The 68,135-nt window shown below is 51.6% G+C and overlaps 5 protein-coding genes across 16 annotated transcripts in view; 2 read left to right on the forward strand and 3 right to left on the reverse strand.

Moving 5' to 3' along the window:
* Nucleotides 1-2,044: 2,044 nt before the first annotated feature.
* On the reverse strand, nt 2,045-4,416 carry MFSD5 (major facilitator superfamily domain containing 5). The gene is made up of 2 exons (XM_008140745.3): nt 4,247-4,416; nt 2,045-3,657 (listed from the first exon to the last, which is right to left on the reverse strand). The coding sequence occupies exon 2, from the start codon at nt 3,637-3,639 to the stop codon at nt 2,287-2,289; it is 1,353 nt and encodes a 450-aa protein (XP_008138967.1). The 5' UTR covers nt 3,640-3,657; nt 4,247-4,416; the 3' UTR covers nt 2,045-2,286.
* A 6,028-nt stretch (nt 4,417-10,444) lies between these two features.
* Nucleotides 10,445-10,960, reverse strand: LOC129149879 (sperm mitochondrial-associated cysteine-rich protein). The gene has a single exon (XM_054719692.1). It carries the CDS (start codon nt 10,958-10,960, stop codon nt 10,445-10,447), a length of 516 nt encoding a protein of 171 aa, XP_054575667.1.
* A 9,189-nt stretch (nt 10,961-20,149) lies between these two features.
* Nucleotides 20,150-40,483, forward strand: RARG (retinoic acid receptor gamma). Of its 5 annotated transcripts, none has more exons than XM_054719042.1 (9): nt 20,150-20,233; nt 20,981-21,047; nt 35,254-35,402; nt 35,655-35,796; nt 36,444-36,604; nt 36,787-36,963; nt 37,620-37,824; nt 38,278-38,436; nt 39,197-40,483. In XM_054719042.1, the coding sequence occupies exons 3-9, from the start codon at nt 35,286-35,288 to the stop codon at nt 39,394-39,396; spliced, it is 1,161 nt and encodes a 386-aa protein (XP_054575017.1). In that variant the 5' UTR covers nt 20,150-20,233; nt 20,981-21,047; nt 35,254-35,285; the 3' UTR covers nt 39,397-40,483. The 5 variants fall into 5 exon arrangements, with proteins under 5 accessions (XP_054575017.1, XP_054575018.1, XP_008138961.1 ...); XM_054719043.1 differs by lacking the exon at nt 20,150-20,233 and adding an exon at nt 20,254-20,290; XM_008140739.3 differs by lacking the exon at nt 20,150-20,233 and adding an exon at nt 24,225-24,558 and having other exon boundaries at nt 20,982-21,047.
* Nucleotides 40,484-42,801: 2,318 nt separating this feature from the next.
* Nucleotides 42,802-60,573, forward strand: ITGB7 (integrin subunit beta 7). Of its 2 annotated transcripts, XM_054719045.1 has the most exons (15): nt 42,802-42,880; nt 51,334-51,537; nt 53,754-53,958; nt 54,043-54,213; nt 54,941-55,182; nt 55,558-55,716; nt 56,000-56,095; nt 56,255-56,344; nt 57,374-57,520; nt 58,022-58,215; nt 58,573-58,796; nt 59,016-59,235; nt 59,337-59,545; nt 59,870-60,030; nt 60,279-60,573. In XM_054719045.1, the coding sequence occupies exons 2-15, from the start codon at nt 51,337-51,339 to the stop codon at nt 60,357-60,359; spliced, it is 2,400 nt and encodes a 799-aa protein (XP_054575020.1). In that variant the 5' UTR covers nt 42,802-42,880; nt 51,334-51,336; the 3' UTR covers nt 60,360-60,573. The 2 variants fall into 2 exon arrangements, with proteins under 2 accessions (XP_054575020.1, XP_054575019.1); XM_054719044.1 differs by lacking the exon at nt 56,000-56,095 and having other exon boundaries at nt 42,822-42,880.
* A 2,313-nt stretch (nt 60,574-62,886) lies between these two features.
* The window catches only part of ZNF740 (zinc finger protein 740), a 7,608-nt gene continuing 2,359 nt past the window's right edge, over nt 62,887-68,135 (reverse strand). For 3 of the 7 annotated variants that reach the window (XM_028144455.2, XM_028144454.2, XM_028144456.2), the window contains 5 exons: nt 66,840-66,989; nt 66,402-66,491; nt 65,564-65,687; nt 65,105-65,223; nt 62,887-64,146 (listed from right to left, as the gene is read on the reverse strand). In XM_028144455.2, coding sequence (XP_028000256.1) covers nt 64,057-64,146; nt 65,105-65,223; nt 65,564-65,687; nt 66,402-66,491; nt 66,840-66,989 — 573 coding nt within the window. In that variant the 3' untranslated portion in view covers nt 62,887-64,056. Of the gene's footprint in view, nt 64,147-64,415; nt 64,800-65,104; nt 65,224-65,563; nt 65,688-66,401; nt 66,492-66,839; nt 67,022-67,719; nt 67,847-68,135 lie in introns of those variants that run through there. The other 4 variants (XM_054719047.1, XM_054719048.1, XM_054719046.1 and 1 more) reach the window with 4 other exon arrangements.

Raw genomic sequence — 68,135 nt, forward strand, 5'->3', positions numbered from 1 at the left:
TCCTGACCAGGAATTGAACCGATGACCCTTGGGTGGATAGGACAATGCTCAACCAATTGAGCCACATCAGCCAAGCCCATATCCTTTCTTTAAGGGGATTTTTCTCTTGCGGGGGGAAAAAAAAGTCACTACCACCTAGTAATACCATGCATGGCATATAGTAGGTACTCAATAAAAAATATATTTATGGCCCAGCCGGCGTGACTGGTTGAGCATTGACCTATAAACCAGAAGGTCACGGTTCGATTCTGGGTCAGGGCACATGTCCAGGTTGCAGGCTCCAATCCCCAGTGGGGGGTGTGCAGGAGGCAACTGATCAATGATGTTTCTCTCTCTCCCTCTTCCTTTCTCTCTAAAATCAATAAAAACATATTAAAAAAAAAATATATATATATATATATATATACCTTTGAGTTTTTAATACCCTTTTGAATCTGACAGAAAACCTCCCAACTCCATGTCACCAGCCCCTTTGAAGAAAGCTCAGCAGAGACAAAGGTAAAGGAACATTAGTCTGTCCACCCTCCAATTTCCTTACCACTTAGCAATGTTGGGCCCCCTCATACCTACATCAGTAAATAACTACTGTTATCCAAACAACAAATCATTAACTAGGCTCTAAATTCTAGTCTAATAGCTGCTAAAAGGGCAGCTCTTGAAAAGCCAGGTGTGAGCTAGCCCACCTCCTTCCCAGACATTTACTGAGCACAGCTATGGGCAAAGCACGCACTTGTGTGCATATACAGGCAGACAAAGGCAAACAGCATGTAATTTCCTCTTATCCTTGAGGAGATCATGGTATGGTAAAGAGAGACAGAAAGTCTACAAATAACTATAAAATATATCTAGGTCCAGCTCAGGGCTAGAAAGAGGATGTGGAGTTATTTCAATAGACTCCGTCTTAGCTTCAAGGTGGGGGAAGGCAAAGGTATGTTTTTCTGTACTTAACCTCAACTTGTATTCCCTGCGGCCTGGGTGGGGGAATATGTGTTGTTTTTTTCTGCTCTGAGTAGGGACCTGAGACCACCACACATTCCTCCTCGTGAGCCTTACCCTGCAGAAGACCATCCATGCTGCATTCTTCTAGCACCAGCTGATGTTATCTCTCCGCACAGGTTAGAACCTGCAGGTCTTGGAACATCTTGCATCTTCCTGTCTGGGAAGTAGTCTGGGACCCAGGGAAAGGCTGTCAATTCCTTTCCAGACCAGGTGGGTCCCCCATGCCCATCTCAAGCACATTCCAGGACACACCCTTGAGCCTGCCCTCCCTCCATCCCCACCCTTCTTAAAGTTGGCTCTGCTTTCCCTGAGAAGCCCAGGTGTTGGTGGGAGGAGTAAAGGCAGATACCATCTGTGAGGCGAGGCAGGGAGGGGCCCACAAAACTGGTGTTCCCATTGGTACTGTTTCCTGCCCTGATGGCTCCCTCACCCTCACTCAGTCTGGGTGGGGAAAAGTCAGGTACAGACAAGATGTCCCAGTCCCTCAGCCATTCACTGCTCTCTCCCCTTGGCAGCCCTTCACTGATAAATCACTCCCCTTGGCAGATTTCATGCAAAGATACAGGACCGAGTGGGCCCAGGTGATGCTGGACAAATAGCACCTTCACAGCCCCAGAGGCAGAAGACAGGTAGCATGCATGTGGGGAGCTGCCAGCTTCTCCCTGTAGGAAGGCCCTGAATTTGCCCCAAGGGGTGGATAAAAAAGCAGCCCAAGCCCCTGAAATCTTTGCTCAGGGGTTTAGGCATCCACCCGACATGCTCCAGAGATTGTCTCACCCTGGCTGTGGAGCAAGGGTTTTGCTTGGCAACTGGAGAGATGCCTGTCCCCAGGGTAACAAGATATGGAGGACCTAGTAGCTTCAGGCATTTCTCACCCAGTTCTGCTTTAGAAAATTCCAAAAAACTCTCAGTTTAAGCTGGATACCGTCTTAGGCTACAAATACAAACATTCTGCTGATAACTCCACCTCTATCTTCACCAACTGCCCACCCACCAGAAACTACTAAGGTGGGTAGAGGTCAGGATGAGTAAATCAAATCAATGGTCAGTGAAAAGTGTTTATTTTTTAATTGAAAGGGGAAAGGGAGTAACACAGAGGCAACTTTTGGCATCTTCTTTCCAGGCTATCACCCCCATGTACTCCCCGACCCAAAGCACTGGCAGGAGGGGCCCCAAGAACAGGCTGAGGGGGCCAGATAGTCCCAAAGTCAGTCCAAGAGAGATCTGTACAACCCTGGAGAGGTGCAAGTCAAGAGTCTGTCCCAGCCCCCCTGTCTTGAAACAGAGTTAGAGCTCAGGGGCATAGGGCTCCCCATTGGGTGAGGACACCCGCAATTCAGCATCATGCCTTACCACGGTGAAGAGCCCCACCACTGCCAGCAGAGCCATCACCATGACAGCGGAGCAGATGCTGAACATGTTCCGAGTGCCTGTTTTGCGATCACTATCATGAAGGACTAGGAGCCCCAGGCAGGCCAGTAAGTGCAGGGGCACCCGGAACCAGTTGAGTACACCAGCCTGCTCTGTCTCAGGGATCACCTTTCTCCGCAGGAAGCTCATGCTGGGAAAGTACAGCCCACAGGCCAATTCGATAAGCAGGAAGGCTATGAAGGACTCCACTGGACTCTCCTGGCCCGGACTGGTGGAGAAGGTCAGCATGAAGAGGGAGAAGACAACGATGAGGACAGCAAGGGAGAGTAGATGCATAGGCTGAAGGTGGTACCTCTTCGAGGTAGCGATGCGATACAAGGAAGAGCCGAGCAGGCTGGCTGCCATGAAGCTGGAGAAGATGATGCCCAGTGGGGCCCCATGTGGGTCCAGCACAGGTGTCCAGAGGAAGACAAAGATGAAGATGACACTCTCAAACAGGGCTTGTATGGTACCTAGCAGCAGCACACGGCGGTCCGACAGGAGGCAGCGCAGGCCCCCAGCACAGGTCCTTGAGAAGGCACGCTGCCGATCATAGTTCTCTCCCCAATTGTGAAGGGCCAAGGCCCCAGCCAGAGCCAAGAGAGGGATGGCAGCCACAAAGGGCGCTACAGGCCCTAGTCCCATCCAGCAGGCCACAGCCTCAGCTGCCACACCTGCCACTATAGCCAGTACATGGTTCCAGAAGGCAGCTCGGGCAAAGGTAGCTGGGATCCACTCAGCAGGGAAGTCATGCCGCTCCAAGTGCTCATGGATGTACCAGGCCTCGAAGGCAGAGAAGAGCAGGGCGGTGGACAGCCCACCAAGTGCTCGGCCTACCAGCAACACAAAGTAGTCCCGAGAGAGTTTGGTTAAGCAGCACAGGGAGTAAGTGAGGGAGAAGAGGACACAAGACTTCTTTCGGCCCAGCCAATCCACAAGGGAGGAGGCCACCAGTCCAAAGAGGACTGTGGAGGCAAGGCCACAGACATAGAGGATGGCAATTTGACCCTCCAGGAAGTGGTAATGCTGATAGAGTTTATAGAGGTAGGGGGCCTGAAGCCAGTCGGCTGCCAGGGCCAGGAAGTAGACCTGATAAAAGTCCAGTTGAAACCGAACGAAGGAGGGATTGCTGCAGGCCCTTCCGGGGGGCTTAGCCCGGCATCTTGACAGCTCCAACCCCAGGCAGGAGGTCAGGAGGACCACAAAGACAAGGTAGGCAGTCACCAGCATGGCGGGCCCCCGGACGACCTGGGGAAAAAAGGGGGTTTCAGAGTCACATCCATTGCCCAGGCAGCACGGTCAAGGGGCTGGGTGTCTAAGCAGCAGGCAGCTCCACCCTACCCCTTGCCAAGCGCACTTCCCCACCCCTCAGCTCCACTCCCCCAGAGCTCAGACCGGAGGGACCAGTTGGGTGGGTGGGAGGAGTGGCCCGCCAGAGCGGTCTCCTAGGACACTGTGGGGTAGGGAGGGGTAAGAGGAGAGGAGAGAAGACTGAATATTCGCCCCACCCTGGCCTGCCACAGCAAAGAAGTCCCTTCAATAATCCTAGCCCCTTCAGTTAAGGGGCTCCTGCCCTCTTCCACAACAACTTCTGCATACTTCCTTCTATTACCTCCCACCCTCTCCGGGGAGCCCGTTTTTGCCCTCAATGCCTCGTCCCCGGTCCCAGGCATCCCTCCCGCGGGCGCGGGCCTCTATAGAGCTGCTTCAGGGTCAAGAGCGTGCATCTGCGATTCCCCCTCCTCGAGGTCACCGGAATCCCCTGGCGCCCCCTAGCCTCCGCCCAGCGCCCCAGCGCCGCCACACCCGCTCGCGCCTCACCCGGACCCCGTCTCACCTGCTGCCCCGGTCCGCGGGGACGCTCCGGACACGTCCGGCTCCAGGCCGCCCGGCCGCCCGGCCCGCTCCACCTCCGGCTCCGGCTCCGGCTCGGGTTCCAGCGGCGCGCCCGCCCCTCACAGCCAGCTTCCGGGAGCCTGGCAGGCCTCCGGTCGCCGCCATGATGGTCCCGTCACGTGACGGGGACGTAGCGCGAGCCCCGCCCCTTGCCCCGCCCCGCCTTCTCGCCCCGCCCCGCGCGCCGCTGAACTCCGGACGCCTGCGGAGGGCGGGGGGTCGGGGCGGGGGGGGGGGACGACTGGAGGCAGGAAAAGTCGCTGTTTTCGTCCCGCCTGTCCACTGCCTCCTCTCCGAACCCGCGTCCTAAACTCCCGGATACCTGCGGGCCACCCCGAAATAAAGGCCTCTTTAATCCCTCTTTCTCCGCGCCGTAGGTCAGAGAGCACGGCTGTGCCCGGGAAAATGCCCGCAAACCCGAGGCTGGAGCTTCCCAAGGAACACCGCCACCCTAAGCCGAGATGGGTCTTCGGTTCTCTTTTCTCTCGTGGTCCTGACGCCCAGGCCAGAAGTCAGCTGTAGTGACCTCTAGGCCAGAAGTCAGAGGGCCCAGGCACCTGAGGGAGGCAGTGTGGTGCAAAGGACTGGGCGCCCGGCCGGCCGCGGACAGACTGAGGCTCAGATCCCACCCCTGTCCCTCACCAGCTGCCTGGCCTCGGGCGAGCCACTGAACTCCTCAGTGTCCCAGTTTCTTCACCTGAAGTCAGAAGGGAGCAGTGCCCAAGCAAGAAGGCTAAAGTTCAGCAGCAGCATAGGGTTAAGAACTTCAGCCCTGGAGCGCGCTAACCTCCTGTCACTTACTGACTGTGTTCCCTTGCCCACGTCTGTTTGGCTCAGGGGATACATAGTCCTGCGGGCTGAAGCGTCCTGGTTCGATTCTGGTCAAGGGCACATGCCCAGTTGCGGGATCGATCAGCAGTAGGGGCCACGCAGGAGGCAGCCGGTCAATGATTCTCTCTCATCACTGAGGTTTCTCTCTCTCTCTCTCCCTCTCCCTTCTTCTCTGAAATCAATTAAAATATATTTTTTAAAAAAACAAACAAACTGTGTTACCTTGGAAAAGTTACTTAACATCTCTTTGGCTTTAATTTGATCTCGAGACCCTCCAATAGTTTCCCATTTCACTAAGCACAAAAGCCAAAATCTTTATAATGGCCTACAAACCCCTCTGTCCTGTTGGCTGCTACTTCTCTGACCTCACCTCCTACCATTCTCCATTCTACTCCTACTCTGCCTATACTGGCTGTCACCAGGGCCTTTGCACATTGTGCCCTGTAAGGTTCTGGTTCTCCCAGATGTCCACATGGTTCCCTCCCTCAGTGCTCCAGTTCTTGTTCAAATGTCACTTTATCAGAGGGGCCTTTCTTGGCCATCCTGTTTAAAATAGCAACAACAACAGCTCCACCACAGGAATCTACCTGCTTTCCTTCTAACACTCTATTCTCCTTTGCTGCATTTTCTCCATTGCACTTACCATCTGGCATACCATATATTTTTACTTGTTTATTTATTTACTATCTCTGCCATGCAGATTTTTGTCTGCTTTGTTCACTTGTATTTCCAGTACTTAAAACAGTTACTGGTACATTTTAAAAAATTCAATAAATATTTGATAAATGAATGAATAAATTAATCCATGTAATTACCTTAAAAAGTGCTGGCCTACCCTAGCTGGTGTGGCTAGGTTGGTTGGAGTATCATCCCATGTACCAACAGGTGGCCAGTTTCATTCCCTGTCAGGGCACATACAAGAATCAATCAATGGTCCTAGGCGGTTTGGCTCAGTGGATAGAGCATTGGCCTGCGGACTGGGGTCCGGGAAAAGGGCACAGGCCTGGGTTGTGAGCTCGATCCCCAGATGGGGGTGTGCAGAAGGCAGCCGATCAATGATTCTCTCTCATCATTGATGTTTCTATTTCTCTCTCCCTCTCCCTTCCTCTCTGAAATCAATAAAAATATATTTAAAAAAAGAATCAACCAATGAATGCATTAAAAAAGTGGAACAACAAATTGATCTCAATTTCTCTGAAAAAAAATTAAGTTTGGAGCATAGCGGGTGAGAGGGTCTGAGATTACATCTCAGAAATTCTTATGATAAAGGAAACAGTTGAGATTTGTATCCAAGCTCCAAAGTTCCTTCATCCCTAACTGGCAAATTTCTAGAGAGTAGGAAGGGGTAGTGGTTCCCATGCGTTCATCTAGAAACACTAAGACAAAAATCATTTTTCTCATGGCGCAGGCAAAGCACTGAGGGAAGAGGCCTGTTATAAAGGTTCTTACATGACCCAAAGCCCTTACGAAGTCCTTCATGAGGTGTCCTAATTCCCTTATTGTACTATAATATTATCGCATTGTGTATAACCAACATCACTGGTGAGTGTTCAGAATCTTATTGTTTAACAGCACAAAATTTTCCATTTCAGTAAGATTTAATAGGTCAATTTTTCTGTCGTTTGGAATAACAGATGTGAGACTGCTAAAAATTTATGTATAGGAAAAACAGCTTCATGAAGCTCAGAACCAAAAGCTAAGCGGGGGAGGGGGGAAAACTCCCTCTTTTATGGGAATTTTTAATATGATACTGGAGATAGTGTGAGAAAATTTGATTTTTTATAGGGATAGAAATTAGACTAAAATTGTTATTACTGAAAACCAATGTCACTATCTAATATATACTGTATATTTATTTAAGAGAAGGAAAGTATTACTTTTGTGTAAATTTCTAATCTGTAGTATGAAACAAGTTATGTAAGTGGAAAAAAATCATGATTTCTCTAAGGTCATTCAGTGAGTGAGGGCATGACTGACCCAAATGCCCTCCATCCCAGTCCTAGACTCATGATACCCAGTCTCCCCATTCTTGGTAGTCTTTTCTTTGAGGGTGGAGGTCATCCTGAATGAAGGCAGGGAATGGGACAGGATGGTCTTACATTTCTTGCCTTCTGTTTTCCAAGACCGAGGCCATTTTGTTCAGAGCACGTGACAGAGAGAGGCTTAAAGCAAGATTACATTATTTTGGATTATTTTTGTTTATATTAAGAACTATTCAAGATATGTTTGTGCTTTAAGGTTCTCCTTGCCCTGCAGAGCTGTGAAGCACAGCTGGAAAAATCCTAAACATGAGGAATGTGCCAGCAGAGGACTGGAGGGGATAAATGGCAGCCTGTGAGCACACTCCATCTCTAGTACCTGCTTCCAGGAGAGGGCAGGGAGGGCTGGGGTCTGTGTGGGGAGTCACACAGGGGAAGTCTTTTAGGGCAGGTGGGGAGGATGCTCTGGGAGTTCCTAGGAACCATGCTGACCAGAGGAGCATCATTTAAAACTTTTATTACAAAAATGCTCAAACATACACAAAGGTAGAGAGCATAGTTCTGTGAGCCTTTATATACTTAATTCAACAATGTTGATTTTATCACTTTGTTCCTTCTACTCTTTTCTTTCTGTCATTTTTTATTTGCCAAAATATTTAAAATTAAATGTCCACTCCATACTTCCATATGCATCTCTAGAAAATAAGAACCTTTTTTTTTTTTTTTTTACATGACTCCAAAGCCATTTTCACATCTAACAAAATCAGCACTGATTCCTTGGCATCATAAGTACCCGGTCCATAATTAACTGTCCTCAACTGCCTGACAATGTCTTTTTACAACTGGGTTGTCCAAATCAGGAACCAAACAAGGTCCTCATGTTCCATGTGGCAGTTGTCTTGTAATGTCACCTCTCCCCTTCTTCCCCGAGTCATTGACTAGTTGAAGAAACTGGGTCAGATATCCTTTAGAATGTCCTCCATTCTGGATGTGTCTTCTTACTTCCTCATTGTGTCATTTAATTTGTTCTTCTATCCCTAGTATTTCCTGTCAAATGGAGTTTTGATTAAAATCATCTTCAGTGTTTTGTTTGGCAAGAATCCTTCATAGACGGAGCTGAGTACTTCAGGCTGCATTACATCAGGGGTGTACAGCGTGTGGTTGTGCCCCTTTTAGTAATGCTAAGATTCTCAGGTGGTGACAGCTTGATTTCTCCATTGTAAATTTCTCCATCCACCATCATACTTGGTTTTATCCATTGAAGATTCTTGCTTTAATCAATTATTTCATAAGGGTTACAAATGCTGATTTTTCTGATTCCATATTCCTTCCATATTAGTTGAAATTCTTCCATAAATAAGAAGTTTTCTCCACCACTTACAGTTATTTGGCTACCCTGAAATACAGTTTATACAGGACAGGCAGCATAAATGCTTAATTCTTTTTCTTTTTAATTGCCAATTTTCAGAAAAAGAAGTTGGGAGAAGCATCATTTTAAAAAAATTTTCAGCTTAGAGCTGAATAGGGATAGATGGCCTAGTCAGTGATGGCGAACCTATGACACGCGTGTCAGCACTGACACGCATAGCCATTTCTGATGACACGCGGCCGCATGCCGAGGATGAAACATTTGCTGCTCCTGAGGATGAAACATTTGCGACTAGAGTCTTAGAGTTAGTTTTTTCCTCAAAGTGACACACTACCCGAGTTATGCTCAGTTTTTTGGCGAACTTTGACACACCAAGCTCAAAAGGTTGCCCATCACTGGCCTAGATAGTGGGTGGGGCACCTGTGTCTAACCCTCACTCACTTCAGGGCATGGAGTGTGTGGGGGACAGACAGATACTTAGAGGGCTTGGTGTCCTGGCCCTTGCACAGCAATGAGGTGGGCATGTGACTGACTTGGCAGCTGCAGGATGGAGAGAGAGGAAAAGAGACAGAAAGAGAGGTAGGAAGTGAAGAAACAGCTAGACACAGAACACGGGAAGAGAGATAAAGACAGAAAGGGAAACAGAAATGAGAGATCACAAGTGAAATGCACCCAGAAGCAGAATAGGACAGAAAAGCAGAGCAATTCGAGGTGGATTGAAAGACCAAGGAAGAAAATAGACATGAAGACAAAGATTGAGACAGGAAGGGGGAAAGAAAAGACGTATATTTTAAGTAGATTTAAAATTAAAAGGGTAAATAGAGAGAGGGAGAATTAGAGCACTAGAGAGTAGGGAAAACACCTATCAAGACACAAGTTAGCTGAAGGCAGAATGACCCAGTGATAGAGAGAAAGAAGGAAGCAGAAATGGAGAGAGCGATGTGGAAAGATAGAAGGAAAGATAAATGGAAGGATAAAGAGAGATGTAAAGGAAAAAAACCCAAAGAGTTCCAGAGAAGGAGGCTGAGAAAGAGAAGACTGAAATGTGGATGCTCAGGGACTCTCAGCTTAGGGTCCAGTCCCGGGCAGATACCCAGACTCTCACTTCCAGCTTTCTCATGGTGGTTTCTTCAACCTCCCAGTCCGACTCCCCAGGGACAGGGGACTCATGACTGGCCATGTGTGGGTGGGATTGTTGGGAACCTGAGTCAAGGGTTCCCAGCTTCCCTCACCCCATGCCAGAAGAGCAGAGATGTTGCAGATGGGATTAATCCTGGAAGATTGAGGTCATGAGGCTGGGCTAGCACTCAGAGATTTGCAAGACAAGAGAGCACCAGATTCCTAAAAGCAAAGGACCATGTATGATGTCATGATATCCAAGGGGAGGGAGAAGCCAAAACCCCTCTGTTCAGCCTCCTCATCTGGTCCAAGAGCCACTGATGTATCATCTTTGCCTGATCAAGACGACAGGTAAGGGGTCCAGAGACTCTTGGGTCAGTTAGGGATATGGGTGGAGGTTCAAGGGGCAAAAAATGGCCCCTAGGCAGAGGGTCCCCTACCACCTCTAGAAGAAGAATCTATCGTATCTATGTGAACTCGGAGGAGCCAAGAAGGGTCCCCAGGGGAGGCTGACAAGTGGGGGGAAATGGCCAACTTGCTTACCTTCAGAGGCCTTGGAGGAGGCTCTGAGATCAGTTTCCATTCCAAACGTTGCAGAAGAGTTTCTGGAACCAGCAGGAACATGCCCAGAAACTAACTTCAAAGCAGATGCCTGTTCTCACCCCCAGGACTGAGGGGGAGGCCAGGGGCTCTGAGCAGTGTGCTGCCTTTACCTTCTGGGTGAGGGTCCAGGTGACCCCTCTCACTCCACCCAGAGCTTCTGCCTCCTACCTGAGGAAGCAGCTACAGAAGGGCTCCGGGAGACTGACAGTCTCTTTAGGAGGCAATAGCCCACCTATCCCTAGACTATCAGACAGTGCCACCGAGAGGTGCGAGAGGCGCGTTGTCCCCTGAAGCAGCAGCTGCAGTGGCCAATGGAGCCTGGAGGCCCCCAGGCAGGCCCTCTGCCACAGCCACAGCTGTTACTGTAGGCCAAACAGGAGCTGGGACAGGCAGATCGGCCCTCGGCACGAGGGTAAATGGGGCAAGGTGAGGGACGGCAGTAGGTCAAGTGAGGATCAGAGCATGGGACACAAGAGCTATGGTGACAAGTTGAGGGAGGACAGGCAGGGCAGGAGCAGGTGCAGGGTGGGCCAGGGAGGCTGGGACAGGAGGGGCAGGTAGCTGCGTAAGAGGGACAGGCGGTGCAGTTGCAGGTGGGAGGAGGAGAGGCAGGGCAGGGGCAGGCACAGGCAGAGGGAGGACAGGATAGACAAGGAGAGGCAGCTGGTGGGACATGCCCAGAGGGTGCAGGAGGTTGCTGGTGGGTGGCCTTCTTGTTTCGTGGCCCCAAATGTAGGCCCAGAGAGAAGTCCATTCAGCTGCAGGATCTGCCAGGCTGGGGGGTTGGGTGAAGGGGGGACAGGGATAGAGTAGGAGGGGCAAACTGAGGTGGGGACGGGCGGTGGGGGGCGGGAGGGGTACAGGATTAAACCTAAGACACTGCTGATCCTTGTTGATCCTTCAGGGAGCTCAGACCTCTCCAATCAGCCCTCTGCTTGCAGGCCTGCCCAGCAATGCTCCCCTGCGGTGCTCCTCTCCACTGGAAACCTCTCTCTGCACCAGACCAGAGCATGCCCTTTTCATCACCAAAAGCGGACGTGCATTTGCATGCCTTCAGTCCTTGCCCACACTGTTCCTTCAGCTCCGAGTGCCTTTTCTCTTTTCTCCACCTGGCAAGGTCTTATCGTCTCTGAACTCTTCCCTTTCATTTAATCAAAAAGTATTTCTTGAGCTCCAGGCACCTGACACCTGCTAGGGTAAGGACCCCAGCCCATGACTCTCCAGCCGGAATAGATGCTTCAGGATCCCAAACTGTGCCCAGAAGGGACTAGGGAAGCAGCAGCAGCAGCAGCAGCAGTGCTCTGAGACTGAGCCAGGGATACTGGTGGGAGCTGGCAGCAGAGGGGGATGCCTGGGTTCTGGGTGTTTCCAGAAGGGGCAAGTCCCAGGTGTAGGTGTGGGGATGCCTGGCTGCCTCTGGGAGACTGACAAGCAGCCTGGAAAGACAGCTGAGTTTCCTCTTTTATTGAGCGCCCATAAAAGTGAGGGGTGGCGCTGGGTGGATAGTAAAACCAAACAGGTAGCGCGGGCTGGTGTGGCTCACTTGGCTGCGTGTCCTCCAGTACACCAGAAGGTGGTGGTTCCATTCCCCGTCAGGGCACGTGCCCAGGTTGTGGGCCGGATCCCCAGGTGGGGGTGGGGGTGGGGGGCGTGCAGGAGGCAGCCGATCAGTGATTCTCTCTTATCATTGAGGTTTCTATCTCTCTCCCCCTCTCCCTTCCTCTCTGAAATCAATAAAAACATATTTAAAATAAATAAACAAATAAATGGCTATTTAAAAAAAAACACAACCAAATAGGTAAACAAACAAATACATTAGCTTATTTCAGAGCAGGCAAATGGTGATGAAAAAAGCAGGGTGATGTGATAAGAAGTGACTCAGAGAGGTGGATTCATCAGAAGGGGCAGCTAGACAGCTCCCAAATAGTCAGGTATGACAGCCCTTAAGGGTTTGGAGGAGATAAAATCTGTCAGGCCCCGGCCGACCACGGGAGAGCTGCCTGAGGGCTGAATGGAACCCAGGAGAAACACAACGCTGAGAAGGGGATAAGGGTTGCTGGAGATTGCAATCTAAAACCCGATGGTCAGGGAAAGTGCTACTGAGAAATGACATCTTAGCAAAGACCTACATAAAGTGAGGGAGCAAGTCATGGAGAGCTCTAGTGCAAGAAGACCCCAAGAGAGGGGGGACAGCAGGTGCAAAGAGCAAAGAGGGGTCATAGTGGCAGAGGGAGAGAGCAAGGCAGAGGCCGAGGGAGTCATGGTAGGGACTTGGATCTTATTCCAAGAAGAAGGGAAAACCACTGAGGGTTTTCGGTAAGAAAGTGTAAGGGTTTTCTTGACTCTATGCCTGCCCCTGGTTAGAATGTTCGGCTTCCTGAGAAACTGGTACAATCATTTTAGGGAAACGTTTGGCTTTATCGGATAAAGCTGAGATTGCCTCTACATACACTCTGACTCTTAGATTTGTAGCCTCAAAAATCCTTTATTTAAATTTTTATTGATTTCTTAGAGAGGGAGGAAGGGAGAGGGAGAGAGAGACAGTGATGTGAGGGAGAAATATATTTTTATTGATTTCAGAGAGGAAGGAAGAGGGAGAGAGAGATAGAAACACCCACGATGAGAGAGAATCATGGATCTTCTGCCTCCTGGGGATGGAGCCCACAACCCTGGCATGCGCCCTTGACCAGAATCAAACCTGAGACCCTTCAGTTCGCAGGCCGATGCTCTATCCACTGAGACAAACTGGCTAGGGCAAGGGAGAAATATTAATTGGTTGCCTCCTGTATGCACCCCATGTTTCCATGACCAGGAATTGAACAGGCGACCTCTTGCATGTATTTACTGGGAAAGATGTACAAAAATATTTTTAGCAGTATTATGATAGTCCAAACTGAAAACAACTCAAACATCCACCAACAATAGAGTAAAAAAAATAAATAAATAAATTGTGCTACTATGGAAAACAGTATGCAGGTTCCTCTAAAAATTAAAAATAGCCAAAACCGGTTTGGCTCAGTGGATAGAGCGTCGGCCTGCAGACTGAAAGGTCCCAGGTTCGATTCCGGTCAAGGGCATGTACCTTGGTTGCTGGCACATCCCCAGTAGGGGGTGTGCAGGAGGCAGCTGATTGATGTTTCTCTCTCATCGATGTTTCTAGCTTTCTATCCCTCTCCCTTCCTCTCTGTAAAAAATCAATAAAATATATTAAAAAAATAATAAAAATTAAAAATAGAACTACCATATGACCCAGCCATCCCACTTCTAGGTATTTATCCAAAGAAATCCAAAACATTAATTTGGAAAGATATATGCACTCCTATTTTCATAACTATAGCCAAGATATGGAAGAAACCTATGTGTCCATTGATATATGATTGGATAAAAAAATTTGGTACATATATACAATGGAATATTACTCAGTCATAAAAAAGAATGAAAATTTACCATTTGTGACAACATGGATGGACTCAGAGGGTATTATGCTAAGTGAAATAATAAGACAGAGAAAGATAAATACCATATTATTTTATTTATTTATATGTGGAATGTAAAAAACAAAATAAACAAACAAAACAGAAACAAACTCATAGATACAGAGAACAAACAGAGGGTTGCCAGATGGGAGCGGAGTTGGGAGACTGGATGAAATGAAGGGATTAAGAAGTACAATTTGGCAGTTAGAAAATAGTCACGGGGATGTAAAGTACAGCATAGGAAATATAGTCAATAATATTGTGATAACTATGTATGGGGCTAGGTGGTACTAGACTTATCGGGGGGATTGTTTCCTAAGTTATATAAATGCCTAATCACTGTGTAGTATACCTGAAATTAGTATATTAAATATCAATTATAATAAAAAATTTAAAAATAATAAGTAGATTGTGATATTCACACAACTGAATATTACCCAATGATGAAAAACATATACTTGGGTATATCTCACAAATAAAATAAAGACAAAAAAAGTGATATAATATCATTCCATTTATATAAACCTCAAAAATAGGCAAAGTGGAGCTATGTTGTTTACAGATGCACACATAGGTGCTAAAACTATAAAGAAAAACAAGCAAATAATGATCTCAAAAGTCAAGAGGTGGTTACTTCTTAGGGTACGGAAGGAATTATGGAAGGGACACCTGAGGTGTAGGAAATACTCTTTCTTGGGTAGTAGTTGAATAGGTATTTATTTTATTCCAATTTATTATGTACACTGTTCATAATATATTTATATACTCTTTCAGAAAGAGAAAATAAAAGTACCTCTTCTTTTTCTGCTGCACGCCATCTCATTCAAATCATTATGTTGAAGTTAGATAGTCCTAGTCCATACACCTATCTTTCCCACCCAACCTTGAGGACAGCAACCTTTCCAATATTTCCTTATTAAAAAAATATATTTTTATTGATTTCAGAGAGGAAGAGATAGAAACATCAATGATGAGAGAGAACCAACTGCTTCCTGCACAGCCCACACCGGGGATCGAGCCTGCTACCCGGGCATGTGCCCTGTCTGGGAATCAAACCGTGACCTCCTGGTTCATGGGTCAACATTCCACCACCTAGCCACATCGCTCAGACACCTTTCCTATATTTCTGGCACCTCTCATTGCCTGGTAGGCAGCAGATGCTCAATAACTATTTGCTGAATGGGATTGAATTTAATTTCCCCAAGTCTCTCATCCCACGTAGAGGTGAGCAGCTGCAGAAGAGGAGGAAGACGCCCCGCCCTGGTGTGGCTCAGTGGTGGAGCACCAACCTAGGAACCAGGAAGTCACGGTTTGATTCCCAGTCAGGGCACATGCCCGTGCTGTGGGCTCGATCCCCAGTAGGGGGCGTGCAGGAGGCAGCTGATCAGTGATTCTCTCTCATCATTGATGTTTCTCTCTCTCTCTCCTCCACTCCTCTCTCTAAAATAAATAAAAACATATTAAAAAAAAAAAAAAAGAGGAGGAAGCCTGCTGTGGTGAAGAGGATCCCTAAGACCTGGGTTCTCAGCATAGCTCTGCCACTTCCTAGTTGTGTGAGATTGGGTAAGTCATTTAACCTCTCTGGTTCTCAGCTCCCTCTTCTGTGAAATGAATATGATGTGAAATGGGTATGGTAACTGATAACTCTCTGGACTTGGGCATGGATTAAGTGAGTAATGTATATGCCTAGCACAATGTCTGAACATTTAGGTGTTCAACAAAGGATAGCTTCCCAACGCCCTCCCCCCAGCATCTTTTCTTCAAAGGAGTCCACTAGAAAGGGGCAGCCAAACGTCAAAGATGGTACCAGAGTGTGGCCCACATCCTTGGGCCCCTTGAGGTTAAAGTGGAGACGTAGTCTGGTCAAGAGCTAGCAGATAGAGAGAGCTGATTGAAGCTGAACAGATCCCAGGCCGTTGGTGGGAGCTGGCAAGGTTAGTAAGACAGGGTCTGGGAATTTCCATCTAGGGGAAGTCCCAGGTGTGGGTGAAGGGGTGCCAAATTGGCCTCACCCAACACACTGGCCCCAGGGGATGTGGGCACAAGGAGGAAAGTGGGTCAGAGCAAGGCTGGAACTTAACCCCATTGGTCCCATGACCTCTTTACCAGTTATGGAGGCGGCACAGCCACAGAGAAGCCCGCTCCCGCCTCCTTTTCTTCAGAAAGGAAGTACATTGGAACCTTGGGGCCTGAGCAAAGCAGACTCTTCAACCCACCCACATGTGACTGGCAGACACCTGGAGCACTCACCTCACATGCACTCCAGGCAACTGTGGAGGCCGACATGCTCCTCCTTCCAGGGCTAAGACAGGTCAGGGCTGGATGGAGAGGCGGGAGCGTGCATGGGAGAACAGCTCAGATGAGCTTCGGTGAGACTCCAACTGCGCAAACACAGGCATTCTCACCCTGAGGGCTTTGCCAACAACTCGGGGTCTTGTTTTCTGTGTACAATCTTAGGTTTAAGCCTATGGATTCCTCTTCCCTATCTGAGCCTCTGTTTCCCTTTCTGGAGGAGGAGATGAAAGAATGGGTGGAATCATTCCAGGGCAGGGTGTTCCAGGGTCCTGTTTTGGGCATTAAGAGGCGCTTTGGCCATCCCCCATTTGTAGCATATCCAAAGCGAGGTGGGCAGCAGGAATGGAGGGTCCCTCTTCTTTCTGAGGGAGCAGGATGGCTGGGAGCCAGGATTCCAATTCCAGAGCCTTTGCACATACTCTTCTGTGGCCCTCCCTTCTCTTCACTCTACTCCTCACTCTTTCCTAGAAACCTTTCCTGATTTCCTTGGCTGGGGGAAAACCCTGTTCCTATCCATTCTCATGTACGTTATGCCTCTCCACACTGGTTATCACTTGCAATTTTGTAAATTGTTTGGTTAATGTCTGACTCCTCCCCCAGACTAGGGGTTTACAAGGGCCTAGTACAGTGCTTGGCATACACTGGATGCTTAATAAAGATTTGCTGAATTCATAAAAAGTGCGAGTTTAGGGAAGACATTTCTAGAATTGTTTAGGCTAGTTTTAAAATTTTGTGTTTAAAAAATCAAGGCCTTATTCTATGTGGGATCTGGGCAGCACTGAGGCTGGTAAGGGCCATCCACACACAAACTCATTCACCAGGAGAGCCAAGAAACTGGCAAGCAGAATAGGCCTGGTACAAGGGGTGGAACTGAGCAAGTGCAGGGGTAACATCACAAATATAGAAATATCAATGATGAGAGAGAATCAACTGCCTCCTGCACAGCCCACACCCAGGATCAAACCTGCAACCCAGGCATGTGCCCTGACCTGGAATCGAACCGTGACCTCCTGGTTCATATGTCAACGCTCAACCACCTAGCCACACCGGCCAGACAGTGGCCCAGAGCAGGCCGAGGGGAGGAGTGGGAGAGGAGGGAAGGAAGGGAAAGTAGAAGACGTGTTGTACAAAACATGTTTGCAACACACTCGCCCCAAGTGCCCTGGTCTCCAAGCCCCAGTGGCACTTCCATGCCTTAATGATGTCCTTGGGGGGTTGTAACAGAGCTCCCCCAACCTCCCGCAGACATCTACTAGCCACCTCTGAGCATGGCATAGGACATCCTCCCAGCACCATACTGGGCAGGGGAAAATTACCTGTTCAGTGTCCTGATGCTGCTAAGGAGGGGGTGAGGGTGAAAATTTGGGGTGGGGCAGTAATAGCAAAGGCAGGGCAGGTGGGACAGATGTCTGGATCCTTTCCTTCTTACCATCTCTCCTTCTGGTTTTTGGGATGAGGGGCAAAGGAAGCTGGTTCTAGGGCCCCCAAGATGCCATTTCTTTACATTGCCAGGGTGACCAAGTAGAGCCACCACAAACAGAACAAAGCCTAGAAATAAGGATGACCCAAGAGAAAGAGAAATAAGGGGAGCTCTCTCCCCCCGTTTCCAGAGTGGGCTGCCCTCTTCCCACTCCTCCTCCTGGAATCCCTGGATAGAAGACTGGCCCCATTGCAAGAGAGAAGAGTCTGAGCCCATCACAATGCCCTTCTTCCTTGTTCCCTAATCCTGTCTAGAGTTTTTGGTTTGACTTCCAAACCCCTACAGCCACCAGACAGATGGAAGTCTCTGGGTCCTGGGGAGGAACAGGGCGGAGTTGTGGCAATCCCGAGGGGGCGGGGTCATCAGAGGGCGGGGTCTTCTTGGGCATCGCCCGCCCCTGGCTGTGGTCCTTGGCTGGGGACCCAGGAGGCTGTCAGAAGGGTGGAGTCACAGTTACCAAGATGGACAAACACTCACCAGAGACAAGGACTGGGGCAGACTGACAAACCAGGACAAAGAGGAGAGTAAGGACATGGAATTCCAGACCTACTCTCTCTGTCCAGGCTACTCCAAGTAGTCAGTGTCCCGTTCTAGCTTCCCCGGCCCCATCTGCTGCCCCCACTGCACAACCTCAGAGCTGTTGGCCCTCTTAGAAGCAGAAGTGGAAGCGCTGAGAGAGGGGAGACCCAGCAGGGAGAGCGTCACAGGGTGGCGCCTGGTTCTGTGTCAGGATGCCAAGCCGGGGGCCCAGGAGGGAGTGGTGCCCTTGCCCAGTTCATGAGGACAGGAGACTCATTCACTGTAAACCAAGTACAGATGTGCCGGGAGGGGGCGGGGGAATCGGGGCCACATTCACAAACCACAGCTGGGACTGCCCTCTTCCCCCTAGCCACCACCCCCTGGGCTGGAGGGGTGAATTCTGCAGCCTGCAGCCTCCTGGCAAGATCCCAGCGGGACACCATCCCACCCCAGCCAGGATGCCTAGGTCCCTGACACCCACCCCTCCCACACTGCTAGGAGCTTCTCCCAGGGTAACCAAGCACAGTCAACAGCAGCCAGGCCACCTGGGGACGGGACCCTGGAGTACCTATTCCCAGCCCTTCCCACCTCTGGAGTGAAAGGGAGGGCCTTGTCTGCACCCCCATCGACGTATCCTGCTCTCCAGAGATAACCACAGTATGCCCCTTCTTGTCCTCTCCTTTTCATCTGCTCCGGGCTACAAAAGTGGCCTCTCCGGGAGGGAGGAAAGCTGGCCCCGAGGGTGGCAGCGAGGACAGAGCAGAGTAATTCCGGTACGGAAAATGTGACGTGACCAAGAGCCCATGTCCCCGGCGGTGGCCACTCCGGGGTTGTTGTTGGAAAGGTCCTTTGGGTGCATCTCTCCCGACTGGCCCAGCCCCTGCTACTGTTCTCCTTCTACCCTTTCTCACTCTCACCCTTAATCCTGTGGGAGTGCTTGGGGTTCACGCACAGAGATTGGGCTTCAGGTCCCCTCTTTTCTCTTGCTCTGTCTGTCCTCAGTAGAATGGACACGGATCCTCTGGGCTCCCTCTCACTCTAGAGTCTGTGGTGGTCATGATGAAGTCAGAGTGTCTCCATCAGACACTGACACTGACTCTGGGGGAGCAGGCGCGCGCGCGCGCGCGCGCGCGCACACACACACACACACACACACACACACACACACACACAATCAACCACGTTCGTTCGTGGCGCATCTACCAGGCAGGCAGGCGCTGGTTAAGGCAGACACACACGCCCTCTGCTTGGGCTTTCTCCCTCACACCCAGCCCCAGGCTCCTCCCACTCCCAGCACAGTTCCTCCTGCCTTCCTCCCCAGCCTCTCCCACTCCAGATCCAAGCCTAAAGGTGGGGATTGGCAGCCCCAACTCCCCGAGCTAACTGAAAGCAGGACGAGAGGGAGGAGGTCTTTGAGTCCAGGACTCGGCACTGTCCCCCATGCCCACTAATTAAATCTGTTTGCTCCTGGATCCAAAGGACCACTGGGGTAGGGGGGGAAGGAGAGGGCACTTTGGCCTGCAGGAGAAGGCTACGCACAGGGCAGAGGCTGGCATCTGCTCTGGCATACTCCTGCCCCATCACTCCACCCCTGGGCGCGCGGGGACACAGCTCCCACTGCCTACCCTGGGGAAGTACCAGAGACGGAATCACAGCCTGGCCGGAAAACTCAACCAGTCCCCCCAGATGGCAGGCAGGGGGAGAGTGCCAGAGAGAAAGGGTGGCATCATGGGCCCAGGACACTGATCTCTTCTGCCAGCCTTGCCCGGCCTCCTGGGGATGGCCCTGGAAGTTCAGCAAATGGGAGGGGCAGAGACCCAGGCGTCCGGGCCGCCTCGCCCAGCCCCCCTCCCACCCCCCCTCCGCCCCCCAGCCCCAGGGCACCGAGGAGGGAGTTGGGCAGGGGCAGGCGGCAGGGGAGGGAGGAGCGAGGGCGGGAGGGGGAGGAGGGAGCCAGGCTGGGAGGGAGGTGGGGGGGGTGGGGAGGGAGAAAAAGAAAGAAAATATTTTCCGTGTCCCCGCCTGCAGAGTCAGTGTGCGGTTTGGGAGAAAATGTGTCGGATATTTTGGGGCGGTCACGTGGGCGGGCGGGCTCCGAGAGGCCCCGGGACAGTCCCAGCCTAGAGCCGGTGCCCCCCCACCCCCAATGCCCCCCGTTACTGTGAGCCTCTGACGCTGCGACGCTCCAAACCCGCGACCGCCCGACGCCGGGACCTCGGGGCTCCGCGGCCTCCCTTCCTCCTCCCTTCCCTTCCAGGTGAGTCAGTCCGGGGAACGGGCTCGCCCGCGCAGGACGCCTGGCTCCTCCAGTGAGGTGGGCTGGGGGCGGGGGCGGGGGCGCCGAGAGGCGATGCGGGCTCCGTCCCTTCCAGGGCTGGTCAGGCTGTCAGGAGGGCTTGAGGGGGGCGTCCTGCCCCGACCTGGGGGTCAGCCCTGATGTGGGAAGGGAATGGGTGAGATTTGAGACGAGCTGGGGCTGGGCTGGGCTTTATCGCCCCTTCACCTCGGTGAGTAGCTGGGGGAGCCTTTGGGGAAGTCTTCAGCCGGGCTTCTAGCCTACTTTTGTGCTTGGAGCGGGAGGGAAGTCAGAGTTCAGGACCACTGCCTGCCCTCCCTAAGGCTTCCCTAGGGAGTCTGAGGGGTGGGTTTTGGGTCCAAGCTGGTCCAAGCTGCTCCTTCCCCAGTGGAATGGCACAGCTCGGACGGACATCAGCAGGGCAAGGGAAGGGTGGGTCCCCACCAGAATGGTCCTGGCACTCCGGGCCCAGGAGTTTGGAGACTGCAAGTGGAGGGGGTCTGTGAAGCTTCCTTGAATCAAAATTCAGGATTCCCTGCCTCATATCCCCAGCCAGAGGTGTGAGCCTTGGCTCCCTCCAGCTAAGGTGAGGGGCTTCTTGGGTATCTTCTTGAGGGGAGCCCAAAAGGAACAAAGGAAGCACTGGAAGACTGGGACGGGACGGGAGTCCTAGCGGGAGCCCCACTGACGCTGCCTCTCTGTCTTTAGCAGTTACAGCCCAGTCCCCTCCACCTGACCCAGTATGTAAGAGGGAATTTCTGCAGGTGGCCAGAGGGTAAGAATGTGCATGGTTGTATGTGTGTGGAGAAACAGGGGAGCCTGAGGAGAGGTCTATAGGGCGAGAAGCCGAGATGACTGTGCCCCTTCAGGGCCCGTGTCCAGGCAGTTGCAACCCCAGTCCTCAAGTCTGAGGCTCCAGCCTTCACTGTCACTGCTCAGATGCTGACTTGGGGTTGAGGACCACAGTCAGTGTCCCAATCCTTAAGGCAAAAAGAGGGAGGACAGGGGAGGGGGCAGAGGGTGGTGTGCTTGGAGCTTGGGTACCCCAATCAGGCACGCGCGCGCGCACACACACACACACACACACACACACACACACACACACAGTAGCTTACAGCTTGGTAGGCAGCACAGGGCACACACCCCCACCCGGCACACCCCCACCCCTGGCTCAGAAAGCCACCTAACTGGCACCTCCAGTTCCCCCCTCTGCCCCACCCTGTCCATGCCCTCCGTGCCCACACACATTCCACTGGCATTGCCTGCCTGCCTGCCTCCTGGGCACTGCCCCTCCCTCGGGCCAGTGGGGTGGAGGGAGGGCACCTGGGGATGAGAGGTGGAGACTCAAGGGTCTGGACTCCCCCAAGGGTGGCACAAAGCCAGGGGAACCCAGCCCACTGCTGCCTCCTGGGGAGCAGGCTGGGGGCCCAGGCGAGAGCAGAGGATGCCTGGGTTCTCCGCCCAGGCTGGGGATGGGGTCATGGAAAAAGGTGGTCGTGTTTATACAGAGGGGAGGGGGGCAGCGGGTGGAGAGCAGCCGACAAGAGCAGCTTTGTTCCAGGCTCTGGAGCCGGTAGGGCAGCAGGGAGACGCTCCCCCCCTCCATCCGGCAGCCCCCTTCATCCATGCCCTCCCCTCAACTCCACCTCAGCCCTAAGAGAAGCAGCTTTGTATAGGCCCCTTTCCCCTAGTCAGCCCCACCTCTGTCTGAGGTGGCACTTGGGGAGGAGAGAAGCGTTCTCCCCCTTCCACAGGTCCCCCAAAGAACCAAGCATCTGGGTCCCTAGTTTAGGATTTCCTTTTACTCATTGTACCACCTTCTTCCATTCCTTGGTCCCTTACTCCACCTCGGACCTAAGATCCTCCCCTGCCCTTCCCAGCCACGGCAGATCAACCAAGACTCAGCACTGGGATGAATCACTGTCCCCTTCTTGTCTTCACTCAACCCTCACGTCCCTTCTATGAGGCAAAATGGAGGGAAGGTCAGGTAGAGCCGGGCTGTTCTTCACTCCTCATAGCTTCATTCCTCAGGAAGGACCAGGAGTCAGAGGCATCTCTGGATGCCCCGCCCCTTCACTCATGCACACACACACACACACACACACACACACACACACACACTCACACACACACTCCTCCAGCCCCACCCTCAGGTCTCTGTTTACCATCTATAGGGAGAAGCAAACCGGGAGGCCTGGAGCACGGAGCGTGTCCATGTCCCCAAAGTCAGTCTGAGAGAAGAAGATGGGGGGTGGGGGGGCTCTAGTAGCTTCTCACCCTTGGCATTAGAGAGGTTAATCCATCTGGAATGTGGCCCAGCCTGTTGAGCTATGGCCCAGGGGCCTCAGGGGCCCCGGACTCCTGGTTCTACCTGGGCCTCACCAGGGATGAGGATTTCTGGGAATAGGGGAAGGAAGAAGAGAGGGGCCCTGGGGGCTCAAAGCTCAGCCTTGTAGAGCCTGGGAAGATACTGGGCTGAAGAGACTGAAACTGCTGGGGATATGGGCGGTGCCCAGTGAGGGGCAGGAGCTGCCCCATGCTTTGGGACTGAGTGAAGGGTGGTGGTGTTGGGGTCTGAGTTCCTGTAACCTTCCTGACAATTTGCCCGCAGGAGCTTGAAGGCTAAGGGAGATGAGAGATAGGAAACAAAGAAAGAATGTAAGAAAGAAAAGAGAGATAGTGACCTTAGAAGAAAAGAGATGCAGAAACATTCATCACCTCCCTCTGGGCCTGCCTGCCCTGTGGTTTCTGTGTTTCACTTTCTCTTGGTCCTTCTCCACCCTTTCCCACCTCAGTCCATTATGGTTCTGGCTGGTAGAGGAGGTCCCGGGGCTGGGGAGGCTTTCCTTCCTCAGCACCTAACTCCCTAGAGAGGTGGGTAGTTTGGTGGCTCCTGGGAAAGCCAATCTTTCCCTTGTCAGAGCATCAGGAGAGGAACTACCTGCCTGGCCTTCGGATTCCCATTTCCTCTCTCCCTTCTGCCCCTCCTGTGGTTTAAAATCTCAGGGAAGGGGGCTGGCTACATTGGAGGAGGAGAGGAGGCAGGGAGGGCTTTCATGACGCAGAGGGCTCAGAGGAGAGAGAGACAAGGCGATGGGGAAGCAAAGTAAGCTGAGAACAAGGCAAGGAACTCTCTGGCATCATACCTGGTCCACAGTGGGGCTTCCATCAACATCTGTGGATTGGAAGGAGAGGGTGCAGGAACGGTTAGGGAGTGAAGGATAATTGGGGACAGAGGAAGGATTGGGTGGGGAAACTGGAAGGGGGAGTATTGAGGAAGACAGAGAAGGAAATGCTGATTAAAAGAGAGGTATGAAGGAAAATAAGTTGCAAAGAGAAATAACATGAGACACATATAGCATTTAGTATATGCCCTATGTGAAACTGAGGTATAGAGAGAGTAAAGTAACGCATCCAAGGTCCCGCAGCTCAAGCTAGCAAGCCGGGGGGGTCAATTCCAGGTTGTCTGGCTCCAGAGAGGTATAGGGCCCCAAAGTTACAATAGAGTTGTGTGTTTTTTTTTTCTCCAGAATGGTAGAGAGTGAGTCTTGGCTGTACCACTTATAGCCATGTGAACTTAAGCCAGTCACTTAACCTCAGTTTTCTCATCTGTGAAATGGGAATCATAATTCCTCCTTCACAGGGTTGATGTGAGGGTTCAATTAAGTGTCTAGCCCAGTTGTGGTGCTTAATGGTCACTTCTCAGCCTAGGAGTCTTCTCTGCCAGGAGTCCTAAGACTCTCTCATTCACCTTGGAAACTCAATTTACCCTTCCCTGCAGAGTTTCTCTGAGCCTGCCTAAGCATCTGCCCTGCCTCCTCCATGGGACCTGAGACAGGACAGTACAAAACCTAGCAGAACAGAGGGGAGAGACTTCAACTGAGAGGGACATGGGCTTGGAACATCAGAGTGATCATTCTCTCATCCCTCCTTTTCTTCTCTTTCTCCCTAGGACTCTTGGAGACCCAGTGGGCAGGCCAGGAAGGGCGGCACGGAGCCTCCCAGGCCATTTAGGCAGTGGGCATGGGCGGGGGCTGTGGCTGAAGACCTCCCCCGCCCATTGCAGACCCCAGGGGATTCAGCCTCTCACATTGCAGCTGCCATGGCCACCAACAAGGAACGACTCTTTGCCGCTGGCGCCCTGGGGCCTGGATCTGGCTACCCTGGGGCTGGTTTCCCCTTTGCCTTCCCAGGGGCACTCAGGGGGTCTCCACCTTTTGAGATGCTGAGCCCTAGCTTCCGGGGCCTGGGCCAGCCTGACCTCCCCAAGGAGATGGCCTCTCTGTGTGAGTCTCATGGATACCGGGGATGAGGGAAAGTGGAAACAGAAGGACATTTGGAGGGTGGGTGATACAGAAAATTGGCATCCTAATTAGGAAGGCAGGCAGGGATAGGGGTTTGATCTAATGGAATAGCTGACAGGGGCGGCTCTGAGGGGGTTTGGATATGGAACAAATGGAAGTGTTTGCAAATGAGAGTCCTTCTGCCCAAACAGTATGGGAATGTAGCATGCCTAAATTTGGGGGGGGGTCTAACATTACCTCCTGAGAGAATCAACCAGCAGGGGAGAACAACAGCCAAGGGGGTTTCTGCTGAAGTTTGAAGCTACACCCAGCATGTAATGGGGGGTGTGGGGAGCCAGGCTGGGAAGGAGAGGAGTCTGGGACGGTAGTCAGCTGACCCTGTGATCAAGAGATGAAATTGTTCTCAATCAGGGAAGGCTGCAAAAAAGAGGAATGGACTCTGGTGCCCGAAGAGGCGTGGGGTCAGGGAACCCTCCTGTTGGTTCTGGAAAGGGTAGAAATAGTCACGAACCAGGTGCTTCTTCCCCAGAAGTGATCCAGGGTGGTGGGGGGTGCTCCAGAAGCACGTGGGTTCTGGACTCCTCCCCCCTCTAGGCCTGGCTTAGTGCCCACAGGCTGTGCAGATCCCTGCTTGTCCCTCAGGCTTGCCCTCTTTGGGGGTAAGCCTTTGAGTGCTGACAGCTGGAAAGCCTTCGGCCTCTCCTTTTCCCTCTGGATCCCCTCTCCTCCCGCTTGCTAGCTGTTCTTCCTGACCAGGTCATGATAGGAGTGGGTGCCCATAAGCTGCCCAGGAGGGATGCTGAACGTGGTGGGTGAAAGGGTCAGCGTGTGTGCTGCTGAGAAGGCCTCACCTGGAAAGAAGGGGAGGTGATGGAAGGAGAGACAGGGAGAGGAGCAGTTCCAGAGAGACAGGAATAGAGACAAGAGGAAAAGACAAAAAGATAAAGACATCCTTTATAGCTCCGCAGGCTTGGGAAGAGAGAGAGAGACGGGAGAGAAGGGGCTGTGCCTTCAGGAGGGGCAACTGGAGGGTTGTGTGTATGTGTAAAGGGGTGACTAGACAGGGCTGGCAGCTCTACTGGAAAGAGTGTGCTCATCTGGAGAAGGTGTGTGTGTGTGTGTGTGTGTGTGTGTGTGTGTGTGTGTGAAGACCATATGTAGTTGTGTGTGCACAGCATGTCCCTCCGACTCTGCTTAGATACAGAATTCCAATGTGTGCAACAAAGAGTCAGTGTGAGGAGTGAGGCGGGATTTAATAGGGCTGCTGACGGTGTGTCTGGTGTTTGGTGAGGCCCGCTGGTGGTAAGTCTGCAGTCCAACAGGGGTTATTTGGGTGGTGTGCAGGTGAATAAGAGAGCACAAAGCTCCCCTTTTTGAAAACCTCAGCTGGGCTTCCTCTACCTCATTTACAGCCCATGAATCTGTCCCAGGGCCTGGGGAGGTGGGAAGGAACCACCCTTCCCACATGAATGTACTTCTTATAGAGAACCATATAGCTCAGTCCCTTGGGATTTGATTTTCCCAGGTTCTGGGAGAGGCAACTAAAGAAGCAGGAATAAGGAGGGAGAGGAGAAATAGGTTGGTAGTGGGGAGAGTGCTGAGTGTCATAGCCAGTCCCCAGTGAAGTTCTCCTTGTGCCCCTGTGACCTGGATACATTGAGATCAAGGTCAAGGTTCAAAGTGAGGCCAAGGTAGGGGAAAGAGTCACACTGGGCTCTCTCCCCAAAGGCTGCCCTAAGGAGGGGGACTGAAAGGAGAAATCCAAGGGAGGAGCCAGAACCAGGGCAGGTAGCTGGGGAGGGTGTGGCTGGCAGCAGGGGACAGGCCTGGGCAGAGAGGCAGTGGTGGGGTGGGGAGGAGGTGAAAGTTTGGGTTCAGACAGCTTGCATGGGAGTGGAGCAGGCAGCACGGAGAGTAAATGAGAGGGTGGCAGAGGGGAGGGGATTCTGGAATCTGGGAGATCTCCCACCGTGGGAGATCAGCCGAAGTGTGAAAGAGTGTGGTCTGTCATTTCTCTGACCCTTCGTCCATCCGTCCCTTTTTGGCTGGGGCCATCTAATGGAGAGGGGTTAGAGGCCAAAGTCTGATGCCAAAGTCACACTCATTTGAGCTGGTGTCTTTCTCCTCACTCTCTGCCTGTTAGTCTACGGGAGGAAGGGTCGTCCATGAAGGAGTCTGGAACTTCTCCCTGGGGCTCCTAGATCCTATGCTGAGTCCCTAACACCGTACAGGCATCTTGTTGATGGGGGAAGTCTTGTCCCACCTCTTGGGGCTCTCCAGGGGCCTGAGTGGGTGGGGCAGCACCTGAGAACCCTGTGGTGCAGGAGGAGCGAGGGGAGGGGAGCGTGTGCTGCCAAGGCAAGCACAGGCCTGTGCGCATGGGAAAGCAGAGGTGGGTGTGCTTGCTCACAAATGTGCACGAAACCCCGGTGTCTGTGTCCCCACTGGTGTGCTGTATGTTTGCTTTATCAAGACTGCAGGGAACAGAGTGTGACAGGAGGGAAGGGAAGCTGTGCCTTCTTCCTCCTCTTGGGGTGATACCTGTGGTTCTGAAGACCTAGCCCTGTTTGTCCTTTGAATTTGGTGACAGTGTCCCTGGGGCAAGGAGCTTACTGTACCACAGTAAGTTACGTGGAGAAACTGAGGGCAGGCTGGCACAGGAAGTGATAGAGTTCTACTTCAAATAAACTGAAAAAGAGACGCATAGACCTAAGCAAGATGAGAGAGAACTACACAGGCCAGAAGGCACAGGCAGAGAGAGAACCCAGACACTGGGAGTGGCAAGGAGAATAAGCAGGCGGGTAAGGGTGGCAAGCAGGAGGCAGGGAGGCCTCCTCCAGGAAAAAAACCCCAGCCGACTGCCTCCTTCCCCTCCCCTCCCAGTCTCTCCTGCTCGGGCTCGGGCTCCAGCTCCAGCTCCAGGCCGACACAAACGGGGCTTTGATTGCAACAGGAAACCTCTCTGGCGGGGGGAGCTGGGCAAGCCGCTGCTGGGGCCTAGGCTGCACCCCCCTCTCCTGGCCCCCTACCCAGTCCCAGCCCCCATCCTGCCAGCGCTCCTCACATCCCTGCTTCGGGCTGCGTCCCTCATTCACACCTCCATCGCCTTTTAGTTGGGACTCCTAAATTAGGACTTACCCTTGGGGCTGGGACTTCTTTGCTTTGAGATGCCACCTCTTCAGTTCTTTTTGAGGAAAGGTTTTGGAAGAAAAGGCGAATTTAGCACGGGGAATTTAGAACCAGTTATCTTCAAGCCCCATCCAGAAGGTGGCAGGAGCGGGGAAAGGAGGGGCGCATAAGGAATTAGCTGTCCCTCCCTCCACAGTCCCTCGTTGGCTAAACTCATACTTGCCAGAGTGGTAGAGGCTCTGAGGGGTGACCGTGCAAGACTCTGAGGGCTAATGGCCTGGTTAGTGGGGGAGGGGTGCCCTTCTCCTTGCCTCTGGGGCCTTGCCTTTGTGGGGCTCTAGCTGGGAGGAGTGCGCCACTGTGGTGGTGGGGATCATAGGGGAGGGGGTGAGTCAGGCAGCAGCCCCCCTTATACTCCCACCAGGCTGGTGGAGAACATCTGTTTCCCATGAAATGCTAGAAGGCTAATGGGTCTAATTGCTGCAATAAGGGCTGGGGAGACTTTGGGGAAAAGAGGGGGCACTAGATTCCCCCATGCTCTTACCTTCTCTTCAAGGCCATACTAAGACTATCTAGAATGGGGGGTTGGGGTTGATGGGAAGGGTGGGTCTGACACCCTAATGCCTTGGTCCCTTAAAAGACCCCCTCTCCCTGCAATGCCTGGGAAGTACACACGGATGGGGTGATGAGGAGTGGGGTGCATCTGGTGAAGAGCAAGAGGGGCTATTCAGGACTCATGACTTCCTGGAGCCCTCCCCCCACTCCTCCTGTGCCCCACTCTCACCCTCCTCCCTGTGGCCTGGCCACTTCTGGTTCTAATTACCAACCAGGCAGGCCTGACTTAATTGGGACCTTTCAGATTTTGGAGGGGGAAGGGTGGGTGGGTGGTTGGGTGGGGACTGACAGCCTGGAGTTGGACTAATCAGGGCTCTTTTCCCTTGTTTTTGAGGTATTCTTCATTTTGCACTTAATTGTTTTTGTTTTTGCCACTGGCCAGATTCTGGTTCAGAAATCGATCACTCTCTTTTTTAGTTTTCGGTGCGGGGATGGCTGGATTAGAAATGGGGTGGGTATTTAGGGTTGGGGGCAAGTATAGGGAGCTCACGTTGGGTTGGAAAGAGTCCTGCAAGCCTCTTCATCCCTGCTTCAAGCCCCCAGTCAGCCCTGCCACCTAGCGCCCCCCATCCGCAATCCAGGCCCTCCTTCCCGGCCCTGCCCCCTACCCTCAGTCCCGCAGCCTCTCGGCCCCTCCTCCGCGCCGGTCTTCCCTCGCCTCTCTGGTACCCCTTCCTGCTCTTTATTCTTACCAACTGGCGCCCCACGCCTGCAGCACCCCAGTGCGCCCCCCACCCAGCACAACAGATTCTTAGAAAAGTGCGCCCCGCCCAGGCCCAACCACAGCCGCCAGGCGGGGAATGGGTCGGGTCAGGCGCCGCTCCCGCTTCCCCGGCGCTCCCCGTGTGAGCGGCGCTGACAGAGCCGGCTGGGCCGGCCCGCCGGCTGGCCGGGCGGGCGGCGGGCGGGGCGCGAAGGAGGGGGCGGTTTCCGGGAGTCGCCGCGGCTGGCGCTGTCCCGGGGCCAGGGCTCCCATTCGGCCTGTCCGGGAGAGGGCAAACTCTTGACGTGGCCAAGTCCCCGCCTCCTCACCCTCTGCTCTGCCGGGCGAGGGCGCTCAGTGCCCGGCAGGGGCAACCGAGGGAACGGGGAGGCGGCCCTTGGAGAGCCGAAGAGCATTAAGTGTGGCACTGAGGGGAGCGGGGGCGGTTATTGCCAATGGCGGGGATAGCTAATGGCTAGGAGAACGGTTAATGACCAGACTCGTAGTTACTGCCAAGAGTGGCACTTGGCATTTTGGGGCAGTTGGCTCACGAGAAACTCCGAGGGAGGGGGGCTTGGTACTCAGGAGGGCCCTTTCGTCTGAGGCGCGGCTGGCGCTGTAGGAACAGTTCGGGGTAGTTTTGTGCTCCAAAAGTGAAGTTAGGGTCGAGGACGAGGCATTGAGAGAGGCAGTGGAGGCGCTTAAGGAGTGTCCCGTCGCGGGATGGGGTTTCGGGGACTTGGAGGAAGGACAGCCCAGGCTAGGAGGGGTAGACTCCAGGCTGCGTTGGAGGGGGCGGGGGATTCCGCTGCGGCGCAGGCGACTGCCTGGGCGGGGTGGGGCGGGGCCGGGTCAGGAGGAGGTGAGCGCGCCCGGCCACCCGCCCCGAGGGGGGTTCCCGGAGAGTTCACGGCGGGAGCGCGCTCCGGCCCTTCGACCGGGGGCGGGGAGGAGGGGAAGGAAGGAGGCGGCCGCGCAAGCTGAGCCGCAGGAATGTACTGTTGGGCCGTGCAGCGCGCGCGCGCGCGCGCAGGAGAGGGAGGAGCCAGGCCTGGGAACCAGGGGGTGGAGGTAGTGCAGGTCCCCGGGCTCCGGAGAATTGCCGGGCGCCGGGAACCTCCCTGTTCCCGATTTCCCAGTCATTCTTGACACTCCTGCCTGTATTGACTTGTGTGAAAACGGGAGTGTTGGGGGAGGGGGGAAACTCGAAAGGAACTGCGTACGCTTGGTTCCTCCACTCCTTCCCCCACCCACGACCAGGGCACGCGCCTAAATGCAAAGGCGTGCAAAGCCTCCCTGTGTAGCGAATGCTTGCAAGCCAGGTGTGCTTGCACAGACGTGTGTGCAACTATGATCTTATGTGCCGGCAGATATGAATGTGCACTATTGCATATTTGCAAATCGTGGTGCCTGCCAAGATAAATGCATGCACAGCTGTATGTCTAAGCAAGCGAGGGCGCCGCGGTGCGAGTGTGTTTGTTATATGTGTGTGCGCTCCACTCTCAGTTCTGCTCATCTTAGTGCCCGGCCCCCTTCGCTCTCCAAGCCCCACCTCCCACCCCTCCAGGCTTCGCTTTTACAAAAGGTCTCCCCAGTGCTAGCCGCCCGGACGCTCAGAGTGAGCCGGACCGCTGCTCTAGCGGCAGCCTCGGCTTTGCGCCCCGCCCAGTCCCTTTCCCCAGCTGGGGATCCCCCTCCTCCCCGCCCACCCCATACCCCCCATGCAGCCCGGCGCCCTATGCTAGCCCTCCCCCTCCCCCCCTCCAGGAGCTGGGCGCCGCTGGGGGAGGAGGGGGAATCGGCTGCGAGTCCTTGGTGTTCCTATCACCCAGCTTCCCTCCAAGCCGGGTCGCGATGTACGACTGCCTGGAAACATTTGCCCCGGGTCCGCGACGGCTGTACGGGGCTGTCGGGCCCGGGGCCGGCTTGCTGCGCAGAGCCACGGGCAGCTCCTGTTTCGCCGGACTCGAGTCTTTTGCCTGGCCGCAACCCGCCAGTCTGCAATGTAGGTACCCGAGCCCGGGGGTTGGGGGTGGGGTGCAGGAGAGGGAGCGGCTTACTCTTTCCATGTGTAAAAGGTGGAACTGGGGTGCAAGCGGAGACTCTGAGACGGGTGGGTGTGCAGGAAAGAGAGGTACTGGCCCTTTAAACGTGGGGGCCTCAGCGACTCCTTTGGGTGTGTGCTGTAGTATTTGAATGTGCGTGGTTTTTATGGTGGGTGTTTAGCTAGGACCTGTGGTTGATGTCACTCCAGAGTTCCCGGGGATAGGTAGTTTGTGCCCGCAGGTCCGTGGCTCTGGAGGGATATGGCACTCAGGACCGTGGGTAGTGTTTGTAAAGTCCATGTGGGAAGTTGGGAGTGTAAAAAAAAAATAATTTGCAGAGCGTGTGAATCTCCAAAGCGTGCAGCTCCTTGCCTACGCGGTGTGGGTGAAAGAGTCTCCACGCAGCGTCGCCCTCCGACAGCGTTGGCAGGTCCGCATGGCCCTATCTGGGGATGTTTGTGGCGTGAGACCGGGAGGGCGTGTGCCATGGCGTGGCTGCGAGGGCGGCTTTGGAAAGTGCTGTGTTCGAGTGTGCATCCTGTGTGTTCTCGGTGCAGGGTGGAAGGGGTGGTGCACACAACCAGGCGAGGGCAGGCTGGGCTCTGGCGCTCCCCTCCCCCATTTTAAAAAGACATGTTTGGAAATGTGTGTAGGGTTGTATGCAGAGAGATGATTTTTTTCCTTTGGCTCCAACACACACAACTTCAGTAGGAAGCGAAAAGTTTAAAGCAAAGTCTGTGTATGGGGGTGGGGGCTGGACGGGAGGTGGCAAAGGCCGAGGTGGAGGGGGGGGTGGCGTACGACTATTGGGTCCCCAAATACCCATTTTCCTTCTCTGTGAAATGGGAGATGCCAGGCCTGGGGCCCTGGAACCCCCTTCCAGAGCGGTAATAAAAAGCTGGGGACTGAGAGGCAGTAAAAATGAAGTCCAGATGAGAGGCGGCTTTGAAGCCTGGGCCCAAGTGCCTGGCGGGGGTGGGGTGTGGGGAGGAGCCGGGAGGGGAGCCTGGAACCCCCTCCCCCCCAAATTTACCAGGGGCTGGGACCGCGCTCGTAGCCGGGTGCGGACGCTGGGGGACGAGGCTTTGGGGCACGCTGGGAAGGGGCGGTCGGCGGGCGCTGGGGGAGTGCGCCTGCGGGGTCACCGAGCCCCCGCCAACACGCCTCGCTCCTTGGCACTCCGCAGCGCTGTTTACGAGTTCGGCTTTTTTTTTTTTTTTTTTTTGTCTTTTGGTTTCAGGGCAGAGCTGCTCAGATTTAACAACCAGGAGACTGGAAGAGGGAGGTGGCAAACAGGAGACTGTACTTTGGGGTGGGGAGGGGCAAGAATGAAAAGTGTGGCATTTAAAGGGCGCGGAGAAAGCATGAAACTATTGCTTTGCACCAAATCCTTGTGACTTCTTATCCTCTTGTTGCCCTATAGGAGGCAGATTTGGGATATGTTGGGAGGGGTGTTGAGGTTGAGAAAATCTCCTAGGAAGGGTTTTTGTGGAGGCTGGGCAGGAACCCCGGTTTTTTTTTTTTTTTTTTTTTTCAGGCCCACGGAGGCCCCTTACATTTGGCTGGCAGTATGTTTTTGCATTTCAATTTGGACCAATAATTTTGGCCTCTAGGATCTTGGTGGGCTTCATGCCTGCTCCATACGCTTTCAGAGAGAAAGTCATTTAGACCTGGATGTCTAAACCAGGGGAGGAGAGAGGTCCTTTGAGGGGAGGGCCGGGTGGCTTGTTTGTGCATGTTTGGCAGCTTCCAGGTCCTGGTGCTGCGTTGGCAGGCCTGGGTGTTTGTCTGGTAGCAGAGCTTCTCCCTTGCAAATGTGAAGCGGAGCACGGGGAGCTGTGTGTCCGCTTTATGACTTGTACGTCCACCTCCACAGGGTAGCTGGAGCCAGTGTGCCCTAATGCCGCCTGTGTTCTGTGCCAGGGTCCAGTCGGGGTGTAGGAGCCCATTGGTAATATGCCTGCTTCAGTGCCCCGTGTGTTGTTGAAGTGTGAGTGTGTGTGTGTGTGTGTGTGTGTGTGTGTGCGCGCGCGTGCGTCTCCAAGGAGGTATGTGGCAGATTCTGAGTTCGGGCTTCTCAGCCCTGGGCCTCGCAGCTGGGAGCGTTTACAGCCGGTTATAAAGAGTTTGTTTGAAGCTCCGCTCAGCCTGGCCAGGAATTTCCTCAATTTCAGCAATTTGGGCTTTAAAAGGAGAAAAACCCAGAGCCCACCCCCCTCCTCCCCAGCAGGGGCCCCAGCCTAGCCCAGGAGCTGAGTCCCGATGGTGGGGGCTCAGCCCCGGCTGGGTAGGGGATCTGAGCAGAGTTGACCCAATTCACTTTCCTGTGCTCTTCACCCACGTTAGGTTTTAGGGGGTGTTCTGTGCCAGAGGGGTGCCGAAAAGGGTTGACAGTGCCACATGGACAGGAAAAGCTGCCCCTGGGTGTCTCCCTGTAGCCCCCAGTCTTATAATTGGCTGGCACTGCCCCGTGCCAGTCTGACCACACCCAGGCCCTTTCACAAGAGAGGAAATGAGGCAGCGCTCTGTGGGCTGGGAGGGTGTCAGCAGTCAGCACCGCTCCACACAGTGGCCTGTGGCAGTGCCGGTACCCACAGAGGACAACAGAGGGGTCCTGACCGGCATTCCAGCCCATCCCACATCTCTCAGCCCAACCTCTCCTGGAGTCTCCCGCCCCCCAATCTGAATAGACTCCAATCGTCCTTTTTTCCTCCCCTCCTCTCTCTCCTTTTTCTTTGGGGACTCTCCCTCCAGCAGGATTCTTATGTTAATTGAGTGTCTGTGTGTTGGGGGGCGGAAGGGCTTCCCTCCTGTGGGGTGGGTGGAGCTACCCAGACCAGCATCCTGGGCATTCCTTTTGCCCTTCTGGGGCATGGGGTGGACATCTGACCAGGTGGGCTGCATCGGGTTAGAAGAAGGAAGATGTTCATGAGGTGGGTGCATGGGATACTCCTGAGGGAGGGTCTTAGGATTTTCTGGCATCGTTTGAGCCCTCCCGCGTTGGGCAACAAGTCCTACAGGTTGAATAACTTATAGATTTTCCCAGTCTCTGAATATCAACCACACACCCAAAATAAAGGTTTACTTAGCAGCCTGCTGAACAGAGGGTGTGCTCCCCACACACTCTGTGTGGTGTGGGCTGAGACCCCTTTTGCGCTGCGATTGGGCATTCGTGGGGAAGTTTAGGAGTGAAAACATAGGCTCAGAGAGGATCCAGATATAGCTCCCCTCCCCCATCAGCCCTGTTTACCCAGTGTCACCTGACTTCTCTAGTTTGCTACATTCCCAGCAGCTTCTAGACCTGAGAATCTAAGCAAATACCTCAGTCTCTCCTTCCAGCCCCTGACTCTCAGCCAGGCCACTCAGAGCTTGTCCGAAGCCCCGAGAGCCCTGGCTGCACCGTCCTGGCAGCGCGGCGCTGGGCTAGTCACTCCCCTCGGCTGGCCTCAGTTCCCTCAGGTGTAAAATAAGGTTACTGCGCAGCCTCTAACCTACTTCCCTGAAACCGGGGTCCCATTTGCTCCACTGTCTCAGTGGTTTCTGGTGAAAAAGACATTGGCCATTATTTGGTGGGCAGTATGAAGAGGGAAAAGCTTGAGGATTATCTACCTTGTCCTACTTGAAAGGAAATTAAGTCCTCTTCTACCTGCCGAGTATCCTAACAGGTCATTTAGCCAGGTGCTGCTGTGGGTGACTTGTAATTGCCTCTCACCCCCAGATCTGTTGCCTGGTGAGAAGGAGGATGGTGAGAGGTAGATTACCTGAGAAGCATCAATTGATGTGACAGGGAGTGACTGAAGAGTTCAGAGCCATGGGCCATAACCCCTCCACCTACCCACTTTATAGCTAGGGAAACAGAGGCCCATAGAAGCTAACTTCCAGAATGGCCTTGGCCTGGAATTTAGAGAATTGAACAGTGTTATGGGAGTCTCTGGCTGGCATTATTGTCGGGGGGGAGATGGCCAGATTGGGGGAGGTGCAGTAGTAGTGGTTCTTTGGGGTTTCTGGAAGTGTTTACTATGGGGCTGTACACAGTTGTTGGGACTTCACATCACTGTGGTGGTGGTGGTGTTGTCTCTGCTGGGCAGGGGAAGGTGGAGTGGGTATGTGTGCATGATGAGGATACCTGGAGTCTGAGGGGTTCTCTCCCAATCCTCATATACTCCTCCCCCCCCCTCCCCCCAGCGGTGGAGACGCAGAGCACTAGCTCTGAGGAGATGGTGCCCAGCTCACCCTCGCCCCCTCCACCTCCTCGGGTCTACAAGCCATGCTTCGTGTGCAATGACAAGTCCTCTGGCTACCACTATGGGGTCAGCTCTTGTGAAGGCTGCAAGGTGTGTACGCGGTGGGGGCGTTGCGGGGGGGGGGGAACGCATTGGGCGGACACATTACCTGGTGAGATCAGAGACCAGGGACCAGAGCAGAGGGGTGACACACTGTGTGTGAGTGGGCATCCCTCGGGTGCGAGGGGGCTGCTTTGCACGGAGGAGGTAAATAGATTGGGTCAGGCCTGGGGGAACCTACAAGGCCTATGAGAGGCTGGTGCTCCCAGCATCCTGCTTCACATTCCCTACCCCCAACTCCAGGGCTTCTTCCGACGCAGCATCCAGAAGAACATGGTGTACACATGTCACCGAGACAAAAACTGTATCATCAACAAGGTGACCCGGAATCGCTGCCAGTACTGTCGGCTACAGAAGTGCTTTGAAGTGGGCATGTCCAAGGAAGGTAGGCCCCTAGCCCTGGCCGGGGCAGGAGCACTGCTAACCTAGCCTGTGTTTGCTGCGCTCTTCCTACTTCCCGGACATCTGAGATCCAGCTTGCCCTGGGGTGTTGCCTCCTTCCTAGCCAGTTCTGTTTGATTAGCAGCATTCACCCAGGAAGCCCTGCCCATCCTCCCCTCTCAGAGCTTAATTAACCCTTGAGTAAATGGGGGCTGTCATCTCACATTCTCCTGTTACATGGAGGGGTGAGGGGGGTTTGCCAGTCCCCTTCCCTGCTCCTAGGACTGAGCCTGAGGTGGATCTGGGGTGCCCCCCCCCCTGCGCCATTGTGCTGCCAAGGCTATAAGTGGATATCCTGCCGCCTGCATATCCTGCCCCCCCACCTCAGCTCCTGCAGGGTGACAGGAAGGGCAGGATGGAGCTGAATGGCCTGGGGAGGGAGCAGGGGCTGTAGGCCCTGGGTGGGGCTGGGGAGAGCCAGCCTGGAAATGGGAGCTAATGTAGGAGCCAGGGTACCCGAGGCACTGACTAGGGTCCCAGGGTGAATAGATGTTCACGATAAGGATGGAGCACATTAAATTGGGGTGTAAGGGGATATCCAGAGGGAGGTTCTGAGGGTCCTGACCCTCTCTTTGCACCTCTACCCCCAAGCTGTGCGGAATGACCGGAACAAGAAAAAGAAAGAGGTGAAGGAAGAAGGCTCGCTTGACAGCTATGAGCTGAGCCCCCAATTAGAAGAGCTCATCACCAAGGTCAGCAAAGCCCATCAGGAGACCTTCCCTTCACTCTGCCAGCTGGGAAAATACACCACGGTGAGAAGTGGGCAGGGCACTGTTCGCTTTGGGGCATGGGGAGGGGTGTGTTGGAGGCCATGGTCTGGTGCTGAGGACATGGAAGGCATCAGAATGCAGAGGGGAGAGCTGGAGGTATTGGCAGAAAGAACACAGCTTGCAGGGCAGGTCTTAGCTTGCATTCTCACCTGCCCTCCCTGTAGAACTCCAGTGCAGACCACCGGGTGCAGCTGGATCTGGGACTGTGGGACAAGTTCAGTGAGCTGGCCACCAAGTGCATCATCAAGATTGTGGAGTTTGCCAAGCGGCTGCCCGGCTTTACAGGGCTCAGCATTGCTGACCAGATTACTCTGCTCAAGGCCGCCTGCCTGGACATCCTGGTAAGTTATAACCCTACGGCCTGTCTTCCACCACAGCCTGACCCTCACATGAGACCGAGGAGTTGGTCCACACAAAGGTTTTTATTATTTCTCCTTCCTTCATCCAATCTGGGATTCCCCAAATCTCTATTTTTTGTTGTTGTTGTTAATCCTCATGTGAGGATATATTTTCCATTGATTTTTAGAGAGAGTGGGAGTGGGGGGGAGAGAGAATGAACATGGATGTGTGAGAGACACATTGATTGGGTTGCCTCCCTCATACGCCCTGACTGGGACGGGATCAAACCTGCAATCCAGGTACATGTCCTTGACTGGGAATTGAACCATTAACCCTTCGGTTCGTGGGCTGACTCTACTGAGATCCCGGGGACCCCCAGATCTCCTCTCAACACCACCCTTTTTATCTTAACTCCTGTCCCTAAGACTGATCCTAGACTTCTGGATGCCCTCTCCCTCCTTTTGACTTCTCCCCCCTCCCCAAGCTTCAGATCCTACACACCTCTCTGCCTTCCCCCACAGGCCTGCTTCAGATTGCCCTCATTTTGGACCTAACCACCTCACTTTCCATGTGCACCTCATTCCCTCTTTGCCCTACGCCCACATGTGCCCCTCTCCAGAGAGAGCGTTAACCGCCCCCCGCCCTCGCCCACCTCTAGATGCTTCGGATCTGCACAAGGTACACCCCGGAGCAGGACACCATGACCTTCTCTGACGGGCTGACCCTGAACCGGACTCAGATGCACAACGCTGGCTTTGGACCCCTCACTGACCTCGTCTTTGCCTTTGCTGGGCAGCTCCTGCCACTGGAGATGGATGACACAGAGACCGGGCTGCTCAGTGCCATCTGCCTCATCTGCGGAGGTGTGGGGGCGCCCCCTGGTGTTTTTTTTTGGGTTCCTTTCCCACCACACATCATACCTGATCTCTCACCAGGCTGGAAACCTTGGTCTGTACCCTTGGGATTGTTGTATTTGGCCTCATCCACAGACTTCTTAGAGCCAGTGCCAGCTTCCTGAGCCTGGACATAGGACAAAAAGGGCAGAGCTAGGGGGAGCTGGAGAGACCCCAGATACTGGTGCTGAGAGAGGGGTCTGGGCAGGAGTGATTTATCAGAGCAAGCCTCTTACTAAAGGGGAGGAGGTACAGAGCCTGGAGCAGGCGAGATGGCCTGGATGGGGCTTAGGGATAATAGGCAAAGGGCTGATGGGACAAAATGTGAGGCCCGGAGGCCCATAAGGCAGGCCAATTGAGGATCAGCCACTGGTTGCTATCCTCCCCAACCTCTTCCATTCTGCACTGTGCTTGTCCTCATAGACCGCATGGACCTGGAGGAACCTGAAAAAGTGGACAAGCTACAGGAGCCACTGCTGGAAGCCCTGAGGCTCTATGCCCGGCGGCGGCGGCCCAGCCAGCCCTACATGTTCCCAAGGATGCTCATGAAAATCACTGACCTCCGGGGCATCAGCACCAAGGGTTAGTCATAAGTGAGCCTCCCCTCTCTTCCCAGAGGTGCTGGTCTTCCAGGTCAGTCGGGTGGACAAATAGAGACAAGAACTGAGTAGGTGAGAACCAGGGCCTACAGTGGAATCTAGGTCTGCCACATGCTGGCGGGGGAGACTTGGGGCAAATTCCTTTACTTTGTGTGCCTTGTTCTCCTGTTTGTAAACTGGACTAACTTACACCTGCCTCATACGTTACTGTGAGGTCTAAGTGAGTTAACACACAACAGGCTTCGAGCCGTGCTGAATGGAAAGTTCCGTTCCTCAGTGGCAGTAGCCCCATGGCTACACTTACTATACTGGATGGAGCAGATGTTCCATCATCGCTGTAAGTTCTGTCGGACAGTGCTGGTTTAGAAGGATGCCTGGCAGATAGTAAGCGTTTGCTAAATAATAAGCCTTATTATAAGTTATTAAAAACAGGCGTAGGAATAACTGGTGAGCTGTGGACGTTGGAGGGTGGGGTTCCTGGGGAATGGGGCTGGAAGTTGGGCACGGTATGATCTTTGAGAAGACAGCCTAAAAGAATAGGATGAATGGGCAACAGCCTGGCAGAGAAAACAGGCAGAGACTCCAGGCAGAGGAGTGGCCCCCCAGAGCCCTAAATTAGGGAGAGGGTGAGAGGGCAGGCCTGTGCTGGGTGCCCCCAGAGGGGAGTCATAGGATACTTAAGAAAGGTGGCCTCAAGGGGCATGTGCCATTGTCCCCTGAAACTCTTTGCCCCTCCATTGCAGGAGCAGAAAGGGCCATTACCCTGAAGATGGAGATTCCAGGCCCGATGCCTCCCCTGATTCGAGAGATGCTGGAGAACCCTGAAATGTTTGAGGACGACTCCTCGCAGACCGGTCCCCACCCCAAGGCCTCTAGCAAGGATGAGGTTCCAGGGGGCCAGGGCAAAGGGGGCCGGAGCCCTCAGCCTGACCAGGGCCCCTGACTTCCCCTGCCATGGGGGTTGGGGCTCCAGGCAGCAGACTGACCATCTCCCAGACACCACCAGTGACTGGGGGAGGACCTGCTCTGCCCTCTCCCCACGCCTTCCAATGAGCTCCTTGTTTTTGCCAAAGTTTCCAGGGGGGTACCTTTGTGTTCATTCCCTTCCTGCTCTAACGGGCTCCCTTTCCAGTCTTGGGAGCCTGCCCTGCTCCCTCCAGGAGAGAGGGCAGAGGGGTGAGCCTGGGTTTGGACTCTAAATCTCAACACTGCCCTAGGACGCCAGGGTCCCAATCTCCCCAGGGCAGGAGGAAGACCCTGCCATTCCACAGTCCCTTCCTCTGCCCGGTGCTTAGGCCTCTGGGAGCAAACAGGAACACTAGAGACCAAAAGAGGGGTGTAGGGGGAGGGCTGAGCCCACCCTCTTGCCCTTGCCCTTGCCCTTGGTGCCTAATGCTGCGTAAATGCACCCACTGGGTGCATGCTACCCTCTATGCCCCATCCTCGTGTCAGGCCCTGCATTTCTGTGGGGGTCCAGAGGGTGAAAGCTACAGATGCAGGCCCATTCTGCACCTCTTTGCTTGGGCCCAGAGTTTACCTTTGTGCCCTCTGTTATAAGCCCCTCCCCAGTCCTGTCATGTGCCTTGGGCTCTCCCTGCCCCCCATCTCAGCCATGGGGCAGGGACCCTCCTACACTACAGAGGGGCCAGGGGACCCCTCTGCCCCTAGTGCCTTCCTCCCTGACCCCCAGAGCAGCTTGGCCCAGGGAGAGGGGGGGTGGGTGCTGCTTAGCTGATCCTGCCCTGACCCAGAGGAAGCCTCTATTTATTTATTAGCTTTTGTTTACACCCTGGAATTGACCCCTTCCTCTAGGGGTCTTGGGAGGGGGAGCCCAGGGCCCCTGTGACTCTTCCCTTCTTCCTCCAATCCCCAGTTTGTATTTAGCTGCCAAATAAGATTCCCACTGGCTCCCCTTTTTCCTGGGGGGTCAGGGTGCTGTCCCTTCCCCTCTGTTTACATCTCCCCTCCACCCCGCTGTATCGCATATTGCTGAGTTTTCTATTTTTGCAAAATAAAGTGATAGAAACTCATGAGATGTGGCTCCCTTGAGGAGGTGTCGGTGGGGGAAAGGACCAGCTGACCTGAAGGGGGATTGGGTGAAGAGGGAGAGCTCCTAATCTAGTGGATTTTGCGGCTTTCTCAGGGGAACCACGGAAATAGAAGGTAATGTGCCTGGAAGGGAGGGGAGGGGAAGAAAGGCAGCCTTCAGGGCCCACCCTGAGTTTCTGGGCCTCCCACAACCACCCGGGTGGATTCTCAGATCAGACCGTATGGACCTCTGGGAAGGCAGGAATGGGCCTCAAAGGTCTTTAAGCTGGCCCCACCCATGGTTATATACACTGAGTGGCCAGATTATTATGATCTCTGAATGCATAATAATCTGGCCACTCAGTGTATATGTGTATCTCTGCTCTTCTCTGGGGAGGGGGTTCATTGACGTTTCATTTGGTTCTCATGAGGGTCTCTGGCCCCAGAAGAAAAGACCCACAGCCTATATCTAAGTTAAGTGTTTGTTTATACCAACCCCTCACTCCATGAGCTCTCCCACCCTTTATGACCACTCTCAAGAGTCACTCTCTCTATCCCTTCTGACCCCATTCTTCACCCCATGGCCCCCACTCAGCTTCCATGACCTCACTGCTATCTTCGGTCCTAATCTCTCTCCTTGCCCCTATCTGCCCCACTGCCTTCGGCCTCTACCACTGCACCCCTGTGCTCCCTCAGCATCACCTCTCTGCACCCCATGGTCCACCTTCTTCCCTGGGACAGTAGTGCCTTGCCTACCTTGTTCCTGGCTTTCTTCACCAGTGACCTGTGCATATGGAGAGAGGGTGAGGATATGGGAACAGGGGAAGAGAGAATGCTGGGGAAAAGCAGAAGAAGAAAGTGAAAGCAGCTCTAGAGGAAACCACAGGGCCTATGGGGGTAGGAGAGGTTGTTGCCATGGTAACCTCTGGTTGTGGGGGAAGGGTAAAAGGTCCCATAGTCTGAGGCGTGTTGAAACCCACCCAAAGAAGGAGCCCCTTCTCCCCAGTTGCTTCTCCCAGCAGCTACACTCCTACAATCCATCTGCCATTTACAATCCATCTTGAGCACCTGCTAGGAGATGGGCACTTTGCTAGGTGCTGTGGCTTCAGTTAGTCTTGTCCCAAAGGAGTGCTCCTGATACAGGAGACAGACCTGTGAACACAGACCTCGCACCTGTTCCTTCTCAGAGCTCCCTCTGGTCAAGTGTGGGCCGGGGCGAGTATTTCCACAACCCTGTCTTTCTGTAGGCTTCATTCTTAAAAACAATTTTTTTTTAAAAAAGTTGATTTCAGAGAGGAAGAGAGAAACATTAATAACGAGAATCACTGATGGCTGCCTTCTACATGCCCCCCACAGGGGTTCGAGCCAGCAACCCACAATCAACCAGGAATTGAACCTGGTTCATAGGTCGATGCTCAACCACAGGGCCACACTGGCCAGACTATAGGCTTCTGCTCTTGCTCTTGCTCCAGCTGCCATTCCTGCTCAGTATGCTTCTCCTAGGGGGCCCTTCCACCCCTTTCCAGGCTCCACTACTGTCTGGCTCCTTGGCCCAGTCTCATTTTCTGAGCCTGGCCCTGTGCCTCTCAGCTTCCCAGCTGTCTGGACCTGGAATTTCTCAAAGCCTCTCCACTTTTCACCTCATTACTTCTTTCACTGATGCTCTCATCAAGCCCTTCGTATGTGCCAGGTTCTCTTCTAAACAATCGATATGAATTAATCTCATTTAATTCTCAACAACCAACCCTATGAGTTCCACTTGACAGATGAGAAAATAGCTACAGGAAGAGTCAATAACTTACCCAAGGCCCCAAGACTAGGAAGGGATGCAGACCCAGGATTTGAAGTTGGGCACTTGGGCTCCAGAGCTGGTATAGTCAAGCACCCACCAGGAGACAGTGGGCACGGGGTTTTCAAAATGAACCACAGTCACCAATTTCCCCCTCTCTACAGTACTTACTGCCTCCATATTCCTTCCTATCATGTTCCTGTGTATACAAGGGAGTGAGAGATCATCAACCCTGGAGGCAATCCCAGATCAGCCAGTTACGAGCACCATGACCTTGGACAGTTTTCATTTTTCACTTCTAAGCCTCTACATCTGTAAAACTAGGGGGGCTGGGGAGATATTAACACCTATGTCATGAGGCTCCTGTGAGGATTAGTTATAACATCAGAATACACCCAGCACCTATTAGGTGATCTCCCAGATCCCTATATCATCACCTCTCTTGACCCAGTTCCACCCCATCTGCTCCACTTTCTAGATCAGTCACCCCCACCACCCCAAGTCCTCCCCACCCCGGGGCGTGTCACTTCCTCCCCTCAGCCTCCCAGATCAGTACACAAAGGCTGCCGCTGCCGCTGCCGCTGGAGGAAAGGCTGCCCTGCTCGCACCTGTGAGTACCAGGGCACCAGCCCTCCTGCCTCTGTACTGGTCCAGGCCCCACCTGGTTCCAGCCTCCCTGGAAGGGGTTCTGACCTGAAGGCTCCCAGGATTCACTGAAACTTGAGCAAGACTCTGAACTCCTTCCTGCATTCCTAAGATCCCCTGTCTTGTTCCTTCCTCCCTTTCACAAGCCCTCCTTCTCCCCACCTCTCTCTCTTGCATCAGTTTCCCAAGAATGGGGCTGGAGGGAGGAAAAGGAGGTGAGGGAATGTGTGAGTGCTATCATTTGAGTGCCTGCCATGTGCCAAGGTAGGTTCTCCCAATATTACTCCCCAGCTGCCATCCCTGCTGCTTAATAAGCTCGCGTTGGGGGGTGGGAGGGGGGAGGGGGGTGCTCAGCTCAGGCCCCCTCTGTGGCACCTTGGCCACAGATCCCACACTCCTGGGCGACTGTGGCCCAGTGGCTCGGTTCTCTTTCCTCCTGGTGACTCCGAGTGGACAGCAGAGTTCTGCCTGACTTGGGAAGATCAGGATGGATAGGGACGCTGCTGTTTCTCAGCTGCTCGGGGAACAGTAGGGTGTGTATTGGAGTCAGAATTGAGTCCAGGAAAATGAGACAACCATGGAGGGAGAGAAGGGAGACTAAAGAAGACCCCGCCCCCATGGAAAGAGAAAGGGGGTTAGGTAGAATCCGTTGGGGCTACTTGAGGGGAGGGCACTCATTTCCACACTGATGGTGCCTGGGTTGGAGGGAAAGAAAGCACCTGTCTCAGTCCCTGTTCTGCCTCTAGTGCGCTGTGTGACCTTGGGTAAGTCACTTACCACTCTGTGATTCAGGTTTCCATTTGTATAAAGAGTGGGGTTGAAGTAGAAGCTTCTGCCATCCTATGGTTAGGATCAGAGAGAAAAAGAAGCAAAAACAAAGAACTGTGAAGAAGTGGAGAAGAGAAAAGCAGCAGAAATGGAATAAAATTTTGGAATAGGAACGGGAGAGTGAGGCAGATCAAGAGAAGTGGCAGATCATGTATCCATCAGGAGGGGAGAACAAGGAGGAGGGGGAATTAGGAGAAGGGGATTGGAGTGGGCTGTCCAGGGAGTCTTTGGGCCCCCTTTAGGGGAGATGAGTTGGGCTTGAGGTTTCTGGGGTTGTCCTATCCGGGGAACCAGTGTACCATGGGGGCCCCACCTATGAGAGATGAGTCAAAAGTGGGCTTTGTACTGCAGCATCTCCAGTCTACCTGACCACAGGCGTGCAGAGCAAGCAAGGCTGAGGTTACACTGGGCTGGCCTCTCTCCGGAGGGTGGAGCCTCCGTTACACATACATTCTAGGCCTGAGGTCACAGGTGGAGGGGAGCAGGCCAGGGTGGTCAATGACTCAGCACCCCACCCTTCCCCACACTCTGCAGAGCATCAGAATTTGAGTCTAGGTCCAGGCTGAGGAGGAGGCAGATGCTTCATGACAAAGAGTTAACTGGCCTTCCTCATAGACTACGGATGGGGATGTAAACTGGCACATTCTTTAAGGCAGTTATGTTGGCAATACTCAGCAATATTACAAATGATACCTATTTATTGACCTTAGAAATTCTCTTCCAGGGATTTATCCTACAGATTCCCTTGCACACATGTGAAATGAACATATATGAATTTTCACGGCAGTACTACTTACAATAGTGAACAATTAGAAGCAATTTAAAAACCCACCATAAGAGACTAACTACAATATGATATATCTATGCAATGAAAAAGTATATGCCTGTAAAAATAAACAAGGAAGCTCTTTATTTTCTTGGGTAGCAGGATCTCTAAGAAAAGTAGTTAAAGGAGAAAAAAAAAGTAAGATGCAAAACTGTGTATTCTATCATTTGTAGAATTCTATCATTTGATTCTACCATTTGAAGAGTATTTATACAGAATGTCCCCAAAGAATGTATACATACTTTAACAGCTGATAGCTGAATTATGAAAATGAAATGTATTTTTTAATAAACATTGCCTTTATAATTAGTCAGTGTGTATACATTTTTGGGGACACCCTACATATGTTTACATTAGTTTGTATATGCATAAAACAATCTCTAGAAAGACTATAAGCAACAAATGATAATAATAAATGATGGCTATTTATTTAAAGTGGGTGTGGAAGTGGGTGGATGGGGGATAGGACTGGGAGATTTCCCAGTATCTTATTTAACTTTGATCTCTTTTATGGTGGTAGAATACAGATAAAATCTATCATTTTAACCATTTTTAAGTATATGATTCAGTGGCATTAAGTACATTCACAATGATGTGCAACCATGAACACTATTTACTTCCAGAACTTTTTCTTCACCTCAAATGGAAACTGTCTATTAAGCAGTCACTCCCCATCCTTCCCTCCTCCCCAACACCTGGGAACCACTAATCTACTTTTTCTTTTTAAAATATTTGTATTGATTTCAGAGAAGAAGGGAGAGGGAGAGCTAGAAACATCAATGATGAGAGGGAACCATTGATCAGCTGCCTCTTGCATACACCACACTGGAGATTGAGCCCACAACCCTGCGGCATGTGCCCTGACTGGGAATAGAACCATGACCTCCTGGTTCATAGGTCGATGCTCAATCACTGAGTATGCCGGCTGGGCATACTCAGGCTATTTCACATAAGTGGAATCATACATTATGTGGTCTTTTGTGACTGGTTTTGTTCACTCAGCATGATGTTTTCTAGGTTCATTGGTGTTGCAGCATGGTCAGTACTTCATTCCTTTTTATGGCCAAATAATATTTCATTGTATGGGTATACCTACTTTGTTTACCTGTTCATCAGTTGATAGACATTGGGTTGTTTCTACCTTTTGGCTATTGTTGAGTAGTACTGCTATGAATATTCGTGTATAAGTTTTTCCCCCCATCTTTTTTTGTATGTGTACTAGTACAAGTTTTTGTTTGAACACCTGTTTTCAATTCTTTAGGAATACACCAAGAGTGAAATTGTCAGGTCATAGGGTAATTCTATGCTTTAACTTATAGAAGAATAACCAAACTGGTTTCCACAGTGTTCTCACCACTAACAAGGAAAAGTCCCATTTTCTCTACATCCTCATCAACACTTATTTTCCTTTTTTTTTTTTTTTTTTATCATAGCCATCCTAGAGAGTATGAAGCGATGCCTCATTGTGGTTTTGATTTGCATTTCCCGGACAACTGGTGTTGAGCATCTTTTTATGTGCTTGTTGGCCATTTGTCTATCTTCTTTATAGGAATATCTATTTAAATTCTTTGCCCATTTTTTTCTTTTATTTTCTTTCAAAGTAATCAGGATACTCTCTTCCATGGTCCTGCTTACTATTTTTAAAAATTTATCTTTATTGTTGAAAGTATTACAGATCCTTTGCCCATTTTAAAATAGAGTTGTCTTTTCGTTGTTAAGCTGTAAGAGTTCTTTATATATTCTGGATATTAATCAAATATATGGTTTGCAAATATTTTCTCCCATTCTGTGACCCATCATTTCACTCTTTTTTTTTAAAAAAATAAATCTTTATTGTTCAGATTATTACAATTGTTCCTCTTTTTCCCCCCCATAGCTCCCCTCCACCTGGTTCCCACCCGCCCTGCCCTTACCTCCCGCCCCACTGTCTTCATCCCATAGGTGTACAATTTTTGTCCAGTCTCTTCCCGCACCCCCCATAACCCTTTCCCCCGGAGAATTGTCAGTCCACTCCCTTTCTATGCCCCTGATTCTATTATATTCACCACTTTATTCTGTTCATCAGATTTTTTATTCACTTGATTTTTATTTTTTTTATTTATTTATTTTTTTAAATATATTTTATTGATATTTTACCGAGAGGAAGGGAGAGGGACAGAGAGTTAGAAACATCGATGGGAGAGAAACATCGATCAGCTGCCTCCTGCACACCTCCTACTGGGGATATGCCCGCAACCAAGGTACATGCCCTTGACCGGAATCGAACCTGGGACCCTTCAGTCCGCAGGCCAACGCTCTATCCACTGAGCCAAACCAGTTAGGGCTATTCACTTGATTTTTAGATTCACTTGTTGATAGATATGTATTTGTTGTTCATAATTTTTATCTTTACCTTTTTCTTCTTCTTCCTCTTCTTAAAGAATACCTTTCAGCATTTCATATAATACTGGTTTGGCAGTGATGAACTCCTTTAGGTTTTTCTTATCAGTGAAGCTCTTTATCTGACCTTCAATTCTGAATGATAGCTTTGCTGGGTAGAGTAATCTTGGTTGTAGGTTCTTGCTATTCATCACTTTGAATATTTCTTGCCACTCCCGTCTGGCCTGCATAGTTTCTGTTGAGAAATCAGCTGACAATTGTATGGGTGCTCCCTTGTAGGTAACTGATTGTTTTTCTCTTGCTGCTTTTAATATTCTGTCTTTTGCTCTTGGCATTTTAATTATGATGTGTCTTGGTGTGGTCCTCTATGGATTCCTTTTGTTCGGGGTTCTCTGTGCTTCCTGGACTTGTAAGTCTATTTCTTTCACCAGGTGGGGAAGTTTTCAGTCATTATTTCTTCAAATAGGTTTTCAGTATCTTGCTCTCTCTCTTCTTCTAGCACCCCCATAATTCGGATGTTGGTATGCTTGAAGTTGTCCCAGAGGCTCCTTACACTATCTTCATATTTTTGGATTCTTTTTTCTTTTTGTTTTTCCGGTTGGGTGTTTTTTGCTTCTTTGTATTTCAAATCTTTGACTTGATTCTTGCAATCCTCTAGTCTGCTATTGGATCTCTGTATATTATTTTTTATTTCAGTCAGTGTATGCTTAATTTCTAGTTGGTCCTTTTTCATATCCTCGAGGGTCTCGCTAAATTTATCGGCCTTTTCTAGAAAATTCTTGAAAAACCTTATAACCGTGGTTTTGAACTCTATATCCAGTCATTTGCTTTCCTCCCTTTCTTTCATTTGTGACCTGTTTCTTTGTCTCCACATTTTGGCTGCTTCCCTGATTTGATAGAGTGACTTTGTATGCTAGGTGTCCTATAGGGCCCAATGGCTCAGCCTCCCCAGTTACCTGAGGTGGACACTCTTGGTGCACCCCTTTGTGGGCTGTGTGCACAGTCTTGTTGTAGTTAAGCCTTGATTGTTGTTGGTATCACTGGGAGGAATTGACCTCCAGGCCAACTGGCTGTGAGGATCAGCTGTGTCTACGATGGGAGAACTTCTGTGCTGGATACACCCTTATGAGGCAAGACTTGCTTCACTGGAGCTTTGGTGCTCACTGAATCTGCCCCCTGAGTGTGTCCCTTATGGATCTGAGGAGTTGTAATCTGGATGGTCCCACTCTGACCCCTGGGTACACTCACTGGCTCTTGGATCTCCAAGGAGGTGCTAATTTAGTCCCTGCCTGAGGCCACCCAGCAGGAGCTAGGAGAGATCTGCAGATTCCTCTTCTTTGTTTGGGTTTTGGAGGTGCCCAAATGAGGCCCAGCTGTGAAGCAATGCAAGCTGCTGCGGGGCCTTGGGCCTTCTTTTGGGTGTTCTGGGTCTCACTGACTCAGCTGCAGTTTGTTAGGTAAGTTTAGAATTCAAAGGAACAGGCCATTCATATGCAAAAGCCTCTGCGCTCAGCTTGGATGGGGCAGAGTCTCAGGGCAGAGCAAACAGCAATGGCTTCCCGTCAGCCCTGCCCTAAGAGGCCCCTGGGTCTCAGTGTCCCACAGTAATCGCTGCAAGCACCTCTGAGAGAAAGCCACCCTCGAGTTTCGCCCGCGGCCAGACAGTCCAGTTTCTCCCCGAATGAGTCTGGGTCCCCAGAGTCTCGCCCGGAACTGGAGTTCAGAGCAGTCGGGAGCTTTTGTCTCCCTCCCGATTGAGAAAGCCAGCTGCATACTCAGTTGCCAGCCCTCTCCATGCGTGCGCCTCCAAACCTTTGCCTTCTGCAGCTCCTGTGAGTCTCAGTGTGCTTTTCTCTTTCCTTCTAGTTGTAGATTTCCACTCAGCCAGCCTTCCTGTGATTCTGGATGATGTCTGTTTTGTCTTTTAGTTGTAGTTTTGAAATTGTTGTGCGAGGTAGCAGTTTAGGTGTTTACCTATGCCGCCATCTTGGTTTCTCCATTTCACTCTCTTGAACGTGTCCTTTGATGCACAAAAGTTTTAAATTTTGATGAAGCGCAATTTATCTATTTTTTCTTTTGTTGCTTGTGCTTTTTAAGAAAATTATAGCTTGTGTTTTTTATATTACAGCTAAGTATCTATTGTCAAGTCCAAAATCATGAAGATTTACCCCTATGTTTTCTCCTAAGGATTTATAGTTTAAGCACTTTTTTAAGGCCTTTGATTCATTTTTAGTTAATTTTTGTATACGTTGTGAGGTAGGAGCCCAACTTCATTATTTTACATGTGGATATCCAGTTATCCCAGCACCATTTGTTCAATACTATTTTCTCCTTGTTGAATGGTTTGGCACATTTATTGAAAATCAATTGGCCATAAATGGATGGATTTACTTCTGGACTCTCAAGTCTACTCCATGAATCTATATGCCTGTCCTTATGTCAGCACCACACTGACCTAAGGGAAGTGTGAGTCCTCCGACTTTGTTCTTTTTCAAGATTGTTTTGGCTATTCATGCAATTCCATATGAATTTTAGAATCAGCTTTTCTGTTTATGTAAAAAAAAAAAAAAAAAAAAAAGGCCAATGGGATTTTTTTATTTTTAAATTGATTTTTATTGATTTCAGAGAGGGAGAGATAGAAATATCAATGATGAGAGAGAATCATTGATTGGCTGCCTCCTGCATACCCCCTACTGGGGATTGAGCCAGAAACCTGGGCATGTGCCATTGCCGGAATCGAACCCAGGACCCTTCAGTCCGCAGGCTGACACTCAATCCACTGAGCCAAACTGGCTAGGGCTTTTTATTTTTTATTTTTGAAGCATGGTAATGGGTTGCACATTCAAAATTTTCATTAATATGTTTTTTTAAATCAGAAATTTACCTGGTATTCCCTAGAGGTCATTCCAGAAATTACCCTGCCTTCAGGCTCTCTCTCCCTCTCTCTTAAATATCTTTATTGAATTGGAGAAGGGAGATGGAGAGAGAGCTAGAAACATCAATGATGAGAGAGAATCATTGATCTATCAGCTGCCTTCTGCATACGCCCTATTGGGGATTGAGCCCGCAACCAGGGCATGTGCCCTGACCTCCTGGTTCATAGGTCAACGTTCAACCACTGAGCCATGCTGGCCGGGCCTTCAGGCTCTTTCTCCACTCTAGATTTCCTTTGTGCAAAGCACAGAAAAAATTTTTATCACCGCTTGCCTTTCCTTCCTGTGCTATCCCAGACCTCCAGAAAGTTCTTAAGATCTAATCTTTATTCCTCCTGCTACCATGTTAAACAAATACAGCTAACCTTCGTGCCTTTCACATATTCCCTCATCTGCTCCAGCTTTATTTCTTACATTCCACTCCCTGACTCCCCGCCCCCTCCCTTATTTACAGCCTCTAGCACCCTTCTCTTATATAGAATCCAAGATTACAAAAGCTATAAGAGCTGTCAGATTATTCAACACCCTCACTTTACAGATGTGGAATGAGGCCCAGAGAGCAAGTCTGACCTGCCACACAGCCAATGAGTGACTGAGGCAGGACCAGAATCTGCTCTGTTTCCCTTTCGGTTCTATTTCCACTATGACTTGGAATCTTGGTGAACAGACCTGTATGTAGACCTTAGTGCCTCCAGGCCCAGTCCCCAGACTCTTGGCTAGGCCATTTTGCCCACCCTGGCCTCTTTCTTTTTAAAAAATATATTTTATTGATATTTTACAAAGAGGAAGGGAGAGGGATAGAGAGAAACATCGATGAGAGAGAAACATCGATCAGCTGCCTCCTGCACACCCCCTACTGGGGTTGTGCCCACAACCAAGGTACATGCCCTTGACCGGAATTGAACCTGGGACCCTTCAGTCCGCAGGCCGATGCTCTATCCACTGAGCCAAACCGGTTAGGGCTGGCCTCTTCTTCTTTTTTTTTTTTTTTAAATAAATATATTTTTTATTGATTTCAGAGAGGAAAGGAAAGAGAGAGAGTGAGAGAGAGAGAAACATCAGTGATGAGAGAGAATCATTGATTGACTGCCTCCTGCATGCCCCCCTACTGGGTATCCAGCCTGCAACCCAGGCATATGCCCTTGACCGGAATCAACCCTGGGACCCTTCAGTCTGCAGACTGACATTCTATCCACAGAGTCAAACTGGCTAGGGCCCACCTTGGCCTCTTGAAGTCTGCACACAGGAGGGATGGGTCATGACCTAGTACTTGCTTCTTCTTGCCATTTTGAAGAAACTGCTGAATCCACACAGGGAAGTGAAACTATGAGGGGAGATAAAGAGTTGGGGTAGAGTTTTGAGAGTGACAACCACAGGCTAAGTTTAGAGGACTGAGAACTTAGGGTGGTCCTCCCTAATGATTGACATGTCTCCCTTTATATCCAATTTCAGACCATGGTGGCTTTGTCAATGGTTCTTGTTTTCCTGCTGATTATGAGCAGAATTAAGAGTGAATTGGACGCCAAGATCTCATCCCCAGGGGAGGCCACAGAATGGGGTGATCCTGATCTGTCCCTGCCGGGATCCTGCCAGCCAGCCCCATCCTGCAAGAAATGCATCTTGTCACATCCAAGCTGTGCATGGTGCAAGCAACTGGTAAAAATGGCCCTGTGGCCTTGAGCCATGTATAGGTGTATGTGCAGCCTGGATATGTGTGGGCACATGTGTGACTTTTCTGGGTGCACTCTTCAGTCCTGTATGTGACCGAGTCTGTGCACATAGGACTTTTGTGTGGTTGCGTGTGTGTGCATAAACACAAATGCAAGACTCCTGTGCATGCAAGTTTATATCTATATTGTATGTGTGTATATATACACTGAGTGGCCAGATTATTATGATCTCTGAACGCATAATAATCTGGCCACTCAGTGTATATCCTATATAATAAAAGGTTAATATGCAAATTGTCTCCTCGACCAGGAGTTCGACCAGCAGGCAGGCCAGCCAACTGCCCATGTCCCCTCCCCCTGGCCAGGCTGGCCGGACCCCACCCATGCATGAATTCATGCACCAGGCCTCTAACACACACACACACACACACACACACACACACACACACACACACACACTGAGTAGCCAGATTATTATGCATTCAGAGATCATACACACACACACACACACACACACACACACACACACACACATATGGACAAGACTTGTGACTATGAATTTGGAGGAAGTATATTCTATTGGGACTCATGCTTGTGTATAGGTAGAGGGACCTATTGTGCATGTACACATGTGAGAAAGTGTCAGCTCGGGCTGCCATAACAAAATATCATTGACTGGTTGGCTTAAACAACAGGAATTTATTTTTCACAGTTCTGGAGGCTTAAAGTCCAAGGCTTAGGTGCCAGCAGATTTGGTTCCTGGTGAGAGCTCTCTTCCTGGCTTTCAGATGGGCTGCAGATCAAGCTCTTATGATTCTTCTTATAAGGGCACTAATTCCATCATGAGTGTTCTACTCTCATGACCTCATCTAACCCTAATTTCTTCCCAGAGGCCCTATCTCAAATACTATCACAATGGGGGGTAATCCATGGCAGAAAGTGTATGATTGGGTCTCTGAGTTGGTGTTGGGGGTGCCAGGGATGTGTCCCTAGGTATGTATTAGCCTGTGACTGGGGAAGTAGAAGGGAAGGAGTTGGAAACCTGTGGGTTTGGGTGAAAGGTGTGAGTGAATTACCTCAGTGGCCAAAAAGGATGCTGGGGCGTGGGTGTCTCTCTGGCTGGTCAAACAAGGCTGTTCTTTGTGTGTTTTTTAAAAATGTATATATATATATATATATATATATATATATATATATTTATTGATTTCAGAGAGGAAGGGAGAGGGAGAGAGAGATAGAAATGTCAATGATGAGAAAGCATCATTGATTGGCTGCCTCTTGCATGCCCCACACACTGGGGATCGAGCCCACAACCCAGGTATGTGCCCTGACTGGGAATTGAACTGTGACCTCCTGGTTCATAGGTCTACGCTCAACCACTGGGCCACGCCTGAGCTAGGCTGTTCTTTGTTTATGCCTTAAAGAGGCAGGGCTCATGGAGTAGCAGAGCATGAGGGGTGCCTGAGACAGGGGTGAGGCAGAACACTCACAGAAAAATGGAGAGTTAGATGAGATGAGAATTGAAGGCAAACTCACTAGGAGCTACAGAGGCTGAGCAGGCCCAGGAGAAAGGTGCACAATGAATCTGAGATGACCGGAAGACTCAGTCTGCAGGTGGCAGAGAGCAGAGGTGCCAGGTGGGGCTCTTGAGACAGTTGGGTATGCTGCCTCCTCCAATCCCCAGACCAGAGACTGGCACCCGGGCCAGCTGAGAAGCCACTTTAACCATTTCCTTCCTCTGTGGCTTCCCAGCCAGTCCCAGGGGTACCAGACATATTGGAGCAATGGGGTCTCGTCTTCTGCCCCTATCCTTTCCCCTTCCTAGGAACTGTGAGTCTTAGCCTGCTCCCCTTCCCATTTCCGCCTGAGCAGCAGGACAGGCTGGATTAGCAGGCAGGGCTCCTCCTTCTCTTGTGGAAGCGAGGCCCCAGAGATTCTCAACAGGAAGTCTGCGGCCCTAGCGGGAGGGGAAGGGTAGGTGGCTGGGGAAGGGGGGAGTCGAGATAAGGGAGGAAGTGGGCTCTGACAAGGAAGAAAGGCCCCGGGTTCAAGGACAACTGTGGAAGGAAGGGGAGGGGAAGGAATCAGAGGCTCAAGGAGTTGACTGAGAGAGGAGGGGTTAGGAGCAGGCCTAGGGATGACTGGAGTGGGGTTGGGGGGGCGGCGGATTAGGGTCCTAACCCATCTACCCTTGCGGTACAGAACTTCACAGCGTCAGGGGAGGCGGAGGAGCGGCGCTGCGCCTCGCGTGAGGAGCTGCTGGCTCGCGGTTGCCCCCCAGGGGAGCTGGAAGAGCCCCACGGCCAGCAGGAGGTGCTGCAGGACCAGCCGCTCAGCCAGGGCTCCCGGGGCGGTGAGGGGGCCACTCAGCTGGCACCGCAGCGGGTGCGGGTCACGCTGCGTCCCGGTGAGTGAGCTGGGGCAGGGCAGAGGCAGAAGTCTGGGTGTGGATCTGAACGTGCCCCGCTGACCCCCACTGCCCTGTCCCCAGGGGAGCCCCAGCAGCTGCAGGTCCGCTTCCTCCGTGCCGAGGGGTACCCTGTGGACCTGTACTACCTTATGGACCTGAGCTACTCCATGAAGGACGACCTGGAGTTCGTGCGCCAGCTCGGGCACGCCCTGCTTGTGCGCCTGCAGGAGGTCACCCAGTCTGTGCGCATCGGTGAGCGCAGCGCAGCCCCAACACGTGCCAGCCTCTGCCTCTAACTTCAACCGCTGCCTTAGCCTCTGCCAACGTCCTGGACACACCAGGGCCCCACCTGCCCTCTTGCCGTTTTAACAGGCCACAGGTTGCTGACATCTTCCCCCAAAGACACCCATCTTCTAGGTCAGAGCTGGAGGGGATTTAAGAGACTGTCCAGTAGCACCATTCGTTTTACAGGAAGTGTAACTGAGGCCGAGTCTGGAGAGACTGTGTTCAGGCAGCTCCCAGGGCTCAGGCAGTGCCCTGGACCTACCAGCTCAGCTACTGCCCTGATGCCTCTGTCTCAGCCCTGGGTCTCTAAATGCCTCTGTCCCTGGTTGCACATCTGTGCTCTCCTATTCTCCGTTCTCCATCTCCTCCTTGGCCTCATGCTGCTGCTACACCTTACACTCTACCTTCTTGCTCAGCTTTCAGGAAACCCTTGCCTGACCCCCCATTGTGTCCTCTTCATCTCCTCCCTTCCCCCACTTCCCTGAGCTGTTGGATTCAGCCTTTTGCCCTGCCAGGTACTGGGTCCCTGCCCTTTAGGAACACCTGGCTCCTCTAGGATCCCCCCCCCGCCCCCCCGCCCCGGACTCCTCCCTTCCTAGTCCTCAGCAGTGGCCCTCCCATCCTGCTGCCGCTGTCCAGACTTCTGGCCCAGCTTTCATCCCTCCTCCCTTTCATCCCTCCTCCCTCCCCCCAGGCTTTGGCTCCTTTGTGGACAAAACGGTCCTGCCCTTCGTGAGCACGGTGCCCTCCAAGCTTCGCCATCCCTGTCCCACCCGACTGGAGCGCTGCCAGCCCCCCTTCAGCTTTCATCACGTGCTATCCCTGACAGGGGACGCGAAGGCCTTCGAGCGGGAGGTGGGGCGCCAGAGTGTGTCTGGCAACCTGGACTCACCTGAGGGTGGCTTTGATGCCATTCTACAGGCTGCGCTCTGCCAGGTGAGAAGGTGGGGCAGGGGTCTGAAACGGAAGGACTGTTTGGGGCCAAGACTGCCACCTATAGTTGTGCCGTACACAGTTCCACAGGGTAGCATCTGTATCATCGTCACTGTAGTTTGCATATTTATTTTGACAATTTCCTAGTAAACTGAAGTAAAATAACTTGAGGAAGAGGCATGTTTTCTAACTCACAAGAATGCTTCCACTAGCAGCAACCCTGCCTTAGGGTCTAGGGAAAAGAAGCAGGGAGCTGGGGGCAGGGGTATAGACAAACAGACTCAGAATGAGGCTGGCCAAATCCTTGGCTCACATTGCTGGCCGGGGTGGCTCAAGGGCCATGCCCAGGTGCACCGCCTACCCCCTACCCCACCCTAGGAGCAGATTGGCTGGAGAAATGTGTCTCGGCTGCTGGTGTTCACTTCAGATGACACGTTCCACACAGCTGGGGATGGCAAGTTGGGTGGCATTTTTATGCCCAGTGATGGGCACTGCCACTTGGACAGCAATGGCCTCTATAGTCGAAGCCCAGAGTTTGTGAGTCCATCTTAGTCCCATGTCCCTCCTCCCCATCTGAGCCCCACCTCCTCTCTTCCTAGGACCCCCATCCCCCAGCTTCATTCTGCTTGCTGGTCACCCCCCAGCTGTTCCCCCAGCAGCTCCACCCGCACTGCTCAGACTCCCTAGCCCCGCCCTCCCTTGCCAAGCCCCCAGGCTCCCCTAGCTGGTGGAACCCCAGTTCCTGGATTTCCTGGGCTGAGGGTACCTGGAGTGTTTGGAGGACCTGCGATGCTCACCTTGTCCCCATTCCCTGCTCCAGGACTACCCCTCTGTGGGTCAGGTAGCCCAGGCTCTCTCTGCAGCAAACATCCAGCCCATTTTTGCTGTCACCAGTGCCACACTGCCCGTCTACCAGGTGAGAGCTGTCCCAATGGCAGGCCCTCCCACTCTGGACCTTCCTCAAGTCTCTCAAAGACCCATTCTTCTCTCCCCCATATGCCCTCCTTCCAGACCCCCAGAGGCCCATTTCTCTGGAGTTGTGACCCACCATTTCCCTCAACTCCTCATAATTTAGGAGCTGAGTAAGCTGATCCCTAAGTCCGCAGTGGGGGAGCTGAGTGAGAACTCCAGCAATGTGGTACAGCTCATCATGGACGCTTATAATGTGAGGAGCTGAGGGGGGGGCGGGATGGTGAGGGCAGACATTGGGGCAAGGTGGGAAAGGGCCCTCAAGAGGGGTGGCAGAACTAAGAGGGAATAATTGCTTTCTGGGTAACCCACCATAGCTCCTATCTGCTGCTTGCATAGGGTTGTCTTAATAGTTCATTCACTCACTTAGTCTTACATTCATAAATCTAAGTGTCTGATTTGTGTAAAGAATGGAGCCCAGCTCTGAGCAAGGAAGGAAAGTAATATTCATTGAGCTTTTATTACATGCCAAGCACACTCCTAAGTGCACATACTTAGATTGCTATCCCATTTAACCTCACAAAACCTGCTGCTTGGTAACTATTACCATCCCTATTTTATAGAGAGGGGTACAGACACAAGGAGGCTAAGTGACTTACCCAAGGTCACTCAGATAAAAGATAGAGGGGCTGGGATTTGTCCTCTAGTCAGTCTGTACATAAATAATGTCATATCCGGAACCTGCTTTCATTAAGCTTATAAACAATTCAGATATTCTTCACAGGAAACATAGTTTTACAGGTAGAAGGAACCATAAAAATTCTTGCTTCTTATCTTTGTAACTAGACTGGAGGCTTCTTGATGACAGGAACCATTTCCTAAAACCAGAGTGAGAAAACCTGAGCCAGTATCAAATTTTCCAGGACAAAGTCTGGGAGAATTGCCCTTTAGACCTTGTATGTACACAGGTTATATGTCCTGATTTGGGATTTGAAAACACAGCTGCTGCATGTTTACGGTGCCTGGCCAGCCCGCCTGGCCAGCTCGCGCCCCAGCAAGCCCTGGCTGCAGCTGCACCGAAATGCTATTAGAGGCCCTGGATCCCCCTGTACTCCCCTCGAGGTTCTCACAGGTCCCTCCTCCAGAAATGCCTCCAGACTAGGCAGAATGGAAGGAGCCTTAAGGTGGGCTGAGGGCGGGTTCTGGCAGAGTTTGGAATAGCTGGCGAGGGCATGAGGTGGGGTCAGAGTCCACCTTCATGTGGTTACTCATTCTCTTCCCACAGAGTCTGTCATCCACTGTGACCCTCGAACACTCTCCACTCCCTCCGGGGGTCCACATCTCTTACAAATCTCAGTGTGGGGGTCATGAGAAGAGGGCTGGTGAGCCTGGGGCCCGGGGCCAGTGCAACCATGTCCGAATCAACCAGACGGTGAGAGCCATTTGGAATAGGTAGAAGGGGCCCTGGCCAGGTAGCTCAGTTGGTTAGAGAGCATTGACCCCGATATGCCAAGGTTGCAGGTTCGATCCCTGGACAGGGCACATACAAGAAATCAACCAGTGAATGCATGAATAAGTGGAATAACAAACCAATGTTTCTCTCTCTCCCTTCTCTCTAAAATCAATTTTTAAAAAATAGGCAGAATGAAGGAAGTGAGGGTCGGAGTGGGAAATGGAGGCAGGCAGGAAAAGATGGGGGCAAGCACAGAGAACAATGCAAGAACTTGAGGTAGTTCTCCATCCACCCTTTCTGAAGGGGTTTAATGATTAGCTTCAAGCATGTTGCTAGGAGATGGGTGTTAGCATTGACTCCGTCCCTTAATTTACTAAGGAGTAGGGTTCTGGATGATCGATAGGTTTGGGGGGGGGGGTGCTTGTGTGCACAGGGGTGCATGTATGAGTTTAGTCTGATTTCTGCCTATTCTGCCCGCAGGTGAATTTTTTGGTTACTTTCCAAGCTACCCGCTGTCTCCCAGAGCCCCATTTTCTGAGGTTCCGAGCTCTTGGCTTCTCAGAAGAGCTGACTGTGGAGTTGCGCACACTGTGTGATTGCAACTGCAATGACACCCAGCTCCGAGCGCCCCACTGCAGTGACGGCCATGGGCACCTACAATGCGGGGTGTGCAGGTGAGGGCCTCTAGCTTCCCTCCACCTATGTAGCTCCCCACAAATACAGCCCTTGTAGTCCTCCTCCTTTGCCTTCCATCCTTCCACTGGCATCTCTAGACAAGTTTTTCCTAGACATCCCTAGACTGCACCCTGATTTTTATCTCCTGAAGCTTCCCAGACATGCTGAGACCTCCCCTCCACCAGGACTCACTCTGCTCTTCCGCTCCTTGGTACTTTACTCTATTCCACATCTCTTCAGCCACCATCTATCTCAGCTCTTGTGAGACCTTGGGTTTAGAGTATCCTGGGAAAGACAGGTAAAGGAATGGCCGAACTCTCGGACCCACCTCTCTCTCCCTTTCTTTCACCTCCCAGCTGTAACCCAGGTCGCCTGGGTCGACTCTGTGAGTGCTCTGAGGCTGAGCTGTCCTCCCCAGATCTGGAATCGGGGTGCCGGGGCCCCAATGGGACAGGGCCCCTGTGCAGTGGGAAAGGACGATGCCAGTGTGGACGCTGCAGCTGCAGTGGACAGAGCTCTGGGCGCCTGTGCGAGTGTGATGACGCCAGCTGTGAGCGACATGAGGGCATCCTCTGTGGAGGTACCTGGGGACCTTTGGGAGAAGGGCTCAGAGTGGCTCTCCCAAGGGTATTTAGGCTCTGGGACCTTCAAGGCACGAAGGGATTCTGGTGTAGGAGTTGGGGCACACTTCTGGCATACTGACAGGGGACTGGATGCACAGGAGCAGGTCAGGTCTAGGCTGTGATGTCCACTGTGCGTGTGGAATATGTTTGTCACCCTGTGCGTGACTCTGCTCCAGGCTTTGGCCTCTGCCGATGTGGAGTGTGTCACTGTCACGCCAACCGCACGGGCAGAGCGTGCGAGTGCAGTGGGGACACGGATGGCTGTGTCAGTCCTGAGGGAAGGTTCTGCAGTGGGCATGGACATTGCAAATGCAACCGCTGCCAGTGCTTGGACGGCTACTACGGTGCCCTATGTGATCAGTGCCCAGGCTGCAAGACACCATGCGAGAGACACAGGTGAGGCCTCAGGCCTTGCATTTGGAGCCCCTGCCTGCTTTCCTCCATGTGGTGTGGGTGACAACTGCCCAGTCAGTAACTTATTGGTGTCTATTGGACAGGGACTGTGCAGAGTGTGGGGCCTTTGGGACCGGTCTCCTGGCCACCAATTGCAGCATGGCTTGTGCCCATACCAACGTGACTCTGGCTTTGGCCCCTATGCTGGATGATGGCTGGTGCAAAGAGAGGACCCTGGACAACCAGCTGTTCTTCTTCCTGGTGGAGGAGGAAGCCGGAGGCAGGGTCATGCTGAGCGTGAGACCCCAAGAGAGTAAGTGGACAGGGATGCCTTGGACATGCCAAATGGAGCCGTGAAGTTTGATGGGTAGGGCCTCAGAAATCAGGTTGGGAGGTAAAGATGGAGGAACCAGACTAGGGATTGAAGCAGAACTGAGAATCCAGGCAAAAGTGGACGTAATGGATCAAGTGGAGAAGGCTAAAAAACTGGGCACTGAACATAAACCTGCTGAGTTCCCTTTGTTTTCAATGGCAGGGAAGGCTGGGGAGGTTGGATGGGGCTGCACACACACTGGGCAACTGTTGCTCAATCTCTGTGAACCACCCGCTCAGAAGTCTTTCTGTTTCACCCCCGTAGAGGGAGCAGACCACACCCAGGCCATTGTGCTAGGCTGTGTGGGGGGCATCGTGGCAGTAGGATTGGGGCTGGTCCTGGCTTACCGGCTCTCAGTGGAAATCTATGACCGCCGAGAATACAATCGCTTTGAGAAGGAGCGGCAGCAGCCCAACTGGAAGCAGGTGAGGCTGCCTCCTAGTCCACTGGGCTGGTTTTCACTTGCTCTCCTCGGTTGGTTAGGTCCTCTGCCCCAGCTTTCTCATTCCACCCTCAGCCCTGACTCCTCCCCCCCAAGCCCCACCCTCCTCACCTAGGTGTGTGGCCTGTCCACAGGCTTTTAGGGTACGGCTAAGTTCTAGGTTGGCGCTTAGGATTAGCTAAAGGAGAAGTCCTGGGACTTTTCCTCACCATTTCCAACTTCTTCCTCCAGGACAGAAATCCTCTCTACAAAAGCGCCATCACGACCACCATTAACCCCCGCTTCCAAGCTCCAGAGAGTCCTCTTCTCTGAAGAGGGTAGGGCTACTCACTCCAGGGTTCTTCTCGCTGGGAGGGTGGTGGGAATTGGGGCTCTGGGTCTATCAGGCAGCAGCCTGCTGGGGGACTAACTGCCACCTACTTCGACACCCCAGAGGGACGGCCTCCTGCTGCAACCTTGCTTCCCCACCCCTCAAGGAGTGGGGGTCACCCCACCCACAAATACAATAAAGAATCTTCAGATTACAGATCACTTTAACAAACACTGTGTATGCTGGTATCTAACCTCATTCTGTCTTGTTCTGCAGGCGTTTTTTCTCTTAATCAGAATGGATACCATATATATATATGTATGTATGTATGTATTTTTAGATACCTTGGTTTCAATTCTACTTGTTGCTTGCCTGTGGAGAAGGGGAGTTTTAAAGTGGTGGTTTAAAGGGTACTGAAATTGTAGGATGGTAATATTGGGGGGGGGGGGGGAGATCACGTTGGCCCCAGTGAAAAAAATTCCCCACAGGATATTCTTTTCAAAGATGAGATAGTATGTAAAAAAGCCCCATTTTCTTTTTATTTAAATATCCTAAATATATCACGAAGGAACATACACTGCACTTTAATGGTAAAAAGATACAAGTTTATAACATCTTATAAAAACTACCATTTAAAAGTGATCTTGTTCATTTGATAACCCCCCCAATAGCAAAATAAGTATATTAAAAAAAAAAAAAGAGAAAGAGGGTGGGTGGTGAGGAAGGGTAGGAGGGATTAAGATAAAAGCCCCAGAGCTACAGCAGAGGCAGAGAGTCTGAGGAGAGGGTTAAAAGTCGTGGAGGGACTCTGCGTCTCTTAACCCTCCAATGTCAAGCCATGGGGCACAATCAGTAGCTAAGTGATGACAAGAGGCTGTTGGGGGTGGACGGAAAAGACTTGAGGTGCTGGGAAGGGCAGGGCTGGTAGGGCCTGGTATGGCAGTTCACCCAGGAACTGGGGCTACTCTTTCCTGGGGTCCAATTCCATATCCTGGTCTCTGAGAGCCTGCCCTATCTCCCTTTCCCTTCACTCCAAACACACCTGAGGCATCTTTCCAGTGCTAGACCCCATCCCAGCAAACGTAGGGTGGGGTGTTGGGCCCAGGAGCCTTTGCGGCGGTCTTCGTCTATGGTTTCCCTGGGGTATAAGTGGGCTCCTGGCCCCCCTGGGCGCTAAATCACTCCTTTCACCTCTTTGCTTCCCTCTCCTTATACATCCATGGCCCCAGAACATCAGCACCTGGACAACCGAACTAACCACTTGCTCCTGGGTCTCCCCCACACCCAGGCGTTGGCAAGGGTGCTTCTGGTATGGCTCTACATATCCACTTCGTTTCCCCTCTCCCACCCCCTCAGGCAGGAAGCTGAGGCCTGCTGGGGGCCAGGGCACATCCTGACCTAAACACACATTCACACACATAGGGGCACTGACCACTCACGTGCTTCTCTCCACCCCCACCCACCCCCAACCCACAACCCCGTGAGTGGCAGGGAGCGAGGCCTCCCATTTTCAAAAGCGCTCTTGGGAGGACAGTTTTCTAAATGTATCCTCCTTCCCAGAACATATTCCCAGAGGCGAACAATAGACAAATTCCAGCCTGAGCAGAGCACTCTCCCAGAAGGGGCTGGCTCACATGCAGAAAAATGCCCTAACAGGGACCACAGGGCGGGTTCTGACACAACCCCTCAGAGTGCCAGCCTAAACCAAAGGGCGGCAAGCACCCCCCCCACGGTCTCCCCACAGGATCTCCGACGCTCTCAGGAAAAACCTAAAAGGTGTCATGCCCCTTTCCTCTTTCCCTGAAGTCCTCACACCTCAGAGGTACAGAGGACTGCCCCACTCCTCCCTGCTCTCTCTTCCAGGACAGGGAACAGCCAGGAGCATGGTGCTGCTGTTCCCTACACTTTCTGGGAAAGAAATCACATTTCCTAGAGGCCACATGATCTCCACTGACAGCTTGGTCAGGTTCATCAAGTCTCCATGATTACTCCTCATTCCACAGGTCAGGGCAGGCCACAGAACGCAGGCCACAAACCCCAGGACCTTCCATAAGGATCCTTTCCTTAGCAGGAAGAGGGTTTTTTATTTCACTTTAGAAAATTCATGTTCACAAGCCCCTGGCATACGTTAGAAACATCTAACCCCCACTCTGTTCAATCAATCTAAAAACAAAAATAAAAAACAACCTCCAAAACAAAGCCCTCCCGTTCCCTAAGATGAGTTCCTCAGGTCCTGCTGGAACCTTACACACCCTCAGGTTTGGGGCGGGGGAGGCTGTTTCATGCTCACCCTCCCCTGCAGAAGCCAGAGAAGGGTTTGGCTCAATATGCCATCTCCAAGCACACAAACACTCACACTCACATAGCGTGCGCGCACGCACACGCACACGCACACACACACCCCAGATCATTTTTTTGAGGGTGGATAGGATGATGGTGTTGGGAGCAGAGAGAAGCAAAGAATATGGTTAAGAATAAAACCTACATTAGGTTTCATCCTCAGTCCTTTCTCTGCAGCTCTTCTACCCCCCCCCCCCCCAATTCTTTGTTGGGTAGGGATGGCCATCAAGAAGGAAGCCAAGACCTTGTTCTTTGGGACCAAAGGCCAGATCCCTATCTCCTCTACCTGAATACAGTGATAGGACTTGGGCAGAGAGAACAGCTCACACTGCTCAACAGTCATGTCAGGGACACCAAATTCCTTTGTTTCCAGAACAGCTGTTACTCAACTTAGGACTAGTCTTGGGTGGTTCCAAAGGGCACAAGGAGGAAGAACTACTTTGATATCCATGACTCCCCGCTCAACACCCGTTTGGCTTAGGAATCAATGGCAGCGAGGTAGCCACAAACTATTTCCAAGGTCAACTGCCCAAAGAGAGAAGGAAAGGGCTTCATGAGCCACTGTCACCCAAGTTTCCTCCAAAAGGCACTTAGGCTGACCCCATTAGGTACCAGTGTGGCATGGTTCATTACAACATCCGTGGGCACAACTCTTACTCTTCCCCAGAGGAAATAACAGGTACCTGTCCACTCTTCTTGGATCCAGCCCTCGTGTGCTCCTCCTACTGTTCTTCCTTTTGTCCCTACAGTGTATAAGGAAGCCAAAGTAAGCTCAGCTGCCATCCCTGATCCCATTCTCCTTCCAACAGGAGGTGAGGTGCAGGGCTGTGGAACACTGAGGATCAATTGCAACTAAAAACTCAATTCAGGAGGGCTGGACCACCCATCGTCCCTGTGGCCATGGTTCTATACCTCCAGGTTACCTGTATCCACAGTGTACCTGCTGAAATTGCTTTTGGATAAACAAAAATAAGAACAGGACAAACAAATAAACAAATCCCTCTCCCAATCTTTTTCATTTCAGCTGCCAGTTGGAGTCCAAGGTTGTGGGAGCCACATTTCAGTCTTGGTCCTGTACCTTGAGTCCCCCCACTTATGACGTCAGCCAAGGGTCCAGGGACTAGCTTTCCTGCCCAGGAATGCTGTAGGAACTTCCCCGAGATACTCATAGTCTCAGATTATTTACAGAGCTGAGGCTCTGGGGCTGTTGTCCCCTGATGCACTCTTCTGGTCTCCTAGGTCCACTCCTCCGGGAGGGGCCAGGTACACACGGGGTGGTGGTGGGACCGTCAGACCAGAGGAGGGTGCGTTCTTCGGTAGATTCTTCTCATCACTCCCACCACCCAGGGCCCCTTGCGCCTATAGAGAAAACTGCCCGTCGGAAGTCTTGGACTGGCACCCTTGGCACATCCGTTTGTGTCTGAGTAATCGATCTGTCCGAGAAAAACACTGAGAAGAAAGGGAGGGTTAAGTGCCTGAGAGGAGAACTCAGATACCTGTTGGTTAGACCTGTCTTCCCCACACAGGAGGCACAAAACCAATTCTATATGTTGCCGCAGAACGTACACAGATGGCATGAATGCATAGTGGTTAAGAACAAATAAGCTGAGAAGTGTGAATCTTGGCTCTGCCACTAAGTAGCTGTGTGACTCTGGGCAAGTTACCTAACAGTTTTCAATCTGTACATCTATCTGAAAAACGGGGCCAAAAGTACCTACTCAGACTGTGGCTCCTTCATTCATCAAATTTTTATTGAGTCTCTATCTCAAGGCAGGTACAGTTCTTGGGGCTGCAGATATAGAGTGGAGAATCAGAGAAACAAAATCTCTGCCTCATGGAGCTTTCGTTCCAGTGTTCTGAAGATTCAATGTAAGAGCATGGAGCAAAGCTTGAGACATAGTAAAGCATCCAGGAGGCGTTGTTATCATTTCTTATCTCTTGTTCTTTGTTTTGATCCTGGCTCTTACATTCTCATCAGATCAGATACTGACTCTCAGCGCAGAGATTACATTTCTTCTTCCAGTTCTGAAGTTTGACTGAATTCTGACTCTGCCCTTGATCTGCTGTGTCCTTGGGAAGCTTAACCTCTTTCCATGTCAGTTCTCCCACATGTGAAATGAGGACACACATTATGGAATGAATGTAAGAATAATCTATGTCAAGGATGCTCTCATAGTGCCTGGCATCGATTAAGACCTTAAGAAATGCTATTATTATTATAATTTTTTATTACAATTATTCTAATGGCCCCTCCCCCTGATCAATTGCATAAGGCCAGAGAAATACACCTCACCCTGAGGTACTGACTTGACCATGGCCCTTTGTCGGGCTGGGAGTGGGGGCTGGCCCCTGTTCTTTGGGAAGGAAAAGTTTCTGTGGAGGGTGGATGGATGACATGTGAGCTTACCTGATGACACCGTTCACACTGGTAGGGCTTTTCACCACTGTGCACACGCTTGTGACGCTCCAAGTGGTACTTCTGAATGAAGCGCATATCACAGACATCACACTCAAATGGCTTCTCACCTGGCCCAGGTGGAGAGAGAAGTTAATATCAGGAGGTATACATGGCAGGGACCTCGTCCTAGGTATTTTCCCAGAAATTTTAACTTTTAGCAATGTGCAGACACCTAATGGGGAAGGGTCCACAAAGCTGTTGGTCTCAGTGACACTAGATACAGAGCCATGCAATCTCTACCTCATTCATTTACCTTCTTCCTTTACTTCTAATACCCTTTAAAGTAAACCAACAAAAAAAATAACATAAAATAAGCCTAATAACACACACACACATACACACATGCACACACACGTACACCAAACTATCGACTATTCTCCCCTCCTTGAATATGAGCAAAAGACTTACCGGTATGAATAAGGATGTGCCTCTTGAGGTGGTAACTGCTCCGAAAGGCTCCAAAGCAGTGTTCACAAACAAAATTTTTGGGAATCTTTACTTGAAAAGAACCATTTTGTTCCACTACTACAACCTGTGGGCAACAATCAGGCATGTCATGAGGCTATATCTCTGTCCCCTTCTTGCTCCCATTCTACTCAGGGTCTATTTCCAGCTGCTGGACAAAGTGACCCCTCTGATGCTGTCATCTCCCATATCCCTTAGAGTTCAGAGGTCCTCTAAGCAAGGGGGGGGGGTGGCTAAGCTGCCTACCTTGTCAAACTCAATATATATATTTTTAAATCCTCACTTGAGGGTATTTTTCCATTGATTTTTATAGAGAGAGGAAGAGAGAGGTCAAGACAGAGAGAAATACAATGTGAAAGGAACACATCGATTGGTTGCCTCCTGCATGAGCCTTGACCAAGGCCCAGGCTGGGGAGGAGCCTGCAACTGAGGTATGTGCCCTTGACTGGAATCGAACCCGGGATCCTTTGGTCCGCAGGCCATTGCTCTATCTGCTGAGCCAAACCAGCTAGGCAAACTCCATATTTGTAATGGGACCTGAGGTGTAGTCTGCCTGTCCTTTTGACACAGGATCTCATGCTTGTCTAACCTTCCTTCCCTTACCATGGATGTTCTACAGAAGGTAGAGATGAACTACCAGAGTGGTCTCTGGATGAAATCAGGGTGACACACTCATTGGCTATGAGGGACCAAAACGTCTAGGGAAAGCTCAAGGTTGAGCCATAGAAGAAAGATGACCCCATTACCAAACTACCAGTTTGTGGATAACCCCATTACCTGCCTTTTTAACAGTCTTTTTTGAATGAGAGGTCTCAGCCAAGCTGTCTTCATCTTTGCGGCTCCGGGACTTATCACTGTCTTTTCGGTGGCCCTTCGAATACAAATCAAATCTAAACTCACAGTCCATCTCAGAACCCAAGACAGGAGACCAAATGCTACTTTTAGGCAACTTGTAAATGCGAGTAAACCACCTGCCCAAAGGCTAAGAGAAAGTACTCATCCATTTCTTCCCCAAGTACTCTGGTCTTAAGGGGATGTAGGTATAGAAAAGACCCTCCTTGTTCTCTAAAATACCCATATTCATTCATTCATTCCCCAATGGGATCCCCTTATCCCACTTCCCTAAACAGAAGCAACGAGGAATCAAAGCTTGGCATCTCCTGGCAGAGAGCTCGGGCCACCCGACCCCCAGGTGCCACAATGGATTCCAGCTCCGTACCTGACTGGAGCACCTCAGCACTTCAGAGCTACCTGTCCGCTCTCCGTTCTCGGCCTGCTTGCTGGCCATCTGGCTCAGCATCATCTTCTTGCTGGCTGCAGTGGGAACCAAACTCACACCTGCTAGGCCTTCACAAGCCAGGAGACTTGCCTAAGTTGAAAGGAGATGAGGTATCAGGTCACCTGGCAGGGCAAAAACAGGCTGCCATTCTCTACAGAACTACCTTTTACTCCTACCTATGAACAAAATGCTTCTAAGGAATGTCCCTCCTCACTGGGAAACCCTGCTTCCTTCAAGAGTCCTCCCCATCTCATCTCACCAGGAATCACTTATTTTGTCATCCATCATTTAGATATAGTACTCAAGTATTATTGACACTTTTATCATTAGCACTGTGCTAGGTACAGTGTGGGTCTACATATTACTTTGAAGTGTTTCTAGGCCTTGGGAGTGGGCATAAGAATCTGTCCTGCTGAACCACTGAAATGGGAGATTTCTAGAGGACCTTCCTCCTCCTCTCAATAGCACTCAGCCTCACAGACCCCATTGGCACCAAATATACATGCTATCAGGTTCCACAAATGTTTATTGGTAAAATTAGGTTATTTCTCTCTTTAGATTTTAAATCCCCTAAGTGTATCAATTATAACAGACATAAAAATTAAACCACCTGGAAGGATTTGGGAGTTGAATATACAATTTCTGTTCACACACTACCAGGCCATTTATGTGTGTGCATACCCGTATTTTTTCACATTCCTTGCTCGACATATAGTTTAAAATTACATAAGCAAGGAATGTTTAAGGAAATGTCCTCTTTCCACTGTTACATTCTTTAAATTGACTGTTTAGCCAGCACTAGAGACTATACTTTTCTTACTGAAGAAACTTTTAAGTAGTAGTTGGTCAGCAAACTTCCACAAGTGATTTATAAAGAAATTCCTTTTAGATGATCAGTATATCCTGGAACCCCTTCTTTCACCTTCAAAGAGTTTGGACTAAAGGATCTGGAGGTAAAAAAAAACAAACAAACATGCAACAACTTAGCCTTGCTGTTTGCATTATATAATCTTGGGCAAATTACTTCACCTCTTTAAGCCTAAGTTTCCTTAAATGCAAAATATTTATCATAGTATCTACCTTCACAGGGTTAAGAATTAAACTAGGATCTAAAATGCTCAGCTGTGCCCCGTACAAAGTTAGTGAAAGGCAGTCTTCTCAGAACAAGAGTGAACATGATGCTGTGAAAGGGGTTGCAGACAGACAAAGGAAGAAACTAAAGGGCTCCTACTCTGT

The sequence above is a fragment of the Eptesicus fuscus genome, chromosome 7 (assembly GCF_027574615.1).
Source record: "Eptesicus fuscus isolate TK198812 chromosome 7, DD_ASM_mEF_20220401, whole genome shotgun sequence".
Taxonomy (NCBI): domain Eukaryota; kingdom Metazoa; phylum Chordata; class Mammalia; order Chiroptera; family Vespertilionidae; genus Eptesicus; species Eptesicus fuscus.

Bases quoted from the DNA above. Each gene is read 5' to 3' on its own strand.
- ITGB7 (XM_054719045.1), top strand. From the start codon at position 51,337: ATGGTGGCTTTGTCAATGGTTCTTGTTTTCCTGCTGATTATGAGCAGA. The intron at 51,538-53,753 runs GTAAAAATGGCC...CTTGCGGTACAG, and splicing joins GTGCATGGTGCAAGCAACTG to AACTTCACAGCGTCAGGGGA. The intron at 59,236-59,336 runs GTGAGGCCTCAG...TCTATTGGACAG, and splicing joins ACACCATGCGAGAGACACAG to GGACTGTGCAGAGTGTGGGG.
- RARG (XM_008140739.3), top strand. From the start codon at position 24,375: ATGGCCACCAACAAGGAACGACTCTTTGCCGCTGGCGCCCTGGGGCCT. The intron at 37,825-38,277 runs GTGTGGGGGCGC...TTGTCCTCATAG, and splicing joins CATCTGCCTCATCTGCGGAG to ACCGCATGGACCTGGAGGAA. The intron at 38,437-39,196 runs GTTAGTCATAAG...CCTCCATTGCAG, and splicing joins CCGGGGCATCAGCACCAAGG to GAGCAGAAAGGGCCATTACC.
- MFSD5 (XM_008140745.3), bottom strand. From the start codon at position 3,639: ATGCTGGTGACTGCCTACCTTGTCTTTGTGGTCCTCCTGACCTCCTGC.
- LOC129149879 (XM_054719692.1), bottom strand. From the start codon at position 10,960: ATGGACTTCTCTCTGGGCCTACATTTGGGGCCACGAAACAAGAAGGCC.